This window comes from Empidonax traillii, unplaced genomic scaffold (assembly GCF_003031625.1).
Source record: "Empidonax traillii isolate 1590-97213 ecotype Southwest subspecies unplaced genomic scaffold, ASM303162v1 scaffold5:size3517227, whole genome shotgun sequence".
NCBI classification, from domain to species: domain Eukaryota; kingdom Metazoa; phylum Chordata; class Aves; order Passeriformes; family Tyrannidae; genus Empidonax; species Empidonax traillii.
This window is the reverse complement of record NW_020955198.1, coordinates 1,079,579-1,148,773: the sequence shown is the minus strand read 5'-3', so window position 1 is coordinate 1,148,773 and position 69,195 is coordinate 1,079,579. Positions and strand designations below refer to the sequence as shown.

General features: G+C 52.2%; 2 protein-coding genes across 8 annotated transcripts; both read right to left on the bottom strand.

Moving 5' to 3' along the window:
* Positions 1-2,669: 2,669 nt before the first annotated feature.
* On the bottom strand, positions 2,670-5,769 carry CRYBA2 (crystallin beta A2). Its single transcript, XM_027879385.1, has 5 exons — positions 5,737-5,769; positions 4,971-5,149; positions 4,407-4,548; positions 3,219-3,361; positions 2,670-2,899 (listed from the first exon to the last, which is right to left on the bottom strand). Exons 2-5 carry the CDS (start codon positions 5,129-5,131, stop codon positions 2,752-2,754), a joined length of 594 nt encoding a protein of 197 aa, XP_027735186.1. The 5' UTR covers positions 5,132-5,149; positions 5,737-5,769; the 3' UTR covers positions 2,670-2,751.
* A 15,179-nt stretch (positions 5,770-20,948) lies between these two features.
* CFAP65 (cilia and flagella associated protein 65) lies at positions 20,949-63,125 on the bottom strand. Of its 7 annotated transcripts, XR_003570681.1 has the most exons (35): positions 62,893-62,956; positions 54,007-54,011; positions 51,629-51,662; positions 50,577-50,731; positions 49,788-49,890; positions 48,203-48,369; positions 46,885-47,084; positions 46,067-46,212; positions 44,751-44,973; positions 44,143-44,408; positions 43,333-43,533; positions 42,536-42,898; positions 41,592-41,729; positions 40,479-40,724; positions 39,838-40,062; positions 39,423-39,575; positions 37,986-38,151; positions 37,298-37,426; positions 36,538-36,763; positions 35,514-35,642; positions 35,037-35,213; positions 34,284-34,350; positions 30,346-30,456; positions 29,393-29,584; positions 28,484-28,642; positions 27,041-27,184; positions 26,487-26,603; positions 25,771-25,908; positions 25,219-25,284; positions 24,198-24,412; positions 23,673-23,822; positions 22,881-23,162; positions 22,089-22,226; positions 21,359-21,525; positions 20,949-21,195 (listed from the first exon to the last, which is right to left on the bottom strand). XR_003570681.1 is itself a non-coding variant. In XM_027879106.1 (34 exons), the coding sequence occupies exons 1-34, from the start codon at positions 62,938-62,940 to the stop codon at positions 21,293-21,295; spliced, it is 5,322 nt and encodes a 1,773-aa protein (XP_027734907.1). In that variant the 5' UTR covers positions 62,941-63,125; the 3' UTR covers positions 20,949-21,292. The 7 variants fall into 7 exon arrangements, 6 of the variants coding, with proteins under 6 accessions (XP_027734907.1, XP_027734880.1, XP_027734868.1 ...); XM_027879106.1 differs by lacking the exon at positions 21,359-21,525 and having other exon boundaries at positions 20,949-21,335; positions 62,893-63,125; XM_027879079.1 differs by lacking the exon at positions 21,359-21,525 and having other exon boundaries at positions 20,949-21,335; positions 36,538-36,757; positions 62,893-63,006.
* Positions 63,126-69,195: the final 6,070 nt, after the last annotated feature.

Sequence of the window (69,195 nt, the reverse complement as noted above, 5' to 3'; positions counted from 1 at the left end):
GGTCCCATGGGTGCTGAGCAGGGCTCCAGGTGCTCCACCTCTTCTGCCCGTCTCCATCAGGAACAAAGAGCAGATACTGGCAAGGGGAGACATGAGCAGAGACCATGGTGCTCCCCGAGCAATTCCCCACAAATCCTGCTGAGATGTAACAGCCCTTTAGAAGTTTCTGTTCTCCCAGCTTGTCCTCCGAGCTCCCCCAAACCCCACAGTGGGGAGTCCCAGCTCTGTAAAACCGAGCAGGTCTGGCTGCTCCCCCCATCCCTCTCCTCCCCAGACCTCCAAGTGCAACTTTCCCAGCAGTGGCTCTGCAGCCTCCCAGACTTGCTTTCGCTGCCTGAGTCACTGAAACAAACCGCAGGCAACGGAAAACAAGCCCCGGAGACAGCAGGGTGAGGTGGGGAGGGTGCCAGACCCACCAAGCTGTTGTCTCCTGGCAGCTGGGGTGACTGTGATCTTCCTCCAGCAGATCTGGATGGTGGAGGGCATGGAGGGGTGGTCTGGGCTGAAGAACACCACATCAAGCCAGAATGGGGGGAGGGTGAAAGAGGCAGCTGAGATCAGGCTGAGAAGCAGGGTTAGGGCAGAGGGAGCTGGAGTTAGGGATGCTTTGGAGGGCAGTGGGGATGGGGATTCCTGGGTCACTGAGAAAGCCAGTGAGTGGTGAGGCTTAAAGTGGGCAGTGGGGGGACTGGAGGCTTTTGGTGACCTGGGGGCAGAGGGGTGCGAAGGGGCAGGGAGTGTGAGGTCCCAGGGGCTGGGGAGCTCTGTGTCTATGTGGAGCTTCTGGGGACCTGAGTGATGTGACATCAGGTTCACAGGGGAGCTGGAGCAGACCTGGAGGATGGGGAAAGGAGAGTACATGAGAAATCCAGGGAGCAGGGACCCATGTTCATGGATGAACAAGGAATTGGGCATGGGGTCTGTGGGGGATCTGGAAGATGAGGGTTCAGGTCTGTGGGGCTCCTGGGGACAGAGCCCAGACACACAGAGCACCTAGCTGGCAGCAGCTGCAGGCCCCTCTGGCTGCAAGCAAGCAGCCTGCCCCCCACCACCCACCCCAGCACTCACCCCCCTCGCCCCCCCCAGGATGGAGCAAGAAGGACCCCAGACTTTGCAATGACCCCCATAGCCTGCCCCTACCCTCACCCACTGCAGGTGCCCAGGAGAGCTTCACCTGTGAGCCGGCGCTGTGAAGTGGAGCCAAGCTGACGTGGCCCTGTGCTGGCTGCACCTGGCCAGGTGTGCCGGAATGTGTTTGTGCAGGGGGAGAGGCCATGGGGCAGTGGCGGGGTGGGGCCAGCAGGGACATGGAGGGGACAGGGTAGAGCTGGGGGGTGCCCTGCAGCTGGGATGCCACGCAGAATGGGGACGCACAGGTGCTGGGGCTTCTGCATGGCCACACTGGGGTGCAAGAGGAAAAGGGACGTACAGGGACACGCTTGTGTGCTGCACACTCATGTGTGTAGTTCATACACACACATACACATCCTGACACACATGCCAGGGCTGGGGGCTCTGCACAGGCCTGACTGTGGGGTGTGCGCACACCGACCCCCAGCCCAGTTCAGCCCAGTGTTCCAGCACCCTTCTGGGACACCCCCTGCCCCAGAGTCAGATATGCTTTTAGCAGGGTGGGCATTGGGGAACCTAGGCATCTGAGCCACCCAGCAGTGTTCCACCATCCACCCATGTCCTGGATGTGGGGAACACCTCGGGACCAGAGGCCTGTGCCTCAGGAGGGCTTCAGGGTGCTGATGGAAGAGGGAGGAGGAAGGAATATCCAGCATGCAGGGAGAACCTCGGGACAGGGGGCCTGCACCTAGGAGGGCTTGGGGAGCTGGAGTTGAAGGAAGAGTAGAAGGAGGTTGGGAAAGGGTGCTGAAGGAGGAGGAGGAAGCTGGGTGGGGCTCCCGGTGTCCCACAGCCGGATATTGGCACGGATGTGCTGGCGTGGCAATGCTGGGGGAGGACACACACACCTGGATCCTAGGGGTTCCGGGAGCATCTGGGAGCATCAAGCCAAGCCCCCTACCAGCTGTGGGACACTGCCCTGAGAACCTCCTTCCACTGACCCCTGCACCACCCACCTTCCACCCCCAGCCCCTCTCTGCCAGTGCCCCCTACCCTGACAAAACTGTGGTTACCCTGTTTGTGTGAATGTTCTGTCCTGTCCCCCCCATCCCTGCCCCAGGTGACCTTTGTGCTCTTCCTCCTTCCCAGGCCCACTGCAGGCAGGGACCTTCTTCTCTCTTCAAGAGAGAAGCAGAAGGAGATGATGCAGAGGGAGGGGACCTTGAGCTCACAGACTTTTTAGTAATCACCTTCCCTAGTACTGATCCTGGAAGGAGAACTGAGGGCATGACACCCCTGGATACCTCTTACCAGGACATAACCCTCCTGGATGCCCTCTCCCAGCTGCAGTCCTTTCTTTGCCCGGCAAGTTCACGTTTTCCCAGCCAGAGCATCACAGCGTTAGAACTGTCCTGCATCCCCTCTACTCTTTGTGCATGGATCAGAGGTGGGATGCAGAGAGCCCAGCCCAGGCTGGAGGTGGCCACAGCCCCAAAACCACGTGGAGAAGGGGAAGAACCACATTCCACCCCTCAGAGGGTCTTTCAGTGTGGCAGCACCCTGAGAAGCAGAGCAGAGGCAGGAGCACCCTTTTTTTTGACAAATGCCTTTATTTGCTACCGGATAGAGGTCTATTGCACAGCAGCCTGGAGGCTGCAGGGCATTCAGCCCTGCCCCTGTTCAGTGCTGGACGCGGCGGATGGATTGGATCTGGTTGGTGTGGGCCTGGCTGCTGTATTCATTGTACTTCTTGAACTCGCCGTTCTGTCTGTCCCGCTCCAGCACGTACTGGTAGCCCCTGTATCCCGGGTACTGGTATGCCACCCACCTGAAGGCAGACCTCTGGCTCAGAGCCCCAGGCCAAATCCTCCCCTTGCCTTCCCTCCCTCCCCTCCCCTTTTCTTCTTTTCCCTCCCCTGCCCTCCTATCCCAATCCCATCCCAACTGCATTCCATCGCTCTGCTTGCCCTGGGAGGAGAGGGACGGAAAACATCCCATAGCTTGGATTTTCAAAGAAAAAGGGGTAGGAAGGCATCCCTTCTCTTTGGGGTCCCCCTTCCCCATCCTGGGGTTATGCAGGAGGGAGATGCTTTGCCAAGCCCCTGCTCCCAGCCCCCCCAGCCCCCTGCCCTACTGGTAGGACTCACGCTCCGGAGTTCACTTTGATGGATGCCACTTCCTTGTTGCCCCAGCCCATGGCTTGCAGCGAGGGGTAGTCGTCGCTCAGCTCAAACTTGTGCCCCTGGAAGTTCTCAGCCTCGTAGAGGATGACTTTGCTGTCATTGTGGTTCTGCAGAGGGTGATAGCTGGGGGTCAGCAGGGATGGGTTGGCTTGTGCAGAGGTAGGGGATGTGGCTTCAGAGTGACATGCACCAAGGCACTGTGAAAGGCCTGGGACCACGCCCAGCTTTGGTGCAAGGCACAGGGATGTCCTTCAGCCTGTCACCCCCTCACTGGGCCACCCCAGGGCTGCCCAGAAGATGCTGCTCTCATGTTCCTGTGGTCCCAATGCACAGCTCCCAGTGAGGGTGACAGTGGCTACAACCCCTGAACCCACATGGGCTCCTATCCTCAGCATCCTCATGCTCTCCAGAGCTGCAGGAGGGTTCAGGGCAAGGCAGGCTGCTGAGACAGGTCTCTTTGGCTCTGTGGGGCCTTGCTGGATCCCGGACACCGAGGGGTTAATAGCTGGGACACTGAGCAATGCACTGTCCCCCGTGCCCAGCCCCCACACACATCTATCTGCACCGAGGAGCAGTCCTGCCAGTAAGGAGTGATCTTATCGCATCCTCTTTATTAAAGCCCGAACATATCTGCCTGGTGATTATTAAAAGTTTGGGGGGGGGACCCCCCACTCGGAGGCACAGACGTGCCGCTGCTGCGAGCACCAGTGTCTCTGCAGATGGAGCGATAGAGCTGCGCCTGCCTGGGCACAGCTCAGGTACCCTGGGCAGGAGGGGGACGGACCCTGGACCCTGAGACACACTGCGGTCCTGCTGGCTCCTCTCTGTTCACCCCATCCCCGGGTATCAGGGCTGGGGAACAAGACCTGGGGAACTCAGTCTGAGAGGTGGATCCCTGAAGCACAAAGCAGAAGGAGCTGGGACAGTGTTTCAGCCTAAATTTTAGCCCTGAAAAGCATCTCAGGATCATTGCAGGGAGGTGGGAGCAGGTGGGCGCAGCTACTCCTCCACCTTACAAGCAGCTCTGTGTGCATTTCACCCCTCTATTCCATGCTCCTGTAACTCAACCTCCAGTCTGTCGCTCCATGCTGGGCTGCGAGAAGGAGGCTCTGTCTGCCCCAAGCCCCCCACCATGGTTTCCCAGTAACTCACTGCGCATTTGATGGGCCGGAAGGAGAGGAGGTGCTCGGTCCGGTAGCCACTGTTCCCACTCCAGGCCTCCCACCGGGGATAGTCACCCTTCTCCAGGATAAACTGCTGCCCCTGGTACTCAGGGTACTCGAAGCCTACCCAGCTGTAGGGGAGAGGAGGAAAACCCTCAGGGATGTATGACACAGCTCCCAGGGTCAGCCAGGGGTTGGCTTCTCCTTCCCATGTAGGGGACAGAGAAGTCCTGGCAGGTTGTGGGTCTGTCCAGAGGTTGGGGTCCTTTCTAGCAGCAAACGTCCCTTTTGAGAGCAGGACCCCTCTCCCCAGAGCCACTCCATTGTCTCCAAGGTGTGCCTTGGCTCAGCAGGGTTTCCCTACCTAGCAGATGGGGAAACTGAGGGATCACACAAGGAGCGCAAGCAGAAAGGTCTCACAATTAGTCTGTGTCAGAGCCGAGGAAGGACTAGGGTGTTCTGGCTCCCCAGCAGCTCCCAACAGTTCCCTAGGCGCAGTGGGTTTGCTGGAGTAGGGTGTGCGAAGGGGCCGTGGGGCTCACAGGGCACTTACGGGCCAGACTCCACCTTGATGGAGCGGATCTTGCGGAAGCCACGCTCCATGATGCTGGGACACTCCATGAGGAATTCGCAGCGCTTGCCCTGGAAGCTCTCCTCCTCCCACACCGTGATCTTGTACTGCCCCAGGGTGTCCATGGCTTCACTGCTGGTCATACGGGTCGGGTCGCTCGGCTGCTGGCAGAGCCCCACGCGTCACCCCACGGCAGGTGTCCACCACCAGCCCCAGCCACCCTGCTGATTGCCACTGAGTCTGGGGTGCCAGCGCTTCTGCCCTTACACATCCCATGCCACTGGCCCCTTGCCCTCCCAGCCTGGTACGGCAGACACTTCCCTTCCCTTGATGGTAGGGTATCTCTGTCTAGTGAACCCCACTTTGCAGGGAGAACTTGCGATGCCCCATTTTTCTGTGTAATGTACCCAGGACTGCCTCAGCTTTTTCTGCTCCCAAGCTCCCAGTGATGGCTCCAGGAGTTGACTGGGTGCAGTGGCACTGTACCCGGTGCCGGGAGGTGGCAGTGACCCCCAACTCAGACATGGGTGTGGGTGTAGCCGTGGGGCAGAGCAGCCCGGCTCTTTCATCCCTCCTGCCAGGATCCCTCCTGCGCCCGCACAGGGCACCCCTGCTGTGCCACGCAGCACCCCGCCACTTGCCCTTCCCCGCGGTGTGCGTTGGGTGGGGGGGCTTGGTGTGGGGGTGAAGGGAGCATGGCAGCGCCTGTGCAGTTGGGGGGCTTGGGGTCTCACAGCCTGGTACTTACTTGGTCGGCAGGGCAGGGCACAGAGGCGAAGGTGGCGGTGCCGCCGCCGGCTTCTCCCCTCGCCCTTTATAGGCGGGCGCCGAAGTGCCGATGGTGCAGGCGGTCAGGGCGCTGTGTCAGCAGGCAGGGGATGGGGGGGGACGGGGTCCGCATCCACCCCAGACTCCGGCTGTCCATTCCACTTAGGCAGTGTGGCGAGAGCGGCCCCCCCGCGCCCAGCAGGGCTGACAATGAAAGTGCTGGGCTGTGTTTGCGCAGGGGCTCAGGGCACAATGGGCAAAGGGCCTGACGCGCCGCTTTCCTTTCTGCCCCCGGACAATGTCCCCGCTTGGCCCAGGGATTAGGGACCCAGCCTTTCCCAGGGCACCCGCAGCCTTTGCCAGGGTTGAGGTTGGTGGGAAGGAGGTGCCAGGGCGAAGCGGGGATTTGCCCGTAGGGAGCTGAGGGGCACAGATATCCTTACACTGGGACACAGGGCTCACATTGGGGCTGCTTCTACCCCACTGCCTGGGGCTCTGCCACCAGGGCTCTCCCTCCTCCAACCAGGCTCTGCCTTGCATGTCCTGAGCTGGCAAGGGAGGGATTCAGTTTGCACTGCTGGTAGGGCTGCATGTGGGGTGGGAGAAGGTTAGGGTGAGTGATAGGAGTGAAGGAGGTGCTGGAACAGGCGCAACTAGGTCCATCCATGCTCTGCAATGCTCTGCAGGGGTTCCTGTTGACTCTAGACTGGACACTAATGGACCCTGATTACCTGATCCTCACTTGTAATGCCCCAGGCATGTCCTCTGGCTTGACAAAGGACTCCCTGTGCTCCCTGTTCACCTCCCACTCAGGCAGGGGACACCATGCACAGCAGAAGGGGACCAGCTTTGAGACAGAGCTGTGTCCTTTACCTGGTCAGCAGGGCCAGCCCTAACTGGAACTGCATCCGGACATGCAGATATCCCCAGTGCCTCCTACCAGGACCTGGGCTGGATAAGGCCAGCACAGGCTGGAAAAGGAGAGGGGTGCCCTGTCAAGCTGTGAAATCCTGGGTCTCTTGGCAGCAGTGTTTCTTGCAGCATCCCTGCACAGTCTGTGGTGAGGCCGGGCACTCCTCACCTTCAGCTGGACAGGTGCCATGCTGGCCTCTGGGCAAGGGCTTGCCCAGAGCACCCCAAAACTTCCTGTGAAAACCTCAGCCTCTCTGGGGTCCTGAGGATGAGGTCAGTACCCCAAGAGACCCCAACATTGCCAGTGATGGAGAATGCAGCGTGGGCAGCTGGGGGTGGTGTCAGCAAGAAGTGGGGACTAGGGGGTGACAGCAAGGACAGGCTGGGGGCAGGACTCGTGGGTCCTCTTCATGAACCCCCGACTGCTCGACGGCACCTCGGGCAGCTTTTCCTCGCCTGCTCGGTGAAGGGCCGCGCCGATGCCTGCAGGACCCAGCAGAGGGTGCAGCCTAGCAGCGGTTGGAGCTGGCTCCAGCTCAAGACATTAGTGGCCCTTGGCCGGGGACAGGCGCTGGAGAGGCGACCCTCAGCTTGAGCCGCCCTGGGTGCTCGTAGCAGGGAGGGGGAGACCCTCTGGGAGCTCTCTAGGGAAGCAGAAGATGGAGGGAAGAATGGGTAGGGTCTCCGGAGAAGGAAGAGCATCCCGGTGCAGCCCAGTGGCCTGGGAATATCTCTCAAACTGCTGGAGGGCAGGTCTGGGCAGAGTTTAGGGAGGCCATCACCTTGAGGAAGGTGGGGCAAGATCCCGAGCTAGTGCACTGCAGGGTCACCCCCTGCTGCCACCACTCCCCTGAGCTGTATGAGCAGAGGTGTGGGGCATTGTTTAGTCTGAGGTGCTGTGGGGTGCAGGGGTGTCCCCAGAACATGGGACACCAGAGGACATGTGGGCTGTTATGGGCTGTGTGTATGGGGTATGAGGGGCACTGCCTGGTGTCCTACAGGATCTAAGGGGTGCTGGTGGTGTACCATGAGGAGCATGCAACTAGCTCAGTAATTCCCTTACAACCCTTTGGATAAAAGCACCAGAGGGAGTAGGGTGTGTGTGTGCAGAACAGAAACAGATGCAGATTATGCCCCTTCCTTGCTACTCGGCATGTCCCACTCACTGGGATGTGCTTCACCCTCTGCTTGGTGCATTCAGGACAGCGACATGGGAGTAACAGCCACATCAGGCGACAGTGGATCAGCGGGGTCTCCCATGAGGAGCACTCCCCCACTGCTCCCCAGAGTGCTGATGCAGCCTGTCCTCCCTGGGGCATCTTTCCGCTCCTTGGGGCAGTCTCTGTCATCCACCAGCATCCCCATGGCTAGGTCACTTGCCAGCCCCCAGCCACACCTGTCCAGCTGGGGACAGGGGCAAGGGGAGGCTGGTGAGTGGACAGGCAGCAACTCTGCTCAAGGGCAGCTGCTAATACTGGCTGTGGAGCTGGTTAGCGTTCGCCCAGGGCCTCCTGCATAGGCTAATTTAATAAGGGCCCCTCATTGCTCCCGGCTCAGCCTGTTCCCTGTGCTAGCAAAACAGATCGGGTTTCTCCATCCCACCGGGCACAGCGCAGCAGCCGAGCCGGCAGCCTGGGGGCACAGTGGGAGCACTGGGTCACCCGAGTGCTGCATGTTAAGCCTACATTATGCAGCCACAGTACCTAGCTGTGGGGTTGGACCCTGTGCTTTGTGCATGCACTGGCACCAGGACAGTGCACAGCCCGGGGAGCTGAGCAGCATGACAGGCAGCCATTAGGGAGGTGAGGCAGGTCCTGCCTGGGAATCCTGATGCTAGTGCCACATCTGGGACTCATGGCAGCACACCGTCATTCCCACTGTTGTTATGAGTAGCTGGGCTAGATGACCAAGGCAGCACAGCAGTGTGTAGTCCTGCATCTGGCTGACACCATGACCCCACAAGGCCTGCTAGCTTCTGTCTTTCTTCTCAGCCCTGCTGGGGGCTGGACTGCTACCCCAGGGGGCTGGAGATCTGTGGGCTGGGCCAACCAGGAGCAGATGGAGCTGATGCCGGCCCCTGTTTGTCTTTCTCCCAGTTGCCTGGTGCTCTATTTGTTCTGGGGATGGCTTCCTGCTGCCAGGGCCAAAACAGGTGGCTTTTATTTGCAGGGTCTGGCTGATTAGATCGGGGCAGTGTGTTGTTACCCCACACAGCCCCACTGCTCTTTTTTCCTCCCCTTTCTCCCCCAGCCTCATTTCTCTGGGAAATCATCCTCCTTGGCAAGAATGCAAACACCCCCATTCCCTCCCCAGTCTTTGGGGACTGCTCTGAACATGGCCACACTAAGATTCGTTAATCCCAGCCAAAACCCCTACTTCCATCTGCTGGGTCCTCAAATGACAGAGCAGAGAGGCTTGCTGGGATCTCCAGTGCCACTTGTCTCCTCCTGAATCTTTGCTGAGCACACAGGACACACGTGTGCAGGCTTTCACCCACCGCAGAAGCCTCCTTGCACAGGGATCCCTGGCACATGCCAGCCACCCCACACACACGTGTCTCCTGTGCACCCAGCCATCCCATCCATGCAGCCGGAAACTCCCGGGATCGCAAGAGCCTGGCAGATGTTGCTGGGATTAGCTCCCACACAGGCATACACGTACACCGTGGGCTGCCAGCTGTTCCATGCCTGGAGAAGTCCCAGGTACTTAGGCAGAGCTAGGCAGGTACCCGCTGTAGCTCCTGCTGAACCCAGGGCAGGAGGATTCTAGAGGATGAGTGGGAGAGGAACCCACTGGGGACCAAAATGATGACTGGTCTCTGGGTACTGTCATCAATGGCCAGAGAAGAGCAGGGATGTGGTGGAGGGCACAGCAAGCAGAACACAATGCAAGGGATACCCATACGTTCTCACTCACAGCTGAATCTTGCAAACAACTGGCTGAGGTGATTCTCCATGCAGCACATCTAATCTCAGCTTCAGCTACCCCCAGGCACCCATGACCCTCAGCCAGCCACCACTGCCCCACTGAGACTGGCTCTCCAGACATGCCCACTTGCTGCCCCCACTGGCACCCTGGCCACTCCGAGTACTCTGCTTACCCTCTCCCTGTGGGATCACGGGTGCCCACTCTTCCCTGTGGCACCCACAGCTCCTGAGATGCACCTGTAACGACCTGCCAAGGATACTCCCAGGGACATGTGTTCACCCTGTGCCACCTATCCATGACCTGATCCTGGCTGCCCCCGGCATGGGGGTGTGCTCAGTCCCCAACTCTGCCAGCCTTGCTCAGTCCCCAGGAACTGCCAAGGGAGCTGTGGCCTCACCTGCCTACTCTCCACTGTTCCCATGGGGACTAATCCTACCTGAAGGTCAGGAAGGCTCCGCCAGCTGCTCACCTCCTGCCTGTGGATTAAAGCCTGAGTGTGAGCAGGTGGCAACTGCTGCCTCCCTAGGCTGGCCCAGCCCTGGTATGAGACTGACAACAGCATAAAACCCAGCTAGGCAGCTCTAAAAGGGACCCCAAGGTGGCAGCTCCCTTGCAGCCTGAGGTGTCCCCCCTGTCATATCTTACTCAGATGGGGATGCCAGGCACTGAGGCAGAGCAGCAGTACTGGGGCAGTATCTGGTCCTCTGGTCCAGATCCTGACCTGAAATGCAGCCAGCTGGTGCCAGCCACTGCAACTTCCTGCTTGTTACCACAGGTGACCCCAGCCTGGCACTCCCAGGGCACCCCATGGCTTCAGTGTCCTGCGGAAACCTACTGGCCCCTCCAGAGTGCCCACTGCAGACCAGTCCCAGGAGAGTGGTGATGGAGACAGGGAAGCATGCCCCACCACACACTCAGCCTATCCAGGATGCAGTTGCTGGTGCATCTCCTTAAGTATCTTGTATCATATTTGGAAGGTATCATGGGTGAGCACAGCTTCCCAGATCCCAGCTTTACCTATAGCACCTAGGGTGTTGTCATGGGAGTGCAGAGTACAAGGTCGGGGCTGACAGCCCCTGGCAGCCTCAGAGGCAGGAGATGCCAGCTCACCCAGTGCCTGCCCAAGGTCCCAGTCCACCCTGGTGCTCCTCCACTCCCTTGTTGGCTACATCTGTTGTGCCAGGTGCCCCAGGCCTGGGTGATGCTTGTCCAGGAGGCAAATGAAAAGGCTGGCAGTGGCGGGTCCCCTCCTCCCGCAGCTCTGAGGATCAGCGCGGGTGGGGGCTGAGCCAGGCGCTGCTGCAAGAACAGAACATCCTGCCTCGGGGCTCCCCAAGCCAGCAATAGCTGGTCAAGAAGCAGCGGCCCTGGCACCCTGCTCAGTGTCCATCTCCTGGGCAGGCAGCCCATGCACTTCCACGGCCACCGGCTGGCCTGATAGCTCCCCCATTCCCTGGATGCCCTGTGGGAGGGTGAGGCTGATGTATGCCAAGATGCAGGACTAGTATAACCTCTGGGTTTTTCCCTACAGCACATTGGGTCCTTCAGCAGGGGTGAAGGAACCCCCTAATCCCTTTCACTTATGGGGGTCCAGAGCCATTTCTTGGGGCAATGATAAAACATATCCCCTCACCCCAGTGGATTGCAGGTGCAGGGGGGAGGATGCCAGACTGTACCTATGCTGTGCCTGATGCTTCCCGTGGCCAGGAATGGGCTGGGGTGGGCAGAGTTGCCTGTAGTTTCACCACAGCAGAATGAAGCTTTCCTCTCCACTCTGCTTAACAGATAGCAACAAGCTTGTCCCAGAGCCAGTTGGACTGAAGACTGCCTCTCCTCATGGTCTTTAGTTGTGGGGGATGTGTGGGGTGGACCCATTGCCTGGGGACAATATCTGAAGCTACAGCCTGGCACAGAGAGTGCAGGACCCCAGTGCAGAACCAGGGCATTCCCTGTGATCTCTGCCCCAGGTCTGGCCTTGGCCAGGAGCAGGTTGACTGGCTGGAGACAATCATGGTGTGCTCAGCAACACCCTGACCTCCAACATTAGCCCATCCCCAGGGACACAAGCAGTCTGTCTCCTTATGCAAATTGTCTAGGAACCCACAGTGGTGCCGGAACAGATGGATTTTCAGTGGAAGGGAGCCCTTGCTCTGCCTGGGCATCTCCTCCAGGCACAGCAGAGCTGTGACAAACAGGCTGGGTGGGGGACAGTTGATGTCTAGGGGTGCCCACACCACCCTAGTTCTCAGCCTCTGGGGCACCCATGCAGCCCTGTGTGCAATGGCAGCTCTGTAGGCTGATCAGCTCCGGGGTGCTGGGGTGAAAAGGGCAACCAGCTGCCTCTGCCACATCCTGGGGCAAAGCAGTGCCTGCCCCAGGATGGCACACCCCATCCGGGCTGGGCAGGACACACGGCACCCTGCGGGCAGTCAGCAACAGCGCACACCTCTGTTCACACCCACACCTTCACCCGATGCACACGCACCAGGACACAGAGCAGTGAGCACAGCAGGGCACAGCCAGCACCACACGTTTAGCTCAGCAGGAGCACCCACACATGCACACACAGGACAGTGATACACCAGCTCCGCCCTGCCTTGCCAGGGAGGGCACACACACGTGTGCACAGCAACACACACATTAAAACACATATGCAAATACATAAGCGTGCATGCACTTACACACCTGTGTGCAACTACGTCTATGTGCAAGTGCAAACCTGGGCACTCGCGCTCCCCAGTTCTCCTCCTGCACCCTGCCCTTCCCATGCAAATCCTCCTGGTGCAGAACTGTGCCATGGAAATCCCCAGCCCATGTTCCAAGGTCCCCAAAGCCATACTACTGGCCATGCAGAGCCTGGGGTTGGGCAGACAGCACCACCCAGGACAGGCAGCAGCACTCCACTGTGCCTCATCCCTTGCCAGCCTGTCACAGCACCAGTGCTGGCTCTGATGTGGTAGATGTGGGTGTTTAAAGTCCCTAGCTCTGCCCAGCTTGAGGAGCAGCTCACTTGGGTGCTAACCCTGCCAGATGGCCATATCCCAGCCAACACAGCCTGCAGGGCAGTGTGGCTTCCTGGGACCACTTCCAGCTTTGAAAGGTGTCATGGCTTCCCAGTGCCACTGGGGTGGCAGAGCTGGGACAGGGAGAGCAGGCTGGAAAGATGGCAGGGGGGGAATTTCTAGTGCTGCTTCTTGAGGCTGTTCCCTTCCCAAACTGGGACACACATGCTGCCCTGGGCACAGTCCTGCTGCTCATGCCAGCACAGGGTCTGGCTTTCTGGCTGCAAAGCCAAAACATTGCTTTTCTGGAGTATCTGGGCTATTCACCACTTGCAACAAGGGTCCCATGGGGTACTGGGTCATGCTAGGGCATAAGGCAGCCCTGTGGTGCTGGAGCCACCAAGTGAAAATGGAGGCGGCATCTCTACAGCCCTGATCTGTCAGATACCATCTCTGCCAGGCCCTGCCCCCACAGGAACACATGTGCAGCGACTGGAGCACATGGGCAGCAGGGTCTGGCTTTGCTCAGAGTTATTAATCGTGTTCTGTTTGATCCCAGCCTGAGTGGGGGAGCTGCAGGGGGTTGTGCATACTGGGGGATGTGTTGTGCTTTTTCAGCTTTTCAACTTTGCCAGGATTGTTAGAAGAAGACACAGGGCCTAGAGACATGGCTCCAGGGGGCCCATGACCATCATGATGATCAAACACCACACCACCTGGGGGCTGCTCCCAGGCTAGGATGCACACTTAGCTCTTGAGAGACGCAGAGAGCGCAGCAACCTTGGAGATACTGTTTGATTTTGGTCCTTTCCAACACCACCTGTTGGAAACTTCCCAAGCGCCTGCCCAAACAGGGAGCCTAGGAGGTGCCCCACCTCCATCCTTTGCAGGGACACCCAGGGAGCAAACAGGGCTCTCCTGCTCCAGGGCAGGGGCTGCTAAACTTTGTCCCATGCATAGATTGGATGGGGGTGAGGGAAAGCAGCAGGAATGTTCCTGTCTCTTGGCACACTCCTGAACTCCTTTACACCCAGCCTCTCCTCCACCTACACTGGGTGGATGGGCTAAGCCTTTGCAGCATTTGGAGAGGCTGCAGAAGGTCTCAGGATGCACCGGTAAACTGAGAGCATCCCTGAGTGTGGCGGGACCAGAACTGGATCCTGTGCTACAGAAGTGCCTGTACCTGAGGGGGAAGCAGAAGCAGCTCAGGGCTGACAGAGAAATCACAGGCAGAGCCAGGCACAGACAGCAGGGAGGTGGGGGATCTTTCCACTCCCAAATAACATCCTGAGGTGCGAGGAAAGCAGATCCGCTATTGTCCCATCTCCTAGCTCTCCATCACTCCCTGCAATCTCCATGGTGCTTGGAGCAGCCCTGGGCTCTTCACTGGCTGCAAGGGGACAGGAATGGGATGGGATGGGAAACAGGATGGGACAGGAGCCCAGATTAAGCACTAGCACTTCGAGAGCAGGGCAGGCAGTGGGCAGGGCTGCCCTGGAAGAGGCCCACCAGATTGACAGTCACCCCCACATACCCTTCCACAACACGCATAGGCAGAGGGATTGCCACCAGCAGAAGCTGGCACCTGGTCTGCAGGCTGAGGGTGAACAGCAGGCAATACCTGCCCTAGGCAGTCAGACAGACCATGGAAGGCTGGTAAGTGCAGCTCCTGGGAGTGAACCAGGGCAGAGGTGTGCAGGAAAGGATGTAACACCCCTCATCCTGTGCCCTGATCCCCACTGCCAGCTCCTGCCCTCCCTCCCTGCTGCACTGTGTCAGCAGCTAAAGCTCCCTTGGTGCCAGCAGACCATTGAGACCTACCTGGGTGCTTGGCAGAGCCTGGCAAGCTCCACCCATGGACGGCACTGTGCCAGGGCTCTCTGTGCCATGGCTCCACAGTGCTGCCGGGGCCAGGCTGCCCTTCTCCACCAGGCTGCTGCAGGCAGCAGTCAGCCACACAGGCTGGATGCGTGTGTCTAGCGTATTACATGTGCCTGTCATGCCATGGGCACACGGACATGGGTCTTGCATGCCACAGCCTGCAAAGCTGAGTGCCAGAAATGTCATGTATACCAATGCCACGCGGGTCCCGTGTCCCGCACACGTGCAGGTCCCATGGTGTTCGTGCATGCTGAGTGTGGATTGCATCATCTGTGTGCACTGCCTGTCCATCGCTTCACACATGTGCCACACACAGGTCAAATGCTGCATGCATGTGTTTGGGTGAGACTGCATGTTGTGCATGTCCCTTGTGCGCTCCGCTCCCCACATGGCTGTACGTTCGTCCTGGCATGCCTGCTGTGCACCTGCTTGCACATCCTGTGGGAGTTGCAAGCACGCGTGTGCTCCCTCCGTGGGCCGTGGGGGCACGGACATGCTGGACACGCAGCAGCAGAGTGCGGTGGTGCGGTGTGTGAGCGCCAGCCGCGCGCCTGCAGATGGGCTGGACCTGCCTAACGCGAGCCGAACGAACAAAACGTTCAGGTCAGGTCTTGCACGTGGGGCTCGACGCCAGGCAAGTGCAGAGTTGCTCCGAGTTCGGATAGTGTGGGCTGGAGGGGTGCCCTGACATGGACTGATGGCAGCCCCTTCCACACCCTTCCTCCTGAGCTGGGTCTCTCCAGGCTGGGAGCCGGTGTCCTTGCTGCACCCGCTGCTCCAAACCAGCTCCTCCGGGGGTAAAGTCCGGAAGGTGGATGCTTGACACCTGCTGCCTGGGAAAGCCAAACAGAGCAGGGGCGGGTTAAACTGGCATGGTAGAGTGGGAAAACAGGGAAGGGAGGGAAGAAAGGAAGAAAGTAAATGGAGGAGGGGAGGGGAATGAAAAAGACTGAAAAATGCAGGTGAGAGAGAAGGGAAGAGTTAAGGGAAGGGGACAGGCTGGACAGTGTCCCCCGAGCCCATCCCTTTCCTTTACAGGAGTTCAGGGGTGCAACCAAGCTCCCAGTGCTTGTTTCAGGGAAGCCCCCAGGATGTTCTCCATGCCCAGAGCCCTGCTCCCAGACAGGCAGGCAGGACCCCAGACAAGGTGTGCTGGGCTATAGCAGCTCACCTGGCTCCGGTGACACGCTGGCAGCTGTCAGGTGAGCGGCTTCACCTTCCCCTGCTGGCTCACGAGCAGAAAATGAGGGTGACGCTGGCTGGATGGGGCTTTTATAGTCCTGATAAAAATAGCGCTGGCTGGCCGGTGATCGGGGGGCCGGAGAGATGTGACTGAGCAGAGACAGGCGAGAGGGCTGGGCTGGCGGCGGGCGAGCCTTCTCCCCAGCACACCTGTCACAGCTCTGTGTTTGCTCAGAGCAAATATTGACCCAGGGAAGGCAGGCTGGGCAAGGGAGGCGATTAGCCCACCTAGATTAGAGGCAGAGCAGGTCTCTATGCAAACTCTCCAGGGCTGCCTTTGTTAATGGGAGCCTGATGGGCTGATAGGAGCCAGGAGCCTGGGTGCTGGGGTAGTGGGGAGGAGGAGGTGGGGGGGAGAGGAGGAGACATTCATTAACCTGAACTGGAACAACACCAGCTGTCACTTTTCCACCCACCTGCCTGGCTCACTTTGCAGCAGGGGGTGAGAGGAGAGCAGGGGGCCTGGGGAAGCAGGTGTGAGGGTACCCTACCTGGGCAGTTCTAGGATGGCGGTGGCTTGCTTGTAGAGTTTTGGGCTGCTGAAAGGTGAGGGAGCACTGAGATTCTAGGGCAGAAAAGCAAATCTAGTAGTACCTACCCCAAGCAGTCTGACACTGAGTGCCAGTTACAGCAAAGACTCTGTTGCCCCCACCCCAATCCCACTATTCATGCTGAAAATCCCCTGGGCACACTAGGGTGATGCTCACACTTCATTTAGAGGAGCCCACAGACCTCTGAGCCAGGCAGCAAAGCAGAGCTCAACAAAACTACCTCTGCTCACTGTCTTTGGGAGTGTTCCCAGCATGGCCACATGGGCCAGGAGCCAGCTGTGCTAAAGCAGCCACAAGAACAGGATGTGATTCACTCCATGTGCACATGCCTCCCTGTGGGGTCACTGCATCCCAGAGTCACAGCACTCCTGCATCCTGGCTGTGTCACTGCCCAGTGGGGTAATCAGTGCAGACATCCCCATGCTGGGGCCAGCATGCAGAGCCCATGGGGCCTGAAGTTTAGACACTCCTGCAGTGCCCAGCCATGCTGCTCAGCCCTGACAGTCATCTGCTGATCTCAGCCACAGCCAGCAGGAGCTGGGCTATCTCTCTCAATTACTCTGGCACCCGCAGCTCCCTGGATAACAGAGCATGAAGTGCAGCTGAGGTGGCAGAAGAAGCTCCTTTGTGCAAGTGCACTGGCCTGTTTGTTTGTGTAGATGGGTGTGTTTGTGGATGAGGAAGGGGGTAGCACTGCTTTAACCCACACAGTAGACACCTGCATGAATCCTGGTTCTGGGTGTGCTTTAGAAACTGTCACCATCGCTCTTTCCAGAGCTGATGTGTGCTTGCAGGTTGCAGTAAATGGATTCCCAAATGTAGGTGGACAGTGGCAGATCCTTGGCAGCCACTGTCACCCAACTCTTCCTCCTTGGAGACTTGACCCTCTTAGAGTCAGGACTTTGAGAAGCAGGCTTCATCCCTCCTGCCTGCTGCTACCTCTGCAGGCTGGGGTCCCCCAGGCCTGGCACTGGGAGGGTCTGGAGTGATGCCAACTTGCTGACCTTGCTCATCCTAGTCCTCTTTTTCTGTAGTTTTGGCAGCAAAGGAAATGCAGTATCACCGCTAGGCTGGCTTGTGTTGCAAAGGAACAATGTGACGTTCCCCCTCCTTTTGACGCTGTACAGGCTGTGATGCTTGGACTTGCGTATTTCTCCTTTCCTACTATGAGAAATGCACTGGACAGGACTCCCACCTCTCCCGGCCATGCACCGGCAGAGCGGAGCAGCAGCTCCTGGCAGAGTTGATTGGCTGCCCCCTCTATTTCTGGAGAAGACAAAAAAAAACCAACACCACACAGGTGCTGCTGCAGTTCCAGCAGACATTTCCCATCCTATGTGCTGTGCCAGAAATGCTTTCTCACCCCAGCCTCTCTCCTGCAAGGGCGGGGCCCGACCACTCACCAAATAAAAGCAAATACTGTCCTTGCAGGGCTACCCTATGGAAAACGGGAGAAAAGCAAGTACCTTGAGCTTGCAGAGTGCTCTGCACTGCACTTCTGTCCCAGGGAATGTGTTTCACCTGCCCTGGCTATGGCATCTCCAGGGCAGCATTTAGCAGCTTGTGCTCTTCCCTGCCAGGCAGGCAGGCAGGCAGAGCCAGGACAAAGCCCCTGTTTGTGCCCTCAGCAGGGCTCACCTTGGAAAGGCAGGCTCAGCCTCTTCTCACAGCAGCCAAGGGCTTGTGCTGCCTCACTCTCCCATGAAGACCAACTTGCTCACATCAGAGCACCTCTCATGTGTCGTGGTGCCCTGGCCTGGCTTGACCCCACTCCCAAATACCAAAGCAACACAGCTGAGCCAGCAAAGCCCAGTATCTTGGAGATGGGAGGCTAGGGATGAAGAATCTCTGCACAGCTCTGCCAAAGGCTTCAGAAGGATCACCCTCATGGTTTTACTCTTCAGACTTAGCCCTGCCTGCACAGACACTGCAAGTTCATCAGGGCAGGACTTTTCCAGGTTTCTACCTGGAATGCAGGGGGAGAAGTAGCTGATTCCAGCCAGGGGTTGTACACACTGGCAGCAGGGTACCCCAGGGGACCGTCTCCTAACACTGCCACCTCCCCCACATAGACAGAGACCCGCAAAGTCTGCCTTTGCAGGAGATTCAGGTTCCCCAGCTGCAATGGGACAGCAGAGCCTTACACACTCTGTCAGGGAAGCCCAAGAGCAGCTTTGTTCCTTTCCCTTTATCTCCTGGACAATGGCACGATTCAGCAGGTGTTAAATGTTTTAATGGGATTGAGGATAGCTTCTGTTGCCCACCTGCCCCAAGGCCATTTCAACCCTGCCTGGGAGCCAGAAGTAACAGCCAAGAAGAAAAGGCCTGTTGTGTGATGCATTAACTGCCTGATGACTGAGTGCTCCTGATAACTCGAACAAGGAGAGGGGGAGTCCCATTAGCTTGCCAAGCTTATGCTCAGCCATCCTGACGCTGGTCGAATACCTGCTGGCAGCCTGGCCTGGACACCAACCCCAGTCCCGTGGAAACATCACCCATCACCAGCGGGAAGGAGCAGGACCTGTATCTACGATATTTCTTTTAGAGATGCACATTAGAAAAGTAGCTGTGTTGGAGCAGGGGCCCAATCCAGCCCTGGAAGATAGAACAAGCTCAGACTTCCTCCTGCTTGAGACCCAAATGTGGTTAGCAGAGACAGAGCTTCTTGCCTCTTCTAGGTGCTGAGGCGGGCTGTGGGTCTGGCTTTACTGCAGTCCCACAGTTTATCACTTCTTGCTATGGGAAAAGCCCTCCCTGCCAGCTCTGCACATCTTTGCCCACTCTTCACCTCACCATTGCCCCCAAGATCCAAGTGAGGGAGGAGCCCCCCGGGTGAGTCCATTGCTGTAGGTTGCCCACTCTGCAGAGCTCACCCCAAGCAGTGTCTGGGGGTGATGCTGTCTCCATTTGCCAAAGGGACAGCTGTGGGACTTGGTCACAAGTGTTTTCCAAAACCAGGGCGAGGGTCTAGTTCTTAGCCTGCAGAGAGGAAGCAGGAATTTCCCCAACATGGGAAAGAGGCTGTCCCTGGTGTATTTATACTTTAGGATGAGGATAAAAGAAAAAAAAGTGTGACATCTGCTACTGTCTTTGCTTAGTGTATGCAAAGGGGTTCTGGTTGACAGGCACCAGAGATGACACACCACCATCTCACAGCCCCTGCAAAAAGCTAAATGAAGGAAAATTTCTCTCAGAGGTGTGGGAAGCTCTCAGACCTCACTTCCTGACTCACACATTGCTTAAGGCACCATCTTAGGGCTCTCTCCTACTAGAGTGATGCTTATCAGAGAAGTGAATTTACCTCTGATAGTGCTCCAACAGGCAAGTACAGTGTGAGTTCTGTTTCCTCCAAGTCCAGGCTGTGTTCAGCACAAAAGAATGGGAAGGAAAGGAGCTTTAATGACAAAAAAAATCATTATCTGAACATGTGACTGCATTTGGGCTCCATCCATTCACTTTTTGGTGTTGCAGCAGACTAACTCACAGCATTTCCCATATTAACTCCTCCAGGCAGGGGAGTTAACAGTGATGCAGCCCAGAGAGCATCAGATCACTCAGGAGGTCTGAGGATGGACAAACTAGGACAACCCTGTCTCCACTGCTCTGAGCTGCCCTTGGGCTCCTGCAGGCAGCTGGATTCAACCTGCCTTAGGCAATAGTGAGTCTTCTGTCCCCGCCTGTGTCATCCACTTGGGAAGCTTGTCACAGGACTACGGAGAATCTGCAGCGAGCAAATCCTAGTAAGGAGCCTCGACCAAGCAGAATCACCTCAAGTGGACTGAACAGCCAGGCCCCATTGCTGCCTTGAGCTGTGGAGGAAGGAAGTGGTTCCCTGTTACCTGGTCAGCACTAGCCAAAGCCCAGAGGAAGACAGAAAGGCTGCTGTGACATAGGAGACCTGGCACCCAGAGTGCTGGGGAGGGAAGAGAGGGTCTGCACTTCTCACGAGACAGATCCAGTACCCATGTGAAGGCCCGAGGCACTTAGGCTGAGCTCAGGAGCTGGCAGTGCCTCTGCTGTACCTCTGACAACAGGAACAGCTCGGCCCTGGGGCTTAGAAACGGTTACGCACACAGGGCTCCTGCACGAAGCGCAGCTTTGTGGGGTGAAGCTGGGTGAGCTGCGGAATCACCAGGCACAGCAGGCATCTGCCCTCTGCTGAGCAGAGCCCTCTCCAGCTCCTTGTGCGCAGTCTTCTCTCGGGCTGCAAAGGAAGAAGATGCAGCTCTGGTCTTGGCTGGGTCCTGGCACTGGAAAACAGGGCAGGAGATATTGGAAGGAAACACCAGCTGTATTCTCACCAGAGCTGGGCAGCTGTGTGAGTCCGGCGTTGCAGAGACCATAGCAGGGTTGCAAAAGAGGGGAGATCCTGCAAACTAAGCCCCACTGCCTGGCACAGCCATCCTGCAGCCTCTACCTGGGAGCAGCAGCTGGGGCCCAGCACCAGCCTCAGCACCAGCTGCTGGAATTTCTCACAACTCACACTGCCACCTCCCGGCTGTGACAAGCCCGCTCCTTCACTGTGACACCTACTTCAGCCTGACAGACCCCCCCAAGCTAGGCCAAGGCTCAAAGTATTCCCTTCCCCAGGTGACAGCCCTGCAGTTTGAAAAGGTAAGACGTTGTCCAGGGCACTCACAAACTCAGACACATGAATTATGTACGTTACACACCGGTGTCTGTGTCCAGAGGCCAAGTTGCTTTTATTTGGCTGCTGAGTGTGCTGATGGTGCTGCAGCTGCCTCCTTGGGCTGGTTGCTGTAAGGGGAATCTGCAGCAGCCACTGGAGCAAGGAGGGGAGGAGGATTAAGAACCTGTGTCCTACTGATGTCGGCAGGGGGCTTATCACCTCATTGCCCAGCTGTCAGTCCTTCCTCAGCTACATTTCAAAGCAGATTCCACTCCTTTCCCAGCTGGTACAGACTGGGACAAGTGTTAATTGTCACAGAGGTTTTCCGTATGCTCCCTGTAGCACAGAGTTCTTCTCCAATGATGTGGCCAGCCACAGAAAGGAGAGATGTCACGAACTCTGCTGTGGAGTTGTCAGAGGATTCAAATTGGAGCTGAGAACATAATCAGTACATACCTCCTCAGAGGCAGCCAGTATGCTGAGCTCAGGGCATGGTTTGGGAGGGTCAGAGTTGCTCTGGACATCACAGGATGAAGAATGGAGAGCTGATGTGCTTGAAGAGCTCAAGCAGCACAGTGCCCAGCAACTATGCTCTGGCGGGTGGGGGTGCTGGATTGGTGATCCTGAAGAAGAAATTGCAGCTCTGGTGATGACATCTCCATCCAACAACCCTCTCCCATCAACTCTCAATCCCATCTCCCTGCAATTCTGTCCAAGCTGGGGCAAACTTTCATGCTTTGTCCTCAGCCCAAAATCTACTTCTCCCACCAATGGCCATTCCTTTAACCTAAATGGATCCCACACCATCTTGGACTACAAAAGCTTTGCCCCCTTTCTGCTGTCAGAGGCTGTGCTGCCTGCTACGTGACCCCTTTTCCCATGGGACCGTCCTTGTGCTGGGCTCTCTCCAGTGTGTCAGGACAGCTGTTCACCCATAGGGCCATGGCCCAGAACTGCATGAGGGTCTCAGGTCCACAGAAAGGATGTGCCATTACCACCTCTGCTCTGTGGTTCAGGACAAGTCAAGAAGGGGCAGTAGAGTGGATTTCCCCTTTTGCACAGACAGCCTTGGCACTGATAGGCAGCGATTCAGCTAATCCACAGGGTCTAAAAATGGGCTGTGCTTCAGCCTGACATATTAAAGACAGGTCCTGTACCCCATCAGAACACAGATATACTCTGCTACCTTCGGGAAGGGCTGGGGGGTAGAGCAATGACCCTGGGCCGGGCTGTCAGCACCACCTCCCCACGACTGGCTTCAATCAGGATATTCTGCAGTGTGTTTTCCAGCACCAGCTCCACGAGGTTCCCAACAGCCGGCTGCCTAGAGGCACAGAAGTACAGGCAGAGGACAGCTATCAGAAAGGAGATAAGGCAGGCTACTTGCTGTGACTCCTCCCAGGAATCATCAGGGAAAGCAGTGGAGCACACACTGTTTCCTGTGCACTGAGGCCAATGAACCAAAGACTTGAGCAATGGGTTGCTGACCCTTGTCCTAGCACTGTCACCAGCTGGTGTCAGGCCCTGACCTCAGATAGAGCTGAGTGACTATGATCTTGCTGATTTCTTCCTCCAAGCTGTGCTGTAGCTGGAATTTGTGAATATGCTTGTAACCTATAGCAGTGTGCAAGGGAGTAGCCACAGCAAATGCAAGGTGGTGAAATACTGCAGTAAAAATAAAAGTTGAAGTAAGCACACACTGCACCCTCATGTCTAATACAGCCAGGACTGTCTGAGTGTAAAGCAGATCTCACTCACTACCAGCATTCTGGCCCTGCCCAACCCCAGACACAGCAAACCTTCCCTCTCCACAAACCACGCTCAGGAGAGGATGGCTGGGTGGGCTAGCATCAACTTCCACTCAGAGAACATAAAACATCCCAGCAGAAATGCTGTAGGGCTGAAGGAGAAATGGATTTCTGGCCAGGCAATGTGCTGCCATGGCTCTCCTGCCTTTTATGTGTGAGCTCTTCCTCACCTACTTATCATCTCCTTCCTCTCACTCAACTGCTTGTGGTGAAAAATCTCCCAACACTGCAACAAATCACTGGGAGAGGTTTCCTGACTCATTTCTTTCTTCTCTCCATCCTTCCCAAGGTAAAGATCTGACGAAGCAGAGACCCTGGAGGGGATTGTGGAGCACTGTCTCCTGTTGTGGAGCTCTGCTGATTTTGCAGACCGGAACTGGGAGAAATATGGAATAGGCTGATCCTGGCTTCTTCTCACTGCATCGTGGAACTGGGCATTCTCCAAGAGGCCTCTGGGAAAAGGAAAATAAAGAATAAGTTCCAGCAAATCAGCTATCTGTATGACCCAGGATCATTACAAGATGGTACAAATCAGAGGAAAACCCTGACTGATGTCAGTGTTTAGTCTGTCCCTTCTTGCTTTCTGGGGCTCAAGGTGGCAGCAAGATGGCCTGAACTAATGAAACTACCTCTGCTTCCCCAGCCCTCATTCTTTACATTTGTGCAGCTGACAAACCAAATAGGTGTATTCCAATGCAGCCTATTTCCAATCACAGCAGGCAGAGTTCCCTAGTTCTGGGAACCATGGAGAGACGGACTCAGTCCCTGGTTGGGGAGCAAGACCCTGCCTTTGGCTATCACACCAGGATTCCTGAGCTCATAGTCCTTTGGCAGGTGGATCCCCTGTTATGGTGCAATAAGAGTGCACAGATTCCTCTGGGATTAGCAGAGAGCTGGCCATGCTGCATGAATTCTCTGGAGGACAGGGGCTCCACACCAGGTGACGGTGAAGTGACACGCACCTGATGACACTTGTGAGTATGTCAGTCACCATCTGCAACTCCTGTTTCGAAGCAGCGGCCAGAGACATCCTTTTGGGCTCCATGTCCATCCTGTCTCTGTACCTACTCCAATCCACAAACTCACTCTCTGAGGGCTGGGTGCTGAATGGGCTGGGAAAGAAGGAGTTGTTTCATTAGTGGCAGCATTGCTGGACCAAACTACCTGCACCATCCTGGCACAGCAGCAGCAATTCAGGCAAGCAGCGAGCAGTGCATGGAACCAGGCAAGGAGTGGGAGCAGCTGTATTTGTGACAGCAGCAAGGACACTGTCATAAGAGAGGAGCACTGAGCTCTGACAGTACTGCCCCTTCAAGGGAGAGAGAATAACATATCATGTTAGCTAATGTGGGGGAAAGCAGAGCACCTCTTACCCAATTCTGAGGCACTGGAGAAGAGCAGAGCAGAGCTCCAAGTTCAGTGCATACCAGAGCATGGGCAGCCCTGGCTCAGATGAGGAAGCCAATCCAAAAAACTATCTCTCTTACCGGGACAAGAAGTATTTGGGAAACTCCAAAGCAAAGTTTCTGAGAAAATCCTCAATAGCATGGGACCTGGCAGACACATCAAGGTGTAAGAGCATGGGCTTGGGATGTTCTGGTTTGACCCACACTCGGCTGGTGTCTTTGCCCAAGAGCAGCCTCCTCTCAAGGGGTCCAGATGGCTGACTGGGCTTAGGGTGGCTTTTAATAGGGGGTAATGTCTGTTGGAGAGAAAGAAATGGCAGGTATATAGTTGCTCCTTTGGTCACAGGTAGGCTGGTGTAGATTTAAGCACAGGCATAAGAACTCAAAGCCCAGCAGCCAGAGCCACCAGATCCTGGTGTCAAAATGATCTTAGCACCACAGTATTGCTATCAGGCACAAGCAGCCATGGTGAAAATCAGGTCCTTTCCCTCCTCACTGCCTAGTGTGCCTGCCCCAAGTGTCAGCATGTCTTCAGAGCCTCCCCAGATGGGGCTGTTGTACTCCAGTCTGCCACCACGGGACTCTGGGAGATCATCTTTGCTCTTCTGAGCACACCAGGAGTGCTGCATGAGAAGTGGAGTACATGGATGGAATGAATGGGGAAATTGCCCCCCAACCTGGAAGGAAACCAGGAACTGACTCCAGCCACAAAACATGGGCCAACCTGGGGTTGCGTTACCAGCAGTCAGTTTGGAGGAAGTTTCTTAGGGCAGTAGTCAAGAAGCCAGTCCAGGTACCAATTGCCCTGTCTGCATGCATCTTTTTTGCTTATTTGAAACTTTTCCCCCTTTCTCTAGTCATGAGTACACACTTGGTTCCAGTTTCAATTCCCATTCACCTCAGCTGGAAAGTTACTGCCCACAGAACATAGCCAGACAGTCTAATTCTTCTGGCTCCTCCAAACAGTCTGTCTCCCAAAGCCTTGAAGCTACAAATCCTGTTGTACTCTCTGTCCAGACTCCCACGCTGTGATATCCAGCATCTGCCTCTTTTCTAAAGCAATCAGTTTGATTCTACTACTGGCAAGACAGGCCTGACTTACCTTGTATGTCCTGATTACAGCTGAGGATTCAGGAAGATTTTCTGTCTCAGCAGAATCTGACAACCTCTAAAAATGAAATAAAATACATATATTAAAAAAAAAAGTAAGAGAAATTACCATGTAAGAAAGATATGGAGCAGAATAAGACTAGAATTTTTTTTTTACTTTGTGCCAGCTGAGAGTCAATGATCTCATCCTCCCATTCTTCAGTCAGGGTACATTCTTACTGCACATTTCTCTCCAGTGTTTATTCATGGTTAAAAATCCAAACCCTGGTTTCCACAGCCGCTGGCTTTGTTTCTCCTAAGGCTTCTCATGTACTTCCAAATTTCAGATGGTGACTAGCAATTTCAGAGTTTGTAAGGCAATTCTTGGCTAGAAACCACAATATCATTTTCCATGATCCACAGATCAGCTTTGAGGTCTTGAACAGATCAGAGGCTCATATCCTCTTATCAACTTGCCTAGATTTTTTTAAAGAACATTTCCTATTGACACTGTCTGCTGTTTGTGAGCTGAGCTAAGCTGGCGTAAAGTTTTGAGAGCACTTACCACTGCAGGTGGCATTGGCTTACTCTTAGTCCCAAGGTCCTTCTCTGTGATGGTGAATTCCACAGCCTGCCGTTCCTTTTCCTTTTGCCACTCCTGCAGGTCCCTCTCATACTGAACCAGGGACTCCTGTATGTACACCTATGAAACAAACCATGACTGGAAGGAGCAGGGAGCTGCAAATAACACAGTTGCTGGCTCAATTCCGTGCTTGTCACCAATTTCTCCTTTTTCAGGAGGTCCCAGAGAGAATCCCACTTGCTTTCCATGTATTCCAGTGGAAGAAAGAGGAAAGAACAGTGCTATTATAAGACTCATACAGAGAGGAAATACTCTCTTGCCAGGGAAAACCTGGATAATGTCCAGAGGGAGACTACTGTAAGTCTGTGCCCCCACTAATATTAAAGCAGCAAGACTTGTTTTTTTACAGATTTTAAATCTTTGACATCCACTGAAAGCCACTCTCATTCAAACCATAACTTCATCTCACAAAGCCACATGCTGCACAGTTACACCTCATCTAGTGAGCCACATAGAGAGAAAGATACTTAAAGCATCAGGAAGGATGAAGCTAAGTGCCTTCAGGAATGAGAAGTGCAGAGCAAAGAAGGATTCCTTCAGCTGGAAGCAGCAGGCAGTGGTCTGCTGGGATCAGGCATTTGGGAACTGCAATGACATGCCCAGGTAATGGTAATACACAGGTACCTCTTGGGTCTCACCTCACACACCAGATCTGTGCTGCACAAGGAGGGACTCCCTGTGGGTCCCAGTGTGATGAAGCAGGGGATGCTCTCTCCAGGCTGCACAACTCCTGACTCTGGAGCAATCTGCAACACCTGAGATGGGGGGGAAAACAAAATAAAACAAAACCAAACCCACCCCAGAGAAGCTGTTTCATGGTCTTGGGACCTTCCTATGTGCCTTCTCTTTGCAGGAAACACACACGTCTTTCTTAGGGGTATGTGACATGAGAGAGATGCAGCTGATACATTCAAAGAATGACCATGGACTTTGCTGGTGGACAGAGTTCTGAGGTTTGTTGCCATATCCTGTAGTTCCAGCTTTGTGTAACCTCACTTAAGTCTTTAGATTTCTCTTCTGAATTCCTGTCTATCCCCCCTCTCCCAACCCTCACTTTTCTCTGCCTTTTCCTCTCATCAGCTAGTAAAAACCAATTCTTTAGAACAGTGTCTTGCTGGAAATGGAGTTGTAAGGTGACTTTTCATAACCCAATAGACATGGGCAAGAAAGCTGTAGAGCAAAGAAGACTCACCCTCTTGTCTTTACAGGGGCTTATCTGCCAGGCAAACACAACAGCCTTGCTCTCCGAGATATTGTTAAGAAAGACAAGTCGACTGGCTTTGGTGCAGTCTGGGATATTTCCAAAGCAAATCCTGTGGTGTGACAATGTGGCTACCTGCAGGAAAGGAAAATAGGATGTGGCCACTGGGGAAGGGCAGTCACACTGTCCTATCTAATTTATCCAGCAATTCATAGATAATATTCACCAGTTGCCTTTACCATAACAACTTAAGGGAGTGTTATATTTCTCCCATCTTTGCTCTGGTTACAATGACTTTAGCACAAGAGGACAGCCCTGTTGCAGTGGGATTGAGTAAGCAATGAATAGGACATAACACTGCTGCTGGACCAGAGAGGATCTCAGGAGCACAGAGGACCAGTAACACCTAGATTCTCTCTGCAGCACTTGCAACCCAGGCCTTTTCCCACCTGAGCCGACAAACACGCAAGGCACGTGCTTGTGCAAAATCCTCATCAACCTGAATGAAATTTTTGGTAAATTGCTCCCTAGTGCACCTTGGTACTAATATGATACTAGTTTGTCCTATTCTCCAGGCCCAATACAAACTCTAATTAAGTACACTAATCATTGAAGATAGAAAATAATTACTTGGTTTCAGACAACAGAGCCTTGTGCCATGGCATCTTCATTGGCAGCCTGAGAGAGGTTTTTAACCAACTTCTCTTTGCTGTATCCAGGAACATAATTGCCCAACAGAAACCAAAGAACATACAGAGCTGTGGCTGGGATTCAAGGAAGGCATGCTAATGTCACATGGACGGATTCTTTACCTGCCTGCAGAATGCCTCTGTTGATGCTGTTTAATGCTGATTCACTGTGCTGGGATCTGGGGGTGAGTTTAACAACAGACTGTCCAGGCTGGCAGGCCAGCTCTAGCCAGGCCACACAAGCTCCTGCTGAGCCAGCGGCAGGTCAAACAAGTGCATTCCTCGGGATGTGCCTGAATTAGTGATCATCCTGCAGTCAGCGTTCAGGTTATGAATCATCTGAGTTTGGCTGCGAAACAGCGAGACCCAAGCCCTGACAGGGTATGTAGGATTATGATGGTCTTTTTGTAAATGAATTACCAAAGAAAAAGTTATTGTAGCTGCAAATGAGAAAGGCAGCTGTCATAGGGGTAACTTCTAAGAGAAAATTTGGTACACGAACAAACCCTAAACTCTTTTTGGTTTTAATGACTATGGAAGCAGCAAGTTGGAAGGAAGGCACCATTTAGCTTTTATGAGTTAGGCTCTAGATGACCTGCTGGAAGAGAAATGTCTTGTTCAGTCTCGTGGCAAATGAACTCTCCTGCAACACAGGCTACTGTTAGATTGAACCACTTGCATATTTCAGTCTCTCTCACACATTTCTGGACTGATCATATTGGTCATATCACACACTTGGACTTACCTGTCCAGACACAATTAGCTTGTTAGGACCTGAAAAGATTGAAGGAGACAAAGCTTCGCTGGATGTGGTAGCCTCTCCTACAGCATTTGGATTGTAGCCTACTCCCTGGAAAGTGATCAGGGCTGATTCACCCCCCAGGATGTGGATGGGAACATCAACCTGCCTTGGACAAGATAAGAGTTTTAAGTCCAGAGTAATTTTTGAAAGAGATGTGCAATAAGCTAGCATATTTGCTAATGGATTGGTCTAAAATACACCATATGCATGGAGGAAGAGAAATCTAGTCTCTTTTTCAGGCCTTGACCTTTCCTGCTAGCCCAGGAAAGCTGTTAAAGTAGTCAATTAGCCAGTTGCAGCATGAGATGGGCAGAGACTCCCTCTTGGAGCAAAAGTCAGAGTTTTAAAATTAAATTTATTTATTTTTCCATGCATCTACCACAGAGTGAGGCAATAAGTAGTGCTCCACCTCTGGCCCTGCCTGTTTGCTGCAGCCCAGGACAGAGGCCTTTGGGAAGGCTGTTTCCAGAGGTCTGCAGCAGCATGTGCTGCAATGGTAAAAGACACTGACTTCAGTCTCGTTGGTGGGAGTTTTTGTGGGCCAACAGTGAACCACAAATCTGAACAAATACTGTTGATATTCCCAGTTACTGTTTGACCCTTGAAAAATATAGACTGGGATGACTGTGGTTGTGGAAGAAATCTGTTCTTGGGAAGAATAATCTTATAACAATTTATCTGCTCCATTTCTTGATCAGACCAGCCACTCACTTGTTCTCAAGACTCTGTGTCTTGGAGGAATGGAGCTCAGTTCAGCTGTAGCATGACATGGGCCAACCATCAGTAAGAAACCCAAAGAATTTTTAGTCAACAGAAAGAAACCGTTTCTGGTAGTCATGAGGAGGATCTTACCGAGTACGTTTTAGCTTCCAGTGGAGAGAAGACCCACTCAATGTGGCCTGTTTTGCCAGGGGGGATTTCTCCTCTAGGAGTTAGGCAGACAAACACAGGATGCTGAAAATTCTCCTCCTGTATCTTCATAAGGTTGTCCAGCTGAACCTCAAACATCACAGGCATGGAGCCACCATTGTAGAGTTCATAAATCTGAAGTGAGTCAGAAAGAGCTGTACTTATTATACCATGTACGAGTTAAACTAGTTAACACTTCCCCAGAGGACTCTGATAACCATTAATAATTAATTAGTCAGCTTGTCTCCTAAGAGTGAGGAGACCTTATAGTGTCAAGATTTATCACTGAGGCTCTGATAGGAAACTGTGCTAAAAGTTTATCACCACACATGTACATTGATAACTACTGTATCTCTCCGAATGGTGCCTTGCAAATTCACATTAGTACAAATTAGCTAAAGGGATCACTGTAAAGCAGATTATTTAAAATGCAAAACCACTCATATTAGAGTGATCTTAATTCAATTCAGACATAATAATTTCCCAAGTAAATTAGGCAGAACAGATTCAAAGCTGCTTTTCTGCTGAGTAAGTGTTTAAGGAAGTTTAATTAACCAAAAAACTAATGAGAATTTATTTTCAGAGTACCTGGAGCAGGTAGGCAAGTTTTCACTCAGAGACAATGCAAGAGAATAAAGGAACAGCCCAACATGCCCCATAAGCATTCTGACTAGAGTGAACACCAAATCCTGTCAAACTGGAGATGGTGAGAAGTACTTTCCCTGCTATCATTTCCAGACTCTGCCTAGGACTAGTCTCAAAGTCCTGCTGTAATGCTTTCCTGTGGAGGCCATTCCATTTCCTTAGAATTGCCTCAGGCACTGCCTGTCCTTGGGACACAGTAGCACTAGCTCCTTCCCTATACTTGCTGCTGGGTTTGGCTCCAAGATGCTCACCTGTATAGGGGGGCGGGAGCCTCCAATGGCAATGGGTGTGAAAAGGTGCTTAGTGGATGCAAAATGAACGTATCGCTGGTCATGTTCCACTGTCACTCCAATGAAAGTCAGCTACAATGGAAAGAAATGCAGTCACTTTCTCACAGGGCCTTGCACCCATCACTAACACAAGGATTCTGAAGTACTTAGTAAGCTGAAGGCAACCCAGTTACAGACTTAAACTGGTAATACCAGGATAGCAGGTCCTAAAAAAAAAAAATCAAGGAAATGGAGAACCTACTCAACTGAAACAAAAGATTCTCCTCTTGTTTCAGAAAGAACATTCTTTTGTCTCTGCTCTGTCAGACACCAGCATCAGTGCTTCTCTGTGCAAGTGCATGGTGGAAATTCTCCGTGAATTAGTGTCTAGGCTATATGTAGAAGACTGTTCAGCTGTGACAGCCAAACCCTTTTGAAAGACACGATTTTGGGTAAGTAATGGCCTCCTCTTGGAAAGGACCATCTGGATGTCCTCACTCCAGAGGACATCCGCTCCATGAATGTGTTTAACAGTCCAAAAGCTGCAAGAAGATCCCAGCTGAACTTTATGTGTTTAAATAATGACCAACAGTATTTTGTCAGCAAAGTAGCCATCAGGCACTCCAAGCAACACGGAGAGATTTACAGAGGTATTTCGTAGACAAGATTCTACATTCACTCAGGATCCTGCATTTTGAGAAAACTGCAATCAGGCTGAAGATGAGAGTCATGATGCACGATTTCCTGCAGGATCACCCCAAAGCCCCTTTGAGCTGTCTGCCTTGGGGTAGAGGCTGCAAAGCAGTCACAGAGTTAGTAATGGTCTCTGCATGGGCCAATGGGAGCTGAGTTGCTGCAATTCACAGTAAGTTAAACCTGAAGCACAGCTATTTTCCAAGTGCCTGTGCAGAAAACAGAGAGGATGTTTGCAATGGCAGGTGGATGCCTTAGATAGACACCTGGAGGAGATAGTGTATCAGCTGCTTAAAAAAGGAGCAGGGAATGACAGTTCCTTCAAAACAACCCATTCTGGTTCAGTTCCATAAGCTAAGTGAGGAAGCAGAGAGGACTAGATATACAATGCTAACAAGGTCCCTCATGGGATCTTTTCAAAGAACTACATGAGCATTCAGCCTCCTGAGAGCCACAATATGCCAGATGAAATGAAAATGGGAGCAGGACAAAAGCTGACACTTTCAAACTTCAAGGGTAAAAGGGACAGGAAACTTTGTGAGCTTTGTGAGTGAAACACACATTTATATTCTTTCAGTCAAAAAAGCACCTTGGATTCCAAGAGATCACAAATGCCCAGGAAAAACTGTCATTAGTTTCCATTCGAGACAGGATGTGACATTTTAGAGGACTATCAGTTAAAAGGGAGATAAATGGAGAAACGTGAAGACCTGATGCAATCAAGTCTCCTTCCAGAGTGCATAGACTTCATCCCACCATGAAAACTTAGAGCATAAAGGGATGCCAAATTCCCCAGGGAGGAGAGCTGCCTGGAAAACATGTGCTGCAGGTGACATCATCTCACAATACCTAATTAACAGCTAAGAAGTGAAGTGCAAACATTTCCAGCTGTTGAAACCTGTGTGCTCAGGGATTCTCCTTCTCCACCCCTTCTCTCCAGGGAGTTCTGCAAACCAGCCTACCTCATCCTGCAACACCTAGAGCTGGCTGGGCTTTTCCTACTAAAACTGCCAAGAGCTGCAGATTCTGCCTGGCCAAACAACCCCAGAGCTCTGAGAACAAGGTCACAGCTGCACTCGTACAGGCAATGGGGCAAAGGACAGCCTGTGAGAGCATTAGGTAGTGGGAGGCCGTTACCCCACTGCACAAGGAATTGAGTAACACACAAGTCCCAGAGGAGTGTCCTCTTTTAGCCAGAAGAAAATGCCAATGGAAAATCAGCTTGGGTTCTTCAGAGCACCTATAAATCCAGTCATCACAGGACTGAAATAGGCAACTGAATGGGAAGGAGTAATGGAGTGGGAGCTTCTCGTGAAAGTGCAGTAGACAAGCTCTGTTGGGGAAACAGAGAGGGACGTTAAAATCTATCCACAGGGGTAGAATAATAACAGAAGTGAATTTAGACCCCTCCCCAAAACCAGACATTGGCTTGCAGCTGACTAACAACACTGCTCCAAAGCCAAGCAATTTGGAATTTGACAGAATAACCAAGCAATACCTCAGCCCAATGGTCTTGTCCTCTGCTTATTGTTGCTTTCTGAAATTTCCACAGCTTAACATAGGGGGTGACATTACAGCATTTGCTTCCCTCAAGGTTAGCCTATATTCTACACATTTCACCAGATTCCCAAGTGAGGATTTGCTTTACCCTGGCATGTGAGCACCCTTAGGATAGTCTCTGCCATGGGGTCTGCCAGCTCTGTGTACTTCATGAGTGAAAGGAAAGAAGGCACACTGTGCTCAGCCCCTCAGCTGCCCTCTCTGCAGGAGGAGGAGCCTCTTCCACTCTTACTTTCTGATATCAGTAGTTCAGTACTGGCACTGCGTCACTACAGGTCACAGCTACCTGCACTGCTCCATGTCTCTGGACTGCTCTCTGCAACTTCTATTGCCAGAGCTCAAATGCACTCAGGAATCTTTTCATCCTCAGGGCCTCCTATGCTTTCTCAGCCCCCTCTGCAGTGACAGCATGAGGCAGAGTGCTGGCCTCTGGTAGCCATCAAAGCCACTGGCTATGTGGCAAGAGGGGATGCATGCCCTATAGGCTTCTGATGCTCCAAAGCCTATTCCCTCACTGGCCAGCTGGTGAAATGCTCACAGTCACTCCCAGGATTGTGCCAGGCAGGCAGAGCACAGGGAGCCTGTCCAAGGGCTTTGAGGGAAGGCACAGTTAAGCCGCTGTTTGAACAGCTTGGTCAAAGGGTTGGATTTTCAGCTGACAACAGTCCTGAAAGAAAAGAAAAATAAAAGAGATATGTGAACACAATGGCCTCATAGGAAACTTCAGAGACAGACAGGAAGGCTCAGCCGGGCATGAGCTGTGCCTGGCAGAGCACAAGGTGAATTTGACTCTAACTGACAGTTTGAGAGAGGGGGAGAGAGAGAAATTAGTTCCAAGCCTGAGGAAATGCTCAGGAAAAACACACCCTAGATCAGCTCTGGGATGCTTTAGGAAGCAATGAAGCAGGAAGAATGAGTAAGAACCTCCTCTATCATTGGCAGGAGAAATAAGTGGGTGGACAAAGGAATCCAGGGAGTACCTTCTGGGCTTGGGGAGGCAGCTACTTCTGTACCTCCAGAACTGGAGGATGCTCTGCCACTCTGTGCTTCCTCAAACTGCAGTCAGTGCAGGTGGTATTTTTGGAGAAAAGAACATTCCAGGGGGGTTTGAAATGCTTAGAAGAGTCGGTGAGATGGAAAGATTCAGGAAAGCTGCATATAAGTAGGATGGGCTGCAAATCTGAACTCCAGAAACAATGCATGGAAAAACTTATGGTGAAGCAGATGAAATGAGGGGAAGCATGCACAGAAATCCTGGCCATGAGTTATACTAGAGTGTGGAAAACATGCAGGGACTGTAAAACCTGGGGAGGCTGTTTTGGACTTGGAGTTCCCTTTAAGGAAGAAGCAATTCTGCACTAACACCACTAATAAAGTACAAAGGTTAATAATAAATAATAGTCCTTTCGGAGAAAACTAGCAGATGCGACATCCAAGGGCCATTTTGTCAGTGCACTGCACACTTCTGGGGATGTTGGAATCACAAGTTTGTCAGAATGTTCATTTTATGTCTCTGCTTGGCCCTCTGTTACTGCCTGGCTAGTGTAAATTCCAGGGGAACGCCACAGTCCCTGTACACCATGCAGCTTCTGGGGAAAACACCTCTTAAATTAGTTCCTACCTGTTGTTGCTCTGCAAATGGAAGGAAGTGACACCTGCTATCTTACCAGAATCTCATGGCCATAGGAAACCTTCAGCAGGACAGGGAGGCGATCAGTGCCAATGAAATCATGTCTAGGAGTGAAAGAGGAGAGAGACAAAAACATTAGAAACCAACCTTGTGCCCAGGGTGATAGAATCAGGGTCACACGGAACATTAGAGACAATTCAGTTCCCAGCTAAAGAGTCACTGTTGCATAAGATCCCCGGGGAGGCGGGGATGGGAGGTGGTGGGGGGAGAACATTTGTGTTTGGGCGGGAATGCGCGATACAGTGTTGATTTTAGTCATACACCTATTTAGGAACCCAAGTTTATAGGCCAACAAAATACCAGTGCTTCTCAAATACGGTCTGCTGTGAAAAGGAAGGTATTCACTTTCCTTCATACAGGCACACAAGGGCTAGCAGCTCTATCTGAGGACAAAAATATGACTATAACTGCATAATCGAAATCACAGGAAGTGCAGCATCTTGTTCATCTCCTCAACTGTCAGATCAAGGCAGATGAGTGTCCCCAGCATGTCACACTGAATGCCTTTTGCACTGCAGTGTTAAAGGACATTAAAACATTCCCCTGGGGAAGAAAAACTCTATGGAGTCCAAAACCTGGACATGCTCAGGAAATTTTATTTGGTCATTCTCTGCTGAGTAAGGGACATGTGAATGGAAAGGACTGGGCATGGAAACACAGGGGACTGATGGCATGTGCTGTTCTGGCACACAGCAAGAGGCTCTGAAGTACAGATAATTGTCATTGTCACCTGTGTGAGAGCTGGACAGATTTCTCCTGTCCTGGAAGAAGTGTTCCTGACTTTGGGGAAACACTGAAGAGCTGGTTATCCTGAATTCTCATCTGGTGCAGCTCCTGAGGGCTAAACTCAATATCTTCTGCCCAAAGCTCCATGTCCATCTTCTGATCAGAAGGAAACAAGAAGGCCCTAGGGAACCAATCAGCTGATCAGCAACAAGGACATGAAACTTCCCCAGGCCCATGGTCAGCACATTCAGTCTACCTGGGCTTAGCTGGGGGACACATCACATTTCATCAGGTCTCTGCTGCTCTCTGCTTGCTTCCCCACCCAGACCCACCAAACAGATGTCAGTTGCAGCTCCATAACACAGGCTGCACCCACAAACCACACCCTATTAATTTGCAAACATCTCATGGCCCTGTGAGCACTTCCAGACACCCAAACAGACCCAAAAAAGAAGGCTGAGCTCCAGCAAGCACTGCTTACCAGTCCACGGGCATCACACCCTTGTTCTCCAGCAGAAGCATCACAAGGGCAGGCTCTGAGCCTACAGGGGCAGACCCAAAGTTGAAATCCAGCAGAAGAGGGGTATACACTGGAGGGATCAAGCACGTGCTGGTTGCAGCAGAGAAAGAAGAGATTAAATTGAAACAGGAGGAAGGGTAAGCAGGGCATAACAGGGGAAGGTGATTCTACACTGGATTTTTTCCTTATAATTCTTATTTGACCTTACACTCTTAGTGCTTTTGGAAGAAGAGATGCTGGGCACAAGGCAGGCCTTCTGACTTCCTGCAAAAATATCTTTCGTATATGCCTAATGAGAGTGAGTTGCATAAGAGAGTCCTGCTTAGCTGAAGTCTTTCTTCAGCTCCCCAGTACAACAAAGTCACTGACATACTGGAGCAGGTCCAGTGGAGGGCCACCAAGATGGCTGAGAGCTGGAGCACATTGGCCAGGCTGAATGGGGCTCTGAGCAACTTGGTCTAGTGGAAGGTGTCCTTGTCTATGGCAGGGGGACTGGAAATAGATGACCTTTAAGGCCCCTTCCAACCCAAACCATTCTATGATTACTTACAAGGACAGACTAAGAGACCTGGGTATGTTCAGACTTACGAAGCAAGGGCTCAGGGACAGCAACTGCACAAGATTATCTGATGAGATACCAGGAAAAAAGTTTTTACCATGGAAGTGGCTAAACAGGTGCTCAGACTAACTGTGGTTTCTTCGTCCTCAGAGATGTTCAGCGCTGTACTGAACAAGGCCCTGGGCAACCTGACCTATATGTCCCTGCTTTGAGCAAGGGTTTAGACCAGAGACTTTTAGAGGCTCATTGCAATTAAATTATTCTTTGTTTTGGTGGCTTCTTTTAAGGGTGGGTAAACAGAGAAGGGGAGGTGAGCAAATGCCTGTAGCAGCTAGGATGAGCTGCAACACATGCCAACGGCCACAGCATCTCTGTCTGGCTCGTGCAAGAGACTCAAAGATCCTCTGAGCTGTTTCCTCATCTTACCTGTGCTTTGTGGGAACTCTGTAGGTGAGTTCACCAGGAGTCGGGTCTCGCTCCAAGTATTCATTCAGTGTTTCCAAGGAGAAGAGCCTCCAGAGGTGCAACTTGCTGATATTGTTGGCACTTCCCGCTGAACAGGCATCTGTGATGCACAAAGTTGGGTAGATGCCTGTTGCTATAATGCAGCAGAGGGGCTGCTGCTCCTCTTTTGTGCTTACATGATCTGTAGCTTGGGAGAGAAAGAAACACCAAAAAGTAGTCATGCACCATTAAGGAGAAGCTGCCTGGTCCTTTTGTCTGCAGCAAAGGGCAAAGAGGTCCTACCAAGACCAGAGAAAGAAAGAAAGAAAGGGACTTGTAAATGGTCTTTACTTTGGCAGCTTCTCAAAGCCTCCAGACCACTGACTTCTAATTGTACCTTGCTGTGCATTTAGGGATCACCAAAAGACTATGAATGTGATTTTTTTCAACTGTGTATTTACATAATTTAGTTCTGCACTATGTGAAAAAAACCTTTTTTGATTTAAGCCTACAGCCTAGTCATTTTATGAAGTGTGCCTTGTTTTCACACTGAAAAATGACAAACAGTTGTTTATATCTTGTCTTCTCCGTACCATTCATGTGACATTGCTATTTTCCACTTCCCAAGTGAAGTGGAAACTTCATTTGGGAAGTGGAAAAGCTGAAAACTCTTGGTCTAGCCAGTCTCTTCCTTTACAAATGCCGTTCCCCACTTCTGAACATCCCGAAACATCCATCTCACCTGTGGGGGTACAAAGAGCATATTTGATTGACCAGGTGTAATGCATCCGACGGGCTGGCCTTACTGTTATTCCAACAAAAGCTTTTGATCTTGCAGGGATTGTCCCTCTGGAGTGGTCCAACTGTAGAGCTGTAGGAGAAAAGCAATGGTATAAGCTTGTGGCATCACTGGTCTCTCTTAGACCACACGTGTGTTCAGAACACAGATTCCTAAGCCTACATGCACTCAAACCGCGGCCACCTCTTTTCTAATTGTTCGGATCAGCTTCAGGTGTTGAAGCTGAGATTCCCAGGCTACAACTGCAAGCAGTTCATTGGGAGCACCCAGCCTGCCTTTGGCCAGCAAAAAACAGGGAACTGCTCTAAAAAGTCCTCTAAAAAGGCAGCTAAGGGTTGCACTCCAACATTTCTTTTGGGAAGTTACTTTATTTAACTTTTTTCTCTGCTGGGAAATTGCATCTTATTTCAAGATCCAGATTGTCCAACTTCAGTTGTCAGGCTCTGGGTTATGCTTTTTCCAGCAAGATAGAAGAGTCATCTCCTACACAAAGAAGTAGACACCTTAAGATTTGAGATAATCAATGCAAGCTAGCCAGCAAGCAGACCAACCTCTGAGTTCATGTTAGATTGATTTTGGAGAAAAGAGGTAAAAGCTAAGGCCCCATCCCATGCTAACTCCTTTACAGTACCTAGTGGATCACTGCGAACCTCCTCAGGGTCACAGGGCCCAGTGACAAGTTGTTCCACACTGAGGATGTAATTCAGAGAACAGATCCCATCATTTAGCAGTACAATGTTGCAGCTTTGCAGATCACCAACCAGAATATTTCCAAGGTCCAGGTACCTCTTTTGTGCCTGGAATACAAACCCACCATGCTAAGGTCACTATTACAAGTCAAGCATAGTGGTTGAGTGTAGCCACCACTTATCTCCCCAGATGCTGATCCCTTGGCACGTGCAGTGCAGTGCAAAGGGCTCCCTACTTTGTGTAGGAGCTGGCATGCCCTGGGAGATAAAATCATGGAATCATTAAGGTTGGGAAAGGTCTTCAAGATCATCAAATCCAACCATTGCCTCATACTGCCAAGATCATCACTAAATCATGTCCCCAAGTGCCACATCTACACATCTTTTAAATACCAGGAATGGTGACTTAACCACTTCCCTGGAAGGCCGTTCCAGTGACAACCCTTTTTGTGAATAAATTTTTCCCAATATCCGATCTAAACTTCTCCAGGTGCACTTTGAGGCCATTTGCTCTTGCCTTATTGCTTGTTACTTGGGAGAAGAAACCAACACCCATCTGGCTACAACCTCCTTTCTGGTAGTTGGAGCACAGTTAAGGCATTGTAATGGGCCTGCAAGGGGCTCAATCCTTTCTGTAAATGCTTTCTCCTACCGTTATTTAGGCTGCTTGCTGAGTAGGATGTAGTATATGTAGGGCTCTGAGGAGACTAGCTGGCCAGCTGCACTTGGGTCAAGGGCTGAGAGATGTTTGCTGGCCCCTGCGTGACTTCATTGAGTCCCCCTCTCTTTTGGCTAGTTGTACACTCACATAAAATTTATAGTGACTAGGTACCTCTAACACATTATCACCCATCTGCCCAACATGGCTGACATGGGGCAATGACTTACAAAGTATTATTTTATTTACCTCTGGTTGCTTAAGAAGCCTGACTGAAAATGAAAGTGGCTGCACTGATCTGCAGATAATAGGAGGAAAGCCAGGTGGATGTGTGCTGGCTATACCTCTTCAAAAGGTCCACTGCACTTAAAAATCAGACTAACAGCAGAACAAATAGATGAGAGCAGACAGAATGAGAGGAGAGAACCATGATTCCCAAGGAGCCAAACGGCTTGCTTGGTTTCATCTGGAACAGAGGATTTGAGAGCAATCCCAGAGGATTTGGGAAGGTCACATTTGAACTGGCAGGACATTTACAACACGCTGTTGCCATTAGGCCACTAGAATTAATTCTGTTTTCTACACTGAAAGCAGCGTCAGTGAATTTTGCTGTGAATCCTTACTGATTGCCTCCTCTACAGATTGTGCAAAAAGGGGAAGTCCAAGACCCCCATCCCACCTTAGTACCCTTCCTACTACCCAGTGGGCCCCAGTTCCTTACCCTGATGGTACCCAGTGCCCCCTCTCCAACAACCCGTAAGGTGTAACAGACACTTTTGGGAGACACAGGCTCTGGGATTTTCCACCTCACAAACACCATAGCTCGCAGCAGATACTTGGTCTCCTCATCTGGAGTAAAAGTCCATGCCTGAGCCTGCAATCAAAAGAGGAGAGAGTGCTCACAGGAGCTCCAGACCAGATACAAACCCAAACACCTCAACAGTTGCATTCAGTGCACAGTCCCTTCCTCCATTACAGCTAACCTAATTTTTATAGGCAACTCTGGAGACACTCTCACTTCAATCATCCACCACCTTCATCCATGTCAAAGACTCATATTGGGAATGCACATTCAAAGTCAGGCTGTGGCTGTATTGTAGAGAGCAAAGTACAGCTTTGGTAGACCTTGAACTTACCATGGCTTCATAGGGCTGGAGGATCCCTGTAGTGGGGCTGACAGAAAGGATCTTACTGTCAGACTGATGTATCTTCCATGTGAAAATCATGGGTAGCCTTGTGCAGTTTTTTATGGTGTACATTCGTGTAGAGGAGGTCCCTATATAGAGAGGCTTGAAGTATAAATTTCCTTCACCTTCTAACAGCAAAAGAAGGGACTCCCCACAACTCTGGAGAGAAATCTCCTGTGGGATTAAGGGGAAAGGTAACAGACATTACCTAGAAGATTCAGCTACCTCTGGAGGGACCTTGGAAAGATGTTGCTCCTTCCAAGAAGTAAGAACAAACAGGATTTGAAGGAGAGAGAAGTCCCTTAGGTTGTGCTGTGAAGTAAGGCCCTGAGCATAATAGAGTACATTCCAGCAGATGGAAATGCAAGGGAACAAGGGCTACAGGATGTTTAGCACCACAAACACCTTCCTTATACAGTGCTGATCCCATATTAAATGTTGAAAATATTCTTTCATTCCTATTTCCAAAGAGAGAAATCCCAACTAACCATTAGGAACTTAAATAGGCATCACAGTGCAAATCACTGTGAAAAGGGAAGGCTACAAAGGAACAAAACTTTGCTCACCATCTTCCACTTCCCCTTCCCTACCTTAGTGTATCCAGGATAAGAGTTCAGCTGCAAAGGCAGGATATGCTGCTGTGGGACTGTGTTGACTGGGTGAGTGGAGAGAAAGAAAATCTGGTGTCCTCCTGGAATGATGTGTCCTGAGCTGGGCTTGACCAAAACAGAGGGGCAGGCAGTTTGGTTCACACTGAAAGTCATCAAAGAGGTGCTCGTGTTCAAAAGCAGCATGCTGCAGTAGGTATCAGTGTCAGGAACCACAGGAGGAAAAGTCTGGTGGAGACAAGCAAGAAGGGTTGTTCTCACTGGGTTTAGAAAACCAGCTTAAAGAAAAAGCTTTCACGATATTGCATTCCAGGTTCCAACAAGCACTACCCTGAGCCCATAGAGAACTTCGTAACACTTTTTTTCAAGGAAAAAAATGAAACCACCCAAGGATATACAAATTATGACTTTTTTCCTTCCCACAATGGCCTTCATCTTTCAAAGGCTCATGAGACCAGTGAAACTACTTTCCTTTATGGAATGCTTTATGTTCATTCAATAAGAAAGCTGCTTGCTTGTGCCCACAGTTTCTGCATGGAGACCAACCTCCTGGATCAAGAATTCCAGCAGGCTGGAATTTGCTCCAATTCATACATATCAGGCTACATGTCCTGGATTAGCTGAGGAGATCTTCTAAGAGATTCTCAAGACTATGCTTACTTCCTAGGATCACTTTACCTCATATGAACAATACTTTATTGTGCTACAGAAATAGCAGGAAGTGTGAGAAAAACTTCCACTCTACCTTGCAACCACTTCTCTTCCGTAAGTGCGGATTCTGTGTTTGCCTAAGAGCATGCAGAGCACTTGACACTCCTGGGAGGGAACTAAACACCCTTGTTAGTGCCTATGTTCACTTAAACAAAAAGGAAGGAGATCCCAACACCTTCCCTCTCAGAGCTCAGTGCAACCTGACATGCTGGAGGCTGGGAAGCTAATGCAGAAAAAAGAGCATCCTACTTCTGTACCAAAGCAGGAATCTCCACACCATCAGAAACCACCAAAGCTACATCTCAGGATGATGCAATGGCAGAGGAAGTAAAGACTTCAGACGAAGTGTCTCTGCAAATATCCAAATGTCAACCAGTTACACACCTTGGGGACATCCAGGATGTACTGTGGAATGAAGTGTTCCCGGTCTGCTTCATATGTGTGTGCTCTCAGCTTCACAGTCAGGCACCACGACGGGCAGATGGTGGCATCATTCTCAACATTGGTGTAGTGTCTCATCACCTGCAGACACGCAAGGGACAGCACAGTGTGTGCAGAAAGGGAGTGTGGTAAGGTGCCTTCAAGAATATGTACCATTGCCAGCAGCTATATGCTCAGTGACATCCCTGGGGCTAAGGAATTTACTTTTTCAGGGAAGTAGGACTGACCAGTGCCAGACGAGAAGAAAAAAGTGAGTAACTTTCAAGCAGTATAACATGTCCAAGCTATTCTGTGATATTACAAGAGTTGCTTTAGGAAGAAAGGTCTACAGATACTCTAGTGCAGTTTGAGAGACTTGCAAATGTAAAGTTTCACCCACCAGGATATTTCTAGGTGCTAAAACAACCGTAACTGCAGACTTGTATGACATGAATCCCATGCCATTTGGAAGAAGAGGCTGCAGTGATACACAGTGCCCTCAGCAGCTTTTACTTTACTTACAAAAAATCCTGATTTACTGTCCATTACCCAGGCCATGATAACCATCCTTGTGTAGGCTCTCATCTACACTAACAGTGCAGTAATTCACAGTAATTCCTCCTTCAAGGAGGTGTACATTGCCTCATGTTCACTGGGGGTAAAAGCACCTGTACCTGTCCACATGCATGGGCTGTGGCTTGCCTCTCTCACTTCTTTGCCAGGACACAGGTGAAGGAGAAATTTTAACCCACCACTGTATCAAAGCAGGAGCCAAAGGAGTTAAGAAAGATGCTAGTTTGTCAAATTCAAAATTAAGGGTTTCAACTGAATTTTAGCTTTCCCAAAAGCCTTTATTCTGGAAACAATCGCTTACTAGGTCCTCTCCAGTCTTAGTAATTTCTACTAACCTTGTAGAAGGCAAAACCTTCCAGTTCTGCTGCATAGAGACTGTTGACCTGAGTGGGCTTGAAAAGGACACGGAAGGCTGAAGACTTCAGAGGTGGGATGTCACAGATTTCAGGGTGCACTAGGAAGGCACTGCCATGCCTTGGAGTCCAGGCAACAATGATATTTCCTTTGGTGTGATTGGTCACACAGAGAGGAAGAGGTTCTGCCCTGTGAGGTGGTACGCAGCAACCAAAATCGTACTCCCTGGGGCTGACACTAACATGAGTTGGAAACAAGGCGAGGTCACTGCTTACACTATCGCTGAAGTATTCAGTCATGGAGTTGGGTTCAAAGTATTCCTTGGGAGGCTTGTCTTGAGAAATCTACAGGATGGAAATATCTCAGTGTGAGCAGGAGAAGTGTACTTGTGGGAGACACCAGATACTACAGTCCTGACAGCCTTCATGAGCAAAAGGGCAAGCAAGATACACTTCCAGTAACAGTTTCCTTAACAGCTCAAACTTTAGGATTCAAGGAGGCTCCTGTCTGTAAGCCAGTCCCCAATCTAAAACTACATGAACCAAAGACAAACTTGTGATTGAGTTAAATCCAGAAAGCAGCTTAGTGGCTGAGCTGGGGTAAAATCCAGCAGAAAGAGATAGTGGTGGTGTGTACTGGGAACATTAACAGCAGATACTAAAGAAATCAATCTGGCACCTGCAAGTCCTTCTACATCTGTCTCCTGCGCAACAGAAACCCAGCATATGCGGAGAACAGCTGGGAATGTTCTAGATTCCACAGCGAGGGCAGCTCATACCTCAGGGGGCAGCATGAGGGCTCCCCTTCCATCCATCTGCAACTTCCCATCCTTTAGCATGACACTCAGGATATCAGGGGGATAGAAGGTCAGTCCCCTCACCATGTTGGTTCGGTATGAGGAGAGGTGGCTTGCCTGAAGGGTGGTTGGCTTAGCTGTGCCTGAATGGCAGGTACCAAAAAAGTCCACATACATGGGCTCCTGGGAAAACACCAGCAAGAATAATAAGAAATAAACTGTCCTTCGGCGATTGCTTTGAGAGTTACACCTCACTTCCAAAACCATGCCTGGGAAAGTCTTAGCATCTGCAATGCTAGGCTGCCACTTACTTTATGTCTTTTTATGACACAAGAACTTTCTTGAAACTGGAGTGAAAATTGAAGGCACTCTGCACAGCTGTGCAGCTAAATTTAACTCAGAGCCCTAAATGGACAGAAGCCACTGAGGATGCACATCACCCTGCCCATAGGCACTACTGACTGTCTGTCCACATCCTATTGCTGATAGGAACCCGCACCATGGGGATTCCACTCAAGAGCCCAAGTCCTGCACTTAGGCCACAATGACCCCAGGCGGCACTACAGGTTTGGGACAGAGTGCTTGGAAAGCTGTTCATCAGAAAAGGACCTGTGGGTGATGACTGACAGCTGGCTGATCATGAGCCAGCAGTGTGCCCAGGTGGTCAGGAAGGCCAACAGCATCCTGGCTTGTATCAGAAATAGCGTGGCCAGCAAGACTAGGGAAATGATCATCCCCCTGTACTTGGCACTTGTGAGACTGTGCCTTGAAACCACCCTTTGCCTCCCATACCTGATGGTGGACAAGGCACACGACTCTGCGGTGATAGGTCATTGGGTGAGTAGGTCGAAAGGTCACCTTCAGTGTTAGTGTTGTTGTGCCCTCCAAGACTCCACAAGGGCGATCCAAGGAGAAGACGCTTCCTTTGCAATCAATATCAAACTGGTAATAAGCTGGGACATCTGAGATGTTGCTGATTTTCAGTGTCTGCATCAAACTTTCTCCAAGATTGATCCATTCGAAGTCTACAGAATGTTGATCCAGGGACACCAAAGGACCTAGCACAACATGCAAGATAAATCCGGGACTTGTCATAGCTGTTTCTGTCAACATGTCACAAGCCTCTGCTGCACCTAACTGATCTTCCCAAACCAGAATCACCTCAATAGCCAATGCACCAGCCCCAGCAAACGGCTGGACATTCACTTAAAACAGTCAAACATATGTCTCAAGCAAGTGTAAACCCCAAACAGTGCACCAGGGACAGCCAGGCTCCCAGCTGAAGGTAAGCCTGTGACTGCAGGCTGTGACAGTTCCTAGTCCTTCCCCAAGCACTAACCATCTCCCTGCAGTGGTAAAAATACAACAGGGAGAAACAGAGAAGTCTTTCACTCCAGTACCTTTGCATGAGCCAACCACCTTCAGAACAGTCTCTGGAAGGCACCCAGCAGATGTGATAGTGAAATAGGCAGTACTGTGCTCCCCTACTACTTGAGGCTGAAACCGTACGTGCAAGACCAGCTTCCCTTTGGCAGGAACAATACCATGGGACACATCACAGGAGAAAACATAAGCATGAAGCAGAGGATCTTTTGCTTGCTTTATCCTACACGATGCATCGACCTGCAAGTAGAAAAGAAATAGGTTAACAAAGGGGCCAACATGAGCCAGGATGGCTCTGAATGCAGGACACTAATCGAGTAAGAACTGCAGTCTTCAGCAGAACTGAACACCAATAAGAACACCAAGAACAGCACAGAAATCCTGAGCAGCAAACTTCTGTCCTGATGGAAAACTGGCAGCAGCAAGCTCCCAGAATATTCTCAGAAGTCAGCAGGCTATAGCAAAACTCCTGGTGATCTCTGGGGTTGAAGTACCCCTCCCGGTAGGGGGAAGGATGACTCAAAGTGTCCCCAGGGGCCAAAGTAGCCTAAGTGATTGCTGTGACCACGGGAACAGGAAGGCAGATAACTTATTTGCCTCCATCCACAGTTCCACGCTGTCGACGAATCTTCTTTTCACGAAAAGCAAAGCCAGTGCTCTGACACCTTCCTCAAGCCCCTTAAAAGAAGGTCCTGATTCTTGCCTGGTGATGATGAGCACCACTGCAGTGCGAATAATAACAGTACAACAAACAAGTGTGCCTTTGCCACTCCCAAGTTGCAGAGCCTGGGGAGGGAGCACTGCTATCATCCATGTCAGCAGTCTGGGAATACATCCATCATTTAAGGGGCTAGGATGGGCTGAGCTGGCCCAGGTAACAAGGTGCTCAAATGCAGCCCTTTTGACTTTTAGAACAATTCACATGGCTGCAGTCCACTTTAGGCAGTAGAAGATCCATCAGCTGCCTAGGACATATGCACACCAGTTTGAGACTGCCACAACAGCCTCACGGGACTTATGGGCTTGTCCAGAGTCAGCAGAAGAACTGCAGGATGCAAAGGACAGTGGTGGCTGCCTGATCTGGAGCAAGCACAGTGGAAAGCAGGTGGGAACTGCAATACCATGCTGCAAATGGCTATGTTGCTAGCACTGAAGCTGGAAGGCATGGGTGAATAGCTTGGCTGGTAGGGGAAGGCTCATCATCTCTGTTTTATTCACGTTCCCACTTAGGTTATTTTCACAGCATTAAGGGAGATACACAAGACCCCATGTGCCACGGAAATGTGTCAGCATGCTAGCTTCTCAGAAGAAGTCAATCTCCCTCTCCACATACCACAGACAGGTTGAAGATTTCTACACACTTTTCCACAGTTGTCCCCACTGGCACTGATCCAAAGCACAGGACATCCTGAAACTTTCCAGGCTGTACACCTTCATACTCCTCCCCTGTCATGTGCACACGGAGATAGGGGTACTTGGCTGTTTAAGAGAATAGTGGATTAGGAAAGAGAGATGCAATCTCCATCCTTTGATATTCAGAACTCAACTGGACAAGCCTCTGAAGAACCTCAGATTACTCTGAAGTTGGATCTACCTTCAAAGTTGGCCTTGGTTTGCACCAAATTAGCTCTTTTCCAGCCCTAATTTACTTAACTCAAAATCACATCTGTTTTTTTGTCAGTGGCCACACAGGGCACTTCAGGCAAGGACTTACTAATGAAACCATTGATTATTTCACCTTGCATCCAGAAAGCTTTAGAAATTTCCCTGTGCCTCTCTGTCTAGCAGGGACAGACAGGAGACACTGAGTGCAGACAAAGCCAGGAGTTTGTGGAGGTTTTTTCCAGTGAAATCCTCTCATTTTTTCCCCTCTGTCAACTTAAGCAGGCCTCAGAAATGCTGGTTTGGCCAAAGCATGCCACGTGGCATATTGCACACTGTCCCTTCCGATAACACTTCCAAACTGGCAAAAGTACAATTAAGAATTTTACAGGCCACTTTCAAACCATGGGCCTCACTTGCTCATCACTGGGTTGAGACAAAAGTGGCACAGCCTTGGAGTGCAGGCCCTCCATGTATCTCTGTGGAATGCTATGCCACAGTTAGAGGTGATACATATTTCTTTGAGTGTTAAATGCAAGAAAGACTCACCCACGGCTTTTAGCTGGATTATCCTCTTTTGTTTCTCTTGATCTCCAAACCAGCATGTGGCTGCCCCATCATGAACCCCAGCCACCTTGGGTTGGAAGACCACCTTGACTATGAACTCAGCACCTGGGTTCAGCATGCCATGGTCAGGAATCATGCAGAAAGGACTTGATGTCTTCCAGGCAAACGTAGTAAAAAGACCACTAGGAAATGGAGATACATTTTAAGCAGACAAATGGATCATTTGCTGTCTGTGCAATCATGCATAGAATGAGGCTTTCCCAATGGGTTATTCAGTTAGGATGTGAAGCAACCAGTGCTGAATGGCAGAATCCCTAATTCATCTGGACAAATAGGTAATGCCGAGAAGAAATTTGTCTCTAGTCTCTGCAAATCTTTTATTCACACTTTAATGAATCTTAGCTATTACATCTAAGAACGTTATTAGTGGCCGGGAAATTTTTCAGCTTCATCATGGGCTCCAGAATTAGTATTTGCTTTTCCCGTATCTAAATTTGCTGCTACTTAATTCCAAATGAACATTTGTTCCTCTGTTATACACCCAGGTGGGAAAAGAGGATTGAGCTATTCCTCTAACATCTCATTTAGCTCTCCAGAATTCCCTTTTCTTGTTTCATTTCCGCAAAGAACATGATATGCCATCAGCTTTTTCTATTTTATTGATTCCAAGCTGTGTGTTAGTTACCATTCACATCCTCCAACACCCTGGTCCTCTCAGTTGGTACAAATTATTTCTCTAAGTGGAGAAGAATCACTTGAAATGGCTGGAACCACTTGGTTGGCAGTACACCCCTCCTTGCCCAGGAACTTCACTACATTCCTTTCTACAGTACTGCTTCATGTCCTTCCCTCACTAAGACAATCCTTGATAACTGGGCGCATCTTTGCTCCTAAATGACTAAAATGTTTCCAGCTGGTTGCTCATCTCTCCCTGCTCATGCTGGGAAGGCTGCCTTTAATTAAGTGGAAGCCCAGGCCTCACCTTTGAATGTGGGATGTTCTCAGTGGGACACTGTGGGACACTGTGCTGGTCCCCATATAGTTCCTGCTGAGAACGAATGGTTCTCAGCATATGCTGGAAACAGATGGATATGAGATGCCAAGATGAGCCCACAGTGACCTGTACTACCATTCTGCTGCTTTTTCTGCCAGGACCTCAGAGGAGGCTGAGTTTTTCTGTCTGTTAAGGCAGCTAGCAGATCTAACAACTGGAACGAGCTGCATTCAATGGAGAGTCCAAGAAGGTGGAAAAATACTTGACAAAACAGAAAGAGCTTCTGCTCAGCCACATCTCACTCACCCGACATTGCGCACCAGGAATGTTGTCTCTGTGACACTGTGGACAGCACAGACAGGCAACTGGAGAGCAGCCGGGAAGGACAGGTGGAAGCGTGGAAGCACAGCGTGCAGGGTAACAGAGAACTCACCCTCGGCTTTCACAAAGCAGATGCTGTCTTCATACTCCCTCTGCACAGGAGAGCAAGGAGAGACAGTAGCTAGGTGGACTCCACCTTGCAGGTAGTGCAGCTCCACCCACGAGTACCCACCACCTACACCTCTGCAAGTGTTAGGGAAAAAAATATCAGCAACAGAGACACCAGTGGAGGCCTCTGTGCAGGACAGAGACTGTATGAATCACTTGGAAGAGGCAGGCATTGTGGAAGATACTCAGGCATACTCCTCACTCTGTGGGGGAACACACAAACACCCTCAGGGAGAGCAGCTGAAGGCCACATTTGTTTCACCTGATTTGTTTCAATGCAGATGGATTTCTTTCAGTATTTTCAAGATCCCAATTTAGCTGAACTGAAGCATGTACAACCTTTCTTTGAGCTCCATGAGCACAGAAATATTAGTCTTTGATTAAATGCTTTGTCAGCTGGAGACCCAAGCAGATAACGCACAACTTAAAGATGCAGTGTTGACAGCACTGTGTACAAACAGCCCCAGGACATCTGCTAAGTAGCTAAGATAGAAGGAATTGCAAGGTACATGTTTTCCATGCTTCCCATTTGTCACCCCACCTGAGTACCATTTATACAGGTAAGGAGCGACCTTGGGCACTGCAGCACACACAGTCCTTGCTCTGTCTAAGAAAGGCAGCCTTCTGCTTTAGCGATTGATGTGCTGCAGACAAACTATTCACTGAAAATGGAACAAGGCCAGTAGCTTATTTCATAAAGGGAACAGTGAACAGTCATCAAAAAATCATGATACTAAGAGAGCAGGGTACTGGGAATCTGTCCAATAATCACGCTTTATGTCTAGGACAGAGATCCACATCAAAGACATACAGCTGTTGACAAGAGCCAGAGATCAGCACTCAGAGACAAGACAGATACTACAAACAAGTTGAAAAGCAAGAAATGAGACTGGGTAAAAAGAATCATTCCTGTTAAAAATAAAGCATAACAAAACACAACCCTATCCAAAAAAAGGGAGGCCTTTGACATGCCCCCTATTGTAGGGGATTTGGGGTCTCCTGTAGTAAAGCAGAGTGTGAATCCCTCAACCTAAGGTTTTGTGCTAAAACCATACAGCTGAGGTTCCCTGGTATAAAACCAGGTGTGGCAGTTCAAGCACTTTATCTTATTGATTGCATGGCCAGAAGTAGAATGTGAAAAACTAAGAACACTTTTTGTGAGGATCCCTCTCATAACTACTGGCAAACTCTGCAGATAAGTCAGGATTAGGGCTTCCTCCGGTGATGAAGATGTGGGGAGAGCAGGAAGGTCACTCTGCCCACTCTTTCTATGTTAGAATGTTCCCCAAGGACTGATTCATTCAAGTGAAAACAAATGAGAAAGAACATGAGAGGCAGAGGCCCACTGCTGCCCCAGAAGGCAGACTGAACACTGGGAGCAGTTGTGACATTAGTGCTTTACCTTCTCACTGGGCCGGAAAACGATGGGCAGAGTTATGGACATTCCAGGGCTCAGAGTAATCGGCTGCGGAAAAACAGTGAAGAAGAATGGCGTAGGAGGACACCTAGATAACAACATCAAAACAAGAGATTTTGTCTTAGGGCATACAGCTGTTCTAGAGTTAGCAGAAAAGAGAACAAATAAACAAAACCTCCAGACCTCACAATTTAGAAGCACTTTACACACCTGACCCCAAGGGTACCTCAGTAGGAGAGTAGCAGAAAGAGGGGTAGAACCCAGGCATCCTGAAAACCCATTCCCAGCTCTCAGTACCTACCCCATCCTTGAACAGTGTTTTATGTTTTCAGGCCATGCAGTATGAGCAAAACACATTGGGCAGACATATTTGAGTTTCAGAGCAGGGAGGGTCACAGGGAGCACTGGAGTGGCTCAATATCCAGTGGGACCCCCGGGAGCAATGGTTTTAGGACACACTAGTGACTGGCTGGCATATATCCACAATTAAAATCTCACTAGACTGGAAATGCCTCACAGACAGAAGTATCAGCAAAACAGAATTTAAAAAAAGGCATTTCATTTAACACACTTCTGCCAGGAACAAGGGCTATGTTTCTGAATTAGCAGGTTTCTGTCCTGCTACGTAAGTGTGCACACGCTCCAGCACAGCACTCAAGGGGAGAGGGGGAAGGTGAGCCTGAGAAAAACTGTTGATGTAGCTGATACAGCAGGAGGGATGAAGATGCAGTGAGAGCATGAGGAGTACAAAGGACAAACAAACTTCCCACGCACCTGTAGCTCAGCTTCTGGGTTTTCTCATGAACATTTTTCAAGGTCAGGTGTCTGATCATCTCTTTTCCAAGTTCCCAGCCATGCCAAATGAGTGTTTCAGGCACCTCAATGCCCCAGAATATACATTTCTTCTTCTTTGCCTCTCTTGCAGACACCTTAGGACATAGTAGTAGGGAAGGGAGGAGAAATCACTCAAACAGCTGTTTCTCTGTGCTAAAGGTTTCTGACTGGATAAGGACGAGAGGAGCCACCCTGCGGCAAAACTCCAGGAGTCACCGAAAGCCCTGGTTCAGGAGTCCAGAGGGGACACCTCCTGGCCACAGCCCAAACAGCAGATACTAAATGGGGTGATGAACGAGGGAATCAAAGGCTAAACGTTTTCCTGTTTCTCTCCTCTCCCTGGCTGCCAGACAATCCACCCACTACAGTAGCACCCTTTGATCCTCCGTTCACCTTCCTGTCATAGCCACAGAACTTCAGAAAAGAGTCAGAGTTCTGGGGCTTGCCATGCCACTGAGCAAGCATCTAAGAAACAAGAGGAAAAAGTCCTCACCGATGCTGCTCCTGCGCCCAGAGAGCCTTTTTTGCCAAGTGCTGGGCTCTCCCAGAGACCCAGTGCCCCCTCCTCTGGCACAGGGTGTCACTGAGCCTCCTCCCGGCACGGACTGCTACAATGTGCCCCTTTGTGTCCCCATTTTGTCAGGTGAGAGCAGCCCTCTCCACAGACCACGCTGTCCTCATGACCTAGAGGTCATGACTCACAGCTTAGCCCCTGTGGCAGGGCTCTCCTCGGGGAAAGGAGAGGAGAGCAGAGCAGAGCAGAGCAGAGCAGAACAGCCCTGCCAACTATCGGGCCCACAGAGCCCAGTATGGCAAAGCCCTGCTTTGTAGCCTACCTGGCTCCCTAAAACCCCCTATGGATGACTGTGGCAGGGCCGTGTTCCCCCTAGCGAGCGTCTGTCCACTTCTCTGGGGCACGGCCCCCTCCCTTATCACCCCGCCTTGCCTCAGAGCAGAGCCCGCACGGCCAGCCCGACTCCCTCGAGCCCTACCCGGCTCCCTGAAGCACCGGGAGCTCGGGGCGCCGTCCCCGGCCGACCGCGGCTGCTCAGCGCCATGTGGGTCGGCCCGCGTTGCCATGGAGACCGGACGCTCCCGGAGCGACGACGGCGGCCGCCTCGGGTCAATCCGCGCGGGTTGCGGCGGCCGCCAGGGGGCGGCGGAGGAACGCGGAGAGCGGGGCAGACGGAGCGGGAGCGGGACAGGGAGCGGGGGGAGCAGGAGGGTAGCGGGGGCAGATGGAGGGGCAGGAGGGCAGGTGAGGGGTTCTCAAGGGTGCAACGGGGAGACGGGGAGCAGAGAAAGAGGAGGAGTCCAGAGGCAAGGAGATGGAGGGGGGAAACGAGTGGCAGACTGAGTGGGGCAGGCCATGCAGGGGTGTGGGAGAAAGCCCGGGGCAAGGGCTGTTGAGGAGGGGTGCAGGAGAGGGATACAGTGCAAAGCTGAGCCAGCAAAGTACGTGGGTTTGCGGTATGGATGGGTGAGGAGACTATGGACAAGGGGGCATGGTGTGCAACAGGCTGGAGAGTCATGCCATAGGGATGGGATGGCACCTTAACAGGTGCCAGGGGGCCAGGACACCCTGAGTTCCTTGAAGCACTGGTGACACAAGTAACAAGTTGGGATCATTGCCAAAAGAAGTTGTGGGGTCGAGACCAACAAACAGTCTGGGAAGCCCTGGCTGCATGGCCCTATCGGGTATCCCAGGTATCATTTCCATGGGGCACCACCACCACCACAGGAGAGTCGTACATCTTGCTAGTGCCCTGGATGACCCTCAAGGAGGTGGGACCCTCGTTTTCCGGGTTGAGAGGGACAGGTATCCTCTCCGGGGTGCACAGGCAGCAGTATGGTGCAGAGCAGGGCTGGCCTCATCCCGCAGCACGGAGAGGGTGCCAGAAGAGAGGCAGGAGGGAGATGCAGCTTTAATGGCATTTGTCGGTGTTTACAACATGAGTCATCCAGCTAAGCAGCCATAAATCAGCACCCCAACTCCTCCTGCATCAATTGTGTCCCCTCCTCCGTCCCCCCAGCACTGATGAGTGCCTGGCTCCTGCAGAAACAACCTCATAAATAACAGCAACAAAACAAACTCTTCTGCAGCCACAGCAGGCCTGAGTGTGCCAGGCGTGAGATGAACGCTTCCCATCCATCACTTTAATGATTGTACTCTGGAAATTAAACCTGTCACAGCCCATCAAGGTGAACGTTTTAAGTGTGTGACATGCCTTCAGCTCCCCTCCTCCTTCCTGGCACTTTGTTTTTTGTTGCTTTCCTTCTTGCCTTTTCCTTTCTGCCTCTACCATCCTTTGTGTCCAGCTCTATGCTGTGGTCCTCTCTGGTCTCCTGCTGAACAAGGCCCAGGTTGCACAGCTGAGGCTCCTGCAGCTGTTGGCTGGCATCTCCCAGCATCTCTGTGCCCAGTCTTATGTGCCTGCTGGGAGTGGGCACAGCTACCCTGGGGCAATGGGTCTCTCCTGCTCTGCTGTCCTCACAGGGTAATGGCAGGGAACTGTGTACCATCCTTTCATACTTCCCTCTCCCCTTCTCCTTTCCTGCCCTTTTTTTCCTCCTTCCCCACATTATTTCCTCTCCTTCTCCATGTTACACCAACTATCGCAGGCTCCTGGCACCTGGCTCCTGCTCTGGCTCACATCCGCCCCTTGGAGAATTCACTGCAGCCTCCCCAGAACCAGAGTTTCCCACCGGGCAGTGCCAAGGGTCTGGACACCTTCTGCGTGAACAGTGGTGCCCTACCATGCCCTAGGATGGATCGCTTGGGGACAGGAGATCTGGGCACCTAGGATGCCATTCACCCAGGGGGAAGCTGCTGAGCTACAAGCAGCCACAGCGGGTCACTATCTCCCCACACACAACTGTCATCCATCCATCCATCCATCCATCCATCCATCCATCCATCCATCCATCCATCCATCCATCCATCCATCCCCATACTTCTCTCTCCTATCATCTGCTTCCCTGGTCCATCCCTCTGTCCCAAAACCATCGTGCCTGTCTCTTTGCCCAGGGTAGTGGCCCCCAGCCACTGCAAGGCTTTTCCCAGCCCTGCAAGGTGTGACAGTGGTGCACCAATTCTTACCTGTCCCATCCATCACTGACCATCTGCCAAAGGTGACACAGGATTCCACGGAAACTGCTGCCCCTCGGCAATTCCCACCCCCACTGCAGGTCCCAGAGCAGGCAGCCCTCCCTGCCACCCCTAGTTAGGGACAGGGAAAAGAGAGGAGAGGACAGCAGGATGTGGGACAGGAGAGACATCATGGTCTGTCCAGGAATGGGACAGCCCAGTGCAGTCTGCCGCGCTCCTGCAGCACTGTGTGCACCAGGGCGGTGAAGTAAGGCTGTCCCCTCGGGCTGCCCCCGTGCCTTCACGGCTATCTCAGCACCCCGAGGTGAGACCCAATTAAGTGTGCAGGAGGCATAGGAGGTCTATAGTGTCTGCCAGGACCCTGCAGCATCCTGTGAGGACAAGCGCAGCCTGCTGAGTTGTGGGGAGCCAGTGCTTAACCCCAGTGTTCTAGGGGGGTTAAGAGGGTGTCGGTTGTCATTCTACCACCAGGGGTTGTTTTGAGTCCAGTCGGATCAGGCAGCATTACAAGAGCACCGTGAAACGAGCCCAGAAAGGAACTGAGAACTTTTCTTCACAGGACAGATAAATTCTGCTCTGCAAAGTGCAGACCCCACGAGGGATGCTGCCAGTGCAGAAGGAGGCAAGGCACGCTGGCAGGCAAGCTGGGAATGCTCCTTCCCAGCCTTTCATGTCACCAAGGGGAAGGGCAGCTGGCACCACCACACAGGGATGTGTTGCTCCAAGCGCTGTCAGATCTGCAAGGAAGTGGTGGTGCAGTCAAAGAAGGGTCCATGGTCTCCCTCTTCCACCTGTACGAGCAAGCTGCCAGCTGTGCAAGTTTGCTCTCTCCACCCTTTCCCCCAGGGACCCTGGCAGGACAGCAGAGTAGCAGGAGAGGGGCAGAGCCTCCCATCCCCTAAGGAAAAGCACAGGCATCCAGATAACATCTTTATAAAGGAGGGATGTGGGGACTCCTCCAGATACACACAGAGGAATATTTATGAGTTAAATAGGATCCAAACACACATAAGTTAAAGGGGGGCAGGTGCCCTGCACCCCCCCTGCTCCACCCAGGCACAGTCTGTGTCTGCCAGCAAAGATAACCCCCACAGCCCCACAGCCCAGCCCCTCTTCTTGGCTGGCTCCATCCATCTTTCACAACACAGAGCCGATCTTCCTCTCTGTGTCACCCACTTCATTCTCCTTCTCTTCCTCTTCCTCGCCCCCTGAGCAGGAGGAATCGGGGCCGTAGTTCAGCTCAGTAGTGCTGCAGCGCAGGAAGCCTGAGTCAGGGCTGTGCCCCATGAACTCGGGGCTTTTGGCAGCTTGTCCCTGGGGCTCACCGGGCAGCAGCTTCTCGCAGGTTTTGCTGAGCCCTCGTTGCTTGTCAGCCTCTGCCTCAGCCCCCTGCTCCTTCGCTTTGCGACTCCTTTTCCATTTCATGCGGCGGTTCTGGAACCAGATCTTCACCTGCCAAGGAAAAGCCCCCAGGGGAGAGAGTGTGTCCTCCACCCCATTCTGTCCCCACCCCTCCATCTTCCCTGCACAGAGGGTCCCCCCAAAGCCTCTCTGCTGTGGGGCATCCTGTGGTGCAACGGGTCTGTGCAAAGAGGCTGAGGTTGTCACGGGCAGAGGAATACTGGGGGACTGCTGCCTTCCCTCCATCCAGCCTCCACAGAATGGCCAAGGACACACACAGGGACATTTTCATTTTAGCCCCACAAAAACTCCCCTCCCACAGCATGCTGAGGGATGGGAAGGCTCTGAAACCCAAGTTGGGGGTGCTGGGTAAAAAGAGCAGTATTCTGGAGTGCCCTTCAAAAGAGAGAAGCCTGGAACCCACTAGGCAGGTCCCTACAGGAGATGCCCTGGAAGGGGCACTGATGGGAGCATTATGGTGTGGGGCTGATGGCATCAGCGTTGCCCATGACACTGACTTCCCTCACATACAGCTGCATGATGCTAGCTCAATCCCCCCAGGACCAAGGTACCTGTGTCTCGGTGAGCATCAGCGATGTGGCCACCTCAAAACGCTTGGGTCTGGACAGGTACTTGTTGAGCTTGAACTGGTTCTCCAGCTCCAGGAGCTGTTGGCTGGTGAAGGCTGTGCGGGGCCGGCGGCACTTCCCCATCAAGCCAGACTGTGGGGCAGCTGTGGAGCAGACAGTGAGTGGGAGTCAGAAGAGCAAGAGGGGGACATCCCCTCAGCAAACCCGGGATGAGGAGGAAGGTGTCTCCCATCCCAATAATGGCTTTATTGCCTGACTGATAGGAACCAGTGAGATAAGTTATCAGGCCTCAGTGTGCAACTACGATCAGTCCTGTGACTGAAATTAATCCTCTTTTTTTATTACTGGGCCGCACAGGTGGCAGCTCAACTGCCAGGGGCTGTAGTGGCAGGGCTGCCCAAGAGCCCCGCTATCTCACCCGCAGCCCTTGAAGGCAGTGCGGCACTGAACCAGGAGGCAGCGGGAACAAAGGGACCTTTGAGAGTCCAGCACGAGGTGGCTGCTGCGCTCTGTTTGATCCCTCCTTATCTCCTCTCCGATGGCTTTATTGTCCCCCCGGAGTTCAGCTTTAACTGCTTCTCCCACCACTGAAGCAGCAATCAAAACCAGGGGTTTGCAGTAAGGAGTAAAGTGCTGGAGCAGCGTGGGGGGCCACTAATGGGAAAGGTCCTTGGCACGTCCCTGCTGATGCGTCTCGGGGGGGTATGATGAAGCACTGTGGCTCCAGGGTGTTCCCTGCTTGGCAAGGGCCGCTCCTGCTCACCCACTTTGCTGGGCACAGGGCAGCATTCTTGTTATCTTCCCCAGATTCCAGCTTTGATCCCAACCTGCCCATCTCCTGAGGTGTCCACCAAGCCCTTCACAAACACGGCAGTGATGCACAAGGCAGGAATTTATGAAAGGGGCATTAACTGATCACAATCCAGATTTGATCCCAAATAGCTGAATGCTGGGTGGGATGGGTCAAACAGATAGAGCACAGGCTGGGCTGGGGCTATGCAAATTCCTTGTGAGAGCATGAGAGATACAACCCCTACTGTGCCTGTAGCCCCACAGTGCCAGGAGAGACAGCCTGTGGTATCCACCTTGCAGCTACTGGACAGTTATACTAGGGATTAAACAGAGACATGCTGTGCCAAAGGCTCTCACACATGCAGTGCATTATTTTGCATACAAAACATATTCAAGGCTAAAACCAAATGAGAGGCTCAAAGGATTTCCAGGACAAATACGAATGTCACATAAAAGATGGCTCAGCTCTGCAGATTTTGGCAGCCGTCTGGGCTCTGGCTGGCTGTGGATGCTCTGGCTGCACAAATCCTCAATGGAGACATGGGACCAAATAGACCTGAAAAGGCTCCCTTTGGCTAGGGAAAGGAGGTGTTATAGGAACTAACATCTGCAGGGATGGGGCAGCCCAAGCCAACACCCTTTGCAACTCCTTAATGAGGGAAAGGGCAGAGATGCATCGGAAAGAACCAGAGAAGAAATTCATTCAGTTTGTGTTGGTGGGAGACACAAAGCAGTCCCAGGCAGTGTCCAGCAGCCCAATGACTGGCTTCAAGCAAACCCCCTTTGCTGACAGAGACAGGAGGGTGGCTGGAGCACCTGGTGCTCCAAGTCCCTTCCTGAAGCAGGGGCTGCACTGCATGGGCTGGCCATACTGGGTCAGGGAAGGGTCCCTCTGAGCAGTTCCTCTTTCTGGGCATGGCCTGTAGAGGATGTTTTGGGGAAAGAGAACAGAAGAGGGTGTTTCCACATCTCAACATCCAGTAATACAGGAGTCCTCTACTTTTTGGAGCTGAAGGGTCCAGGTGTGAATAAATATCATATTCCCAGTCTGAATTCCCCACTCCATAGCAGAGAGCCCAGGACTCAGCTCCTAGGGCATTGAGTCCTGGCCCCAGAGAGCACAGAAATCCTTCAGACCACCCTAAAAGGCTCCTCTGTGCACCCTCTTGGGAGGTCATATATGGCCAGACTACAACCACATGTAGGAAGGAGTGGAGGCACAGAAGTCTCATCCCCAAAGCAGTGCAGGTCTTTCCAGATTCAGAGGAGGCTGGAAGGCAGCTTGTTTTATTTAACAACACCCCCTCAAGCAACTCACTCCTCTCCAGGTAAGGTGCTAAGGACTGTGTGGTCTAGCAGGGAAAAGAACAGAAAGTTTGCCCCAAAGTCAAATAAATCCAAATGGGATGTAACCCAAATGACTACCAATGCAGGGGACTGACTGCTGGACCATGGTCTGTCTGCCAGTTCCCATTTCTCCTTCTTAGTGTCCAATTCAGGCTCAGTGCAGTGGTGTACATTATAAACATTGTACAGACCCTGACTTCCTTGGAAACCCACCCTGTCTCCTGCCCCAGCGCTGACAAGAAAAACCCAACCCTCAAACCCCTCTCTAGTGTTGTCATACAGTTCAAGCCACCACCACTAGTCCAAAGGCCAACCTACAGAGGTTGCTGGCCACCTAACCTGTGACATCCTCTGACAACACACTCTACAGCAGCTATTATTATCCATCATCAGTGCTCCCCACCAAGATTTGTTCAAGATTTGGCCTGCAGATAAGGTGGGCCAAACCCAAACCAACACAGCTGACCTTCAGCCACCCACAGTAGCAGGTCATCATGGACCTGAAAGAACAACATCTTCGGCCTCAGCTCTGCTGTTAGCTTACCTGAAGGGCTCTGGCTCCTTTATGTAGGGAGACTATGGAGGAAGAGGGTCTGCAGTTTCTCACTGGGGAAGGAGCAAAGGCAGGAGGAAGTGGAGACTGAAATGAAGTAGGGAATGAAGCAGGTTCCAGTTTTCCATGAAAAGAGGAGACAATGCCTTGTGGCTGCTGGTAGCTCCAGCCTGTCCTGCCAGTGTGCTTTGTGGAATCCTGTCCCTCCCTGTCCTATGGCAGGCTGTCACATTGACGTGAACAGAATCCTCCTGAGGGATGCATAGAAAGCATCCCCCCAGCGCCTACCTTCTCCAGTCAGTGTCAGCTGAGCTATGAACCCATTCCCATCACAACCAACATCCCATAGAAAGACTAACCCTTTGGGAAGGCTCTCCCCCTTATCCAGCTCCTACCAGAAGACCACTGAGTGCCCCAGCATCACACCTTTGCTTGCCAAAGGATTTACTATCTGCTCAACCACCTCCTTCAGCACTACATCCAAGATCAGAGCTTGTCTCAACATCCGTTCAGCCTGGCAGGGCTTGGACCCCTTGATGGGTGCCTGGCATTTGTCTGAAGTATCAGTAGACAAACTGCTTGGCCTGTGGCTGGGAATACCCTCTGAGTCTGAGGCCAGGAGCTTTACAGGGCAGCTGCCTCCTGGATAATTAGATAAAGCTTATAAAGAATTGTTGGTTTATTTGACACAGTTCCGTCTACTTGATAACAAGGGTAATCCTAGGTTGATATTAACTCACTTGGTTTTAATTTGGTTTGTTTAGCTATAGTTCACTTAACTTTGTGTGCTGGCAGATAAAGGAGAGGAAATTAGCACCCTGACTGCTTTGGAGGTGTTTCTCCAGACGTCAGAGCTGGAAGGAAAAGAGGTGGTCTCATCAGCATCAGGGCCATCACCACGGGCTCCTCCTGGCCTGTCAGCAGCTCTGGCCATTATCCATGGGGCAATATGTGTAAGGGCACTTGCTATCTGTACTACCCCCTTGCTTGCTCCACAATTGAACCTTGATTGCTGCTTGCCAGCTGTTTCCCAGCATATATTTCCTGCTGACACCAGACCACTGTGCACCTGGTGAGCCTTGGAAGGCGTTAATTTTTGAAGGCATTTGATAAGACTTAACCTGTCCCCTCTCCTAGCTCAGAACAACCCATCAGCAAGCTCTCTGCCACCATGGGCAGGATCTGACTTGGGCTCCAGGCCATCAAGGTGGTGAGTAGGCGATGCAGGGAAGCTGTGTGCAGGGAAAGCCATCTAAGCACCAGGTCCCCAGTGGAAACCCTTTGCTCTGAGTCAACAGCTGTATGCCACTGCTCCACTCCTACAGCTCTTGGTTGAGGTGGGTCTCTGTACTTGGCTCCCACTGCTGCATTTCCACACTGGTAACTAGAGCAAATGAATCACAGCTCACAGAAAAACTAATAGGTACAGCACTCTAGTGCCAGATGTTACCTCTGTGCAGTTCAGGAGGTGCTCAAAGCCCTCCCTCGACAGGGACCCAGCCTGGGGATAGCGAAGCCTGGGCAGGCAGCATCCCTGACATCTGCAGCAAGGGCATGCCTGCTCCTGCACCCAGGCCTTCCCACAACCCTCTCAGTCCGCACTGCAGCAGAGGCAGCCAGGCACTGCATGCAGCTCTGCACCAGCAGCCAGGAAGGAAAGCACAGCACCCGCTTGCCTCACAGCAGGAGCACTGCTCTGAGCAGTCCCAGCACCCAAGCCCAGGCCAGGTTCCGGAGGGTACCATCTCAGACTGTCTCCCTGGCATCCTACCTCCCCATACACAGGTGAGAGCAGGGACAATGTGTGCAATGCATGCCCACAGAGCTTGTGGCTTCAGTTCATGGGCTGTCCCACTCCTTCCCCCTGACTGTCCTCAGGAGACCAAACTAGACCATGCCTACAAAACTTCTCTACACCCGCAGCTAAAGAAAGAATTTATTCCAGAATGAAGTCTGGAATTCCCTATAAATAAATCACAAGGAATGATCCATAACATGTCCTAGGAAGCTTTCAGATTAATCTCTTACTGCTGTGAGAGCATTAAACATGACCAGCACCAGAAGTGTGGACACTTGTACTCAGTCCCTCTGGAAACTTCAGCCAGGCAGGTCTGTCCATCTGTCTGTCTAGGCTGGATGGTAGGATGGGGACTCCCAGAAAACCACAGGCAGCCCAGGAGCCCTGTGCCAACAATGTGAGGCTACAGCCCAGTCCACCACCCTTCTCAGAGAGATGAGGAAGGGCCGTGGAAGCAGCACGTTAGGCAAGAGCCCCTTCCAGTCCCTACACCATGGCCAACACACTGGGCAGTATGAGGCCAGACACAGTCATAAAATGCAGCTGGGACCAGCACTGGTGAGTATAAGGACAAGGTAAAGGAATCTGATTTCAGAGCTTCAGAGAGCCCACCAAGAGCAAGGGCTGAGGACACACTTGACAATCATGATGTTCCCAATGGACTAAAACAAGGATCTGAAGATGGGTGAGGTTCTGTCCTGCACAGCAGAAGAACCACTGGAATACTAAACAGGACACTCCAGGGGCAAAGAGACCCCACTGCAAAGGGCTCCCCAGAACTGTGGGCAAACACATTTTAGTAAAGATATGGATTGAGGCAGTGGTCACTCTGACTTAAAAACCTACATCTTTGTCAGCTTTTGCTCCATCCTTGTTACACCCTCATGTGTCTACATTGTTTTGGTTACTCCAAAACGCACTCAAGTAATACTTGAGTCAGAGATTGCTTTTCTTCCCTCTGAGCTTCCATAGGAGCCCTGTTCAGTGCTTTCCACAATATCCATTGACATTCTGTTCCAGTGCATTCTGCACAGCCCAAAACCTCTCTCCACACGCTGTTCTCATGCCCATAATTTGACAATTGTCTCCTTCCGGTAAGGTTTTGGATATAACCAGCAGTGGAGCAGAACCTGCAATTGAGAGGAATAGGGCTGATGCACAAATACCTCTATGTTATCCCAGCCAGAAGCTGCACTCAGGGCCACAGGAGCAGATGCAGTGATGTGTTCCCATCCTGGTGAAACACAGTCCTGCATTGAGCCACAGAATGCTGAGACACAACAACAGACTCAGACCTTGCAAGGATAGCATGGCCTCTGCAGAAGAGCAGGACTGTGCTTCATCACCTAACAAATAGAGATTTCTTTTTTCTTAATGACATGCTTAAAGAGCACATACAGCCCATAGCACCAGAAGCTTACTTCAGACCTTTAGATTCACAAATGTATGTAAACTAAAGCCCAGGGAAAGGGAAACCGAACGGGGAAGAAAACAGTTTGCTTCCCTTCAACCTGTCCAGGAGTAATTTGAGGAAGGAGCAACAAATGGGACCTTTGATGTTAATTCTCCATTTTTGTACTATTATGCATCCAGCCAGTTTATTAATTACTTTCCTAGCCTTGTTTTTAATTACTACTATTTTGTAAAGGGGCTCCCAGGTTATTAAGACACTACACTCAGCTAACAAATCCGGATACTCTGCCAGGGGGCTATTAACCAGGCACTCTTAGTTTACAGGCCATCTTTGCACTAATCACCAGATCTCTGATCACTGCAAGAACAGGGTAGGGTCCAAGTCACACTGCCAGGGATGCCAGTGGCAGTCCCCAACAGGACAAGAGTCTGGAGCCTTGTGCCGTCCGTGCCCCGCAGGACCCTTCCCACCCGTGGCCCACCGTTGCAATGCAGGATCCGGCGGCTTCCGCAGCCCTGGTCGTACCCACCAGGAGGGACCGGGGCAGGGCTAGAGCCGAGCACATTGCCGGGCCGCCCGGCTACCGCAGCTGCCGCCGGCCAATGGATTCACCAGCCCCTCGCCCCCACGAGCCGAGCACGGCGGCGGGCAGAACCCGGAGCCCCTGGTCGCTCCCCAGGGGAGCCCGGTCTGGCAGCGCATCCCGCGCGTTCGTTCCCAACCACAGCAGGCGGAATTTATTCGTTTTCAAGTGCAGGTTCTGGCCGCCTCTTCTTCATTTTCGTTTTCTTCCCGCCACGGCGGAGCCCAACGAGCCCGCGGCGGCCGTGCGGGACAGGCAGGCGGGCTCGGAGCGGTTCGGCTCTGCCGGCAGCGGCGCGGGCAGAGCCCCTCCGGACTGTTCCGCAGCACCGCGCCGGCATAAGGCAAGACTTTGCCCTTCGGATGGGTTTCCCGGGGCCCCGCAGCCTCCGGCGAGTCATGTTATCCCCAGCAGTGGGACCCACAACCCTGCCGGGCTGGGAGCGGGTCTAGGCACTGAAAGAACCCCGCATAGGGGTCCCGACCCGAACCGCCGGGGAGCCTCGAAAGGGCGGATTCGGAAAACCTCAGTCCTCGGTTCCCTAAAGGACCTGCACCCCGATATATTGGCGGAGACCCCCGGGGACTGGAAGGGGCGAGAGTCGTGTTCAGCCTGACGGGAGAGTCGGTCCCCGGGTCACTCACCGTGGAAGTCGGACAGCCTCGGCACCACCATCCCGGCTCGGATCCAGTGCTCCAGTGGGAAGGAGCCGGCCATGGCCGCCTTCAGGTGCTCCGCGCCGGCCGGCGGCAGGTGAGGGATGCCGGAGTAGGCGAAAGCGGGGTGCTGGCCCCCCAGGGTAGGGAGGGGATACACGGCGGGCGGGTACAAGGCCGGCAGGGCGCCGAGCCCAGGGCCGGAAAGGTGCAGCAAGCCGGGCTTGGGGAGGAAGCCGGCCGGGGCGAGCGGCGCTGCAGCCGGGGGCGCCCGCGGTGAGGGGGTATCGGAGCGCCCGGCGGGGCCAGGGCTCACCGCGGGGCTCGCGGGGCTCAGCCCCGACGGTGAGGCGCTCCGCGCCGGCTCTTCGGCCAGGAGCGCCTCGATGCGAAAGTTTTGGGACTTCTCCATGGGCTTGTGCATAGCCCTAAGCCGTGCGGAGCCGCCGAGCTCCCGAGCGCCCCGCTGCTCCCCTGCCAGGGCACAGCCCGGCCGGCCAGCCCCGGGCCAGCCCCGGCACCGGCGGGCATCCACCCGCAGGGCCCCGCCGCGCCGCGCTCAGCGCGGCTGCCCTCGAGGGCAGCCCTCCTCTCCACTCCGCCTCCCGGGCACTCGCTCGCCCGCCGGCACCGGGGGTTGTTTTAACGCCCCCTCCACTTGCCCCAGCTCCCCATTGGCTCCGCTCCGGCCCCCCGCCCCGCCGGCCCGGCCGCCCTCCCCACCGGCCGCCCTCCTCCGGCTTCCTTAACTCCTCAGCACATGCCAGGGCCTGACTCTGCCCCTTCCTGAGCCTCGTAGTCCAGCCCAGCCCCTTCACAATCCGGGGTCCCCCAATCTGAAGGACCCAGCATCTACGGCACTGAATCCATCATCCTGATCCAGAGCCCTGTGGCAGAGAAGCAAGTCTGTGGTTGCAGCGGCTGCAGGAGACCTGGAGAGACTAGACAGACTTCAGCATGTGTAGATAAAGCCCTGCTGGGCTCCAGTGAAGCCCTCAGGCACTTGGAGGGCAGAATCCTGGCTGGAAGGGCAGAAGAGGCAGTTGCTCACTAGCAGGCTCCTCTGCACCCGTGCACTGGGGATCACCACCTGAGAAGGTGGGAGAGGAAAGCCTTGGCTGATCTGGGAACTGATCTGTGGGTAAACAGGAGCAGAGCTGGCCCAGACCTCATAGCACTGGCCTTCAGGCAGGGGCAGAGTGTATGCGAGTGTATCAGTGATCTCTGCCACTGAGGATCTATGCCTGTGTGTCTCTGGGTCCCACTTTTTTGTGTTCTGCTGACACAGTGAGACAAGTCTCTGCTTGCTGGTGCCCAATGGCATGTTGTCCTGCTCTTAGGAAGAGAAGTAAGACAGCTACTGTTGTCCTGCCTAAATGTTATAGTGGCTAAAGGGAGTTCTCACTCCTGCATTTCTTTTCCCTTCATCATTTCCAGCGCTGCTCTATTCCCTGAGGAAGAGATGGGTCTATTCCACTGTATCCTGTGTCTCACAGAGGCTGCAAGCAGATGCCCAGAGAGGAGGAAGGCAGGGGCACATGGGGCCTTCCTCAGCCTCCTTCTTTGCTCAGTAACCCCAGGGACTTCTCTACCCTGTGCCCATACAACCTGCTGATCTCCCTGCACATACATCGTCCTGTTGCAGGGAGCTTCAAAGCTCCCAAGTGTGCAACAACTTCCTCCTTCCATTTTCTGAGTTTAGCCTCAAACAGCTTCACTGGGCGGTCCAAAATCCTTATGTAAGAACAGACACACAACAGCCCTTTTCCAGATGCCTTTCTGGGAGAGAGGAGGGCAGAAATCAGCCACATGGACAGTCTAGAGCTGGATTTTCTCAGATGGGGATTTTGGGTGCATGTCACCCCACAGCAACACCCCCAATTTAGACAGAGGGTACCAAAGGTGGAACAGTGTTCCTTTCCACCTCTACTCAGCTGTGCCTGCTGCTCTACCCTCTCCACCATCAGGGAAGTTGTAGGGACCCTCCTCCTTCCTTCCCCCCCCAGTCCATCCCCCTCCAATTTCCCAGGACAGAAACCAACATCCCTGCCAAGCAAAAGGAGACCAAGCCCTTTCTCTCTCCTCCCAGTGTAAGTAGCCAGCACTGCCAAGCATCAGGCACGGACAGGACAAGATCTGGGGAGGAATGGAGCAGATTGACTCCCAAGCAAAGGGAAAAACTGCAAAAAATATCCAGGGAACAGAGATCACAGTGGAAGTAGGACAACTCTTCCACTGCAGGTCAGTAGCCTGCACTGGTGACAGTGACAAGGGGGAAGCCATCACTTCCTTATCTGAGTCCCCAGGACTGACTCTGAGGATTGCAATGGCTTGTTAGCTCTACACAGGGAACTGACTTCGAGACCCAGGGCAAAGACTGGGGCACTGGGTGGAAATAAAGAAAAATACCAATAAAGAAATGTAGGAAAATGATGGAAGGAATTCCCTCCTCCAAGTGAAGACACTTGGTCTAGACACTGGAACCCTGCAAGAGGGTTGTCCAGGACTGGAGCAGCTGGCGCACAGCCCATGCCATGGGTTGTGCACAGGAGAGCCAGGCTGGATGGTGGACAGCAGAAGGGGCAGGATGCAAGGCAGTGATAGATGCTAGGGTGCTGATGAGTTCACAGTCTTCAGGGCCGTTAATCAGATCAGAGCTGGATTAAGGTGTCCAAGGTCTGATTAGCTTCATTTCCCGCCTCAGGAAGGAGGGAACTCTCTTCCCCATCCATCAGATCCTCTGGTGACAGTTCACCTGTTTGCTAACTAGATCTGAGGACTGTAATAAGTGAACTTGACTATGGCCTGGCCCCTTACCTCTGCCCAGCATTCTTCTTCCACAAGAAGGTCTAAGGCAACCTTGAACATCAGCCATGGGTGGCAGACCCCAAGATACCAGCCAGAGAGACAGATCATTCCCCCAGCCTGTGGGTTCAGAGCACTATGGAGAGAAGCTGTCCTAAGAAACCACCCCAGTTTAGGATGAGGTGGAGTTTAAGGCAGGATGTTCCCAGTCAGCACCATATTTCTCCCAGTTCCACCACAGATCACCTTGTGCTGTTACCCCATGGCCTCCTTTGCTCACCCCATGGTAGCACAGCCCTCCCAAGGTCTGTGAAACTGGCCAGCACACACTACCTTGCCGCTGAGGAAGACCTTGGGCACGTCCAGGACAGATCTGAGCCCCATATGCAGCTTGATGGACAGGCTCAAAACCCTGAACCGGTCAAGGTGCTTTTCTCGTCTCCTCATCCTTTGCTGGCTCAAGCCTATCCTGTCAACATCTCCATTTGTCCCCCTGCCTGATGCACCTCATGTTCAGTGTTCTCTAAAGATGCCTCCACTTTTAACCACTTAGACTACTTGCAGTCCAGCAAGCGCAGACCAGCAACAGGTCCTTGCTGCCCAGAGAGCAGCAAGGTTACTCAGCTCCCTCATCTCTCGGGGGAACCCTGATCACAGCATCCCTTGCTGGGCAATGGGCAGCACTGGGAGTGTTCACACAGCCCAGAGCTTCCTGGGAGTCTTTCAATGAGTCCTTGCCCAGGTGTTTTGGGGGCATTTTCTGGATTTTGCGGGCATTCAGAGCTCAGTCTTCCTTCAGTCACCTGAAAGCAGCAGTCACAGCACCATCCATGCAGTTACACATAAGCCCTCACAAAACCTTTTATTGCTAATGGGAAGGTGCCTATACAGACAACTGGAGGTCTTTGCTGTGTCCACAGCTTCAAATGGATTGTCTCCATTGTGACTCCCATCCACGTGAGGTCGAACAGCAGTAGTAAAACTAGAAGAGCAAACACTCACATGGCCCCCGAAGACACCCAGCTCTAGTGCACACAAGTTTTCAGCAGCTTTAGAGCCCCACAACACTACTTACAGCACTTCACATACTTCCCCAATCTGTTGCCAGCAGTATCTGAGCCCTCAAAAACAAGCCATGGGGGTCACAAGTAGTATTTGGGAGCACAGTTCGGTTTTACAGCCTCACTACTTCCTCAGTATCACCTTGGGAACAACGTAATGTCCCCCAGCAAACCAAACTGCCCCAAGATCAAAGCCAAGGGTGCCGAGGAAAATCCATACCCTAATAAAAAAATGCCCGACTGGGACCAGACTTCCATTTTCCCAGAACTGAGTATTCATTACGGATATCAGATATGACGTGACCCATGCTGAGTGTCTTGATTTTCACCTAACCTCTCATTTTGGCCGTTCCCAGATGCACAACTTAGCACCAGGTCCTTCTGGTGGCTTTGGGTCACCCCCTACCTTGAGTCAGTAGAAGTTACCTTTGACACAGAGACTGTGCAGGAACCAGTGCATAGCCCATCATAGAGAGGTGACAGGCACCCTGATTTCTACCTGGGCCATTTAAGCTTTTAAGCCTTGAAAGATCTCTCTGTCCCTAGGATGGCTGTTCCCATTTCCTAAACATTAACTACACACCAGGTCGCAGTCCCCAGAGCTTTCCATGTTTAGAAATTACTTCTCTGTAAGAAACGTACACTGCAACAACCTTGTTCAAGGCATGTCTGAGGAAACAGAGATCTGCTGTGGCCCTGGTGCCTCAGGTCATCTTGCACCACTCTAAAGTCTGTAGCCAGCTAGTGGAGAAATACAGCGTGGAGGCACCATGGATGCTGGAGACACAGGATATAAGCCTGCTCACAAGTGTTTTCCCAGCTCTTCACTCATGAGAGGGGCTATAGAATCATCCCACTCTGATTCCAAAGCAGGCTGTGCCCCTAGTAAGAAGTGCTGGATGTAAAAGCCCCTTGGTCTACTCCAGTTTGGGCTGTCCCAGGTTTTGCAGGAGCCCAGACTATTGCCCATGGGAGGATGTTGCCCTTCCCTTGCCCCTCACAGCCAGGCCACTCGCTATCTCTGGAGTCTGGGAAGTCACAGGAGGCTGGTGGGGAAGGTAAATAAACTGCCAGCCCAGTGATGATTTGTGGCTAAATGAACAGTTGAAGTCACCTGTGCATGGCCTGGGGCTGTTAACCAACCAGATAATGGGTCTTAATCAGCCCTGTAGCAATGGGACCTGAGCCCAGTCTGTGTCAGACCTGGCACAGCCAGCCCTGAGGTCCCAGGTTTCTTGGTGGCTGTGCCCTCTACAGAAACATTGGCAGAGGCATTCACACTACTGTCATGGGACCAGAGCAGCTGTCTGCAAAAATGCTTATATGGGCTCCTCATCTGTTTTTAGGGTGACATCAGACAAGTCAATGAAGCACTTCTCTGCCTGCTTCCAGGGTGCTGTGCTCAGTCACTGCCATGCTGTGTCCCTGCCTACATTCCCTCTCACATAGGTTGGCCTGCCCCTCCCTCCCTCTTCCCCCCGGCAGAGACTTCTGAGCCAGCCACAGGCTCCTGAGGCCTTCTCCATCCTGGCACATCAGCTGCTTAATCCAATAGGAAGGGATCTGTCCTGGAAGGCGGAAATCCCATGCCCCCTTCCCACCTTACCCAACCTTCACCCTTTCCCCCGCATGGAGCCCCAGGTACCTGCCCCCAGTGAAGGGGTTAACAGGTAAAGCAAACATGGCTCAGTCCCTGCCAGACAGGCCTCCTGCAGGGATTTCTGGGCAGCTGTTTATTTAGCCAAGCAATTCCTCAAATAAGCAGCCTCATCCCTGATGGGACATGGCAAGACTGCACAGAAAAATGTGTTAACACCTCCCACCCTGGAGCAGGGGGAGAGTAAACCAGCACGGGAAGGCTGGCAGGGGAGGGAGGGTGCCTGCCCCGGCAGAAATAGCTAGGGCAGCTCTGGCATGTCACACCTGATCCCAGCACACTGCTGAGGGCTGAGGCACCAGCATCCTGTAGGATCAGCCATAGTAGGGCTGCAGGGGACAGGCAAGGGATGCCCTAAGGCTCCCTTCTGTTAGCCATTTTCTTCCTGGGATTCAGCGATGCACTGCAGAGGTACTCAGGTCTGGAGACAGAGGGCTTGTTGCCTTGTAAACATATGCACTGGAGGGACAGGGACACACAGTCGCTCAGATCTATTTCTCAGAAGAACTCAGGGTTTGATTGCTTTATTTCCAGTCCTGTTAGTCCCTAACCACTCTGAAATACCTGAAATACCAGGAGCCCACAGGACCCACACAGAGACCTCCTTTCTCCTACTGCCCCCAAATGAGGGAGCACCTTGGCTCATCATCAGTGTCTGTTCTGTCCTCACCCCAGGCCTTGGCTTTTGTGGGGAGAGGCTAAACAGCCAGCATCTCCTATAGCTCAGCATAGGAGTCATCCAGGAGAGCAGTGAAGTGACTGAATACACACCATCCCTCCTGCTGCTTCCTCA

What these genes read in the sequence shown, in the direction of transcription:
- CRYBA2 (XM_027879385.1), bottom strand. Translation starts at nt 5,131, where the DNA reads ATGACCAGCAGTGAAGCCATGGACACCCTGGGGCAGTACAAGATCACG. An exon ending in ATCAAGGTGGAGTCTGGCCC is followed by an intron (nt 4,549 to 4,970) that starts GTAAGTGCCCTG and finishes TCTCCCCTACAG; the next exon opens with CTGGGTAGGCTTCGAGTACC. An exon ending in TCCGGCCCATCAAATGCGCA is followed by an intron (nt 3,362 to 4,406) that starts GTGAGTTACTGG and finishes CACCCTCTGCAG; the next exon opens with AACCACAATGACAGCAAAGT.
- CFAP65 (XM_027879106.1), bottom strand. Translation starts at nt 62,940, where the DNA reads ATGGCCGGCTCCTTCCCACTGGAGCACTGGATCCGAGCCGGGATGGTG. An exon ending in ACCCAGAAGCTGAGCTACAG is followed by an intron (nt 49,891 to 50,576) that starts GTGCGTGGGAAG and finishes GTTGTTATCTAG; the next exon opens with GTGTCCTCCTACGCCATTCT. An exon ending in GGTTCGCAGTGATCCACTAG is followed by an intron (nt 37,427 to 37,985) that starts GTACTGTAAAGG and finishes TTTCTCCTACAG; the next exon opens with CTCTACAGTTGGACCACTCC.